Raw genomic sequence first — 72,089 nt, forward strand, 5'->3', positions numbered from 1 at the left:
GTCATACATGTTTGGTGGACAGGAGGACTTGGCAGTGGTCATCACAGGACCGGGCTCACTCTGCAGAAATGCTGATATTTTTTGGTTAAATGAACAAAAAGTTCGTTTAGCTCAGTGGGTAGAGCAGACGCCCCATATGCAGAGTCTTTAGTCCTCGCCGCAGCGGCCCCGGTTCTATTCACAAATGTCATTCCCCCTCCCTCTGTCTTCCCATTTGCTGTTACAGATATCATATCAATTAAAGGGATTTTCAACATTTTGGCAAATTCGCCTATTGCCATAATCCCTATAGTCTTAGCAGTAGGTTCATTACCTTTAATTGTCAGTGCAAGCTGTTTTGAGTTTGGCAGGGAAGAGATGTGAGCTGCTCAGTGAACGCTACGGGGGCGCACGGTATTTCCATGTTTCCCTCATCAAACTAACACGCTATGAAATAATAATGTATAATTATGTAATATTACGACACATGTAGCAGATCCTCAGAACTATTTGCACTTTTGAAGTCACTCTGCTAAGCAGCCGTGTCTGGAATGTAAGCTACGCATTTACCTTGAAAACAACTCTGTCTCCTAATGTTACATTATTATCTCATATCGTGGTGAATGTGCAGGTCACAACTTGTCCACGAGACCATTTTTGAGTTGTTGGATCGTGTATTTCATGAGTTTGATTAGGTAAAGGAAAAAATACCGCGCACCATGCAGAGTTCACGTCTCTGCCCCGCCAATCTAAAAACAGCTTGCAGCGACAAAAAAAGGTAATGAACCTACTGTTAGGAATGCAATTCTTATTCAGTCCTGGCTGATTCATTTTCAGTTAGTTTATGCAAATTGTGTGAAACTAAAGATTAAACAATGGTTTATAGTGGCAGGTGGTTCCAAGCTGTGCCAAAAATGGACATTTTGGAAAGTTTGCCTGAATATTTTGTAGTAAAATCTCAATAATTTTGTCCTGCTTCAATTAATCAGAATCAATGTTCATATGTTGTACAATGATTTTATAGAGAGTTTGAGCTTCATTAGCATTATTCTAAAGGGCACTCATCAAAAATATGATTTTTTTTTTTAGGCGAATATTAATTGTATTATTTTTTTTCTGTGTCATCTTCATTTACTCTTCACCAGTAACAGATATACTGAAATTTACACATCTCAGCAATTCCTCAATTTTTTTCCCCTTTACTATGACACCAAAAGTATTCAAATAGACCTTGTGGTTGCAGAGATATACTCATTTTATTATGGATATGCAATTTTCGAGAAAAGGCCTAAAAAATAGGCTGTTTTTTTTTAAGACTATAGGGATTATAGCAATAGGCGAATTTGCCAAAATGTTGAAATATCCCTTTAAAAAGGCATAAAAGACAACACAGTGGACACACATACACATACAGAAACACATCATAACCTCAGCACATCCCCAAACAACAGGTCATCAACTTCCACCTGACACAACACACCCCGGTAACACCACAAGTTCCTAAAAGAGTCCAAGTCTCCAGAGATCCTGTAGAAGCTGAAGTCCAGTCTGATCCTGGCCCTGATCAGCTCCACACACACAAGAACGGGGGAGACGGTTTCTCCCCCCTCCACCCTCCTCTTTCTGCTCACATACACCGCCATTTTAGCCTGGCCCAACACAAAGTTCAAGAGCTGGCTCTTCTTCTTCTGGCGAGTGTATTTAAAACCACAGATAAGAACCCCTCGTGTAAAGACCTCAGTGAACGCAGTAAAAAACTCTCTGTAGGAACAATAACAGTGCAGACAGTCGGTGACATTCAGAAAAACAATGAAAGTCCGTCTCCCTCTCTGTGCAGAACGGACATCTATCCTCCACATCTTTGCTGTGAACTCCTTCATTTCTGTAATTAACAATCACCCCGTGGAAGATCCTCCACTGTAAGTCCCCATGTCTCTTAGTCAGTGGAGGTTTGTAGAGAGACATCCAGGCCGGTCTCGACCCCCTCAGGTCAAAGTGACTCCAAGGAGTGTCTGTCCTCCCACTCAGCTTGTCCCTGTTCAGCATCAGGAGCTCGTGACCACTCAGCCTCTTTTTCCAGTGATCCAGGAGTTGTTGCACCACTCTACTGGACCTCATCCCCACCTTGAAAGCCAGAGCAGCAGAGTCCTGCAGCCGAGGGCCAGCCAGCTCCACCACCTGGCCCAGAGTGGTGACCCCCGCAGCCTGGAACAAGGAGAACAGAGAGGGGCCCGCCCAACCCGGAGAATCCAACACTGTCCCGTGGAAGACCGGCTCCTGCAACAACCAGTGCAGTGCTGCTTCTGTCTCCCCCTAATTTTTTTTTTTTTTTTTTTACCAAACTCCAGACATTAAAAATACTCTTATAAAAACTTGGAAGTGATGACCTGTTAAACTGTGTGCTGTTCATTAAAAACAAACTAAAATCCAAACCCAGGCTGTTTCAACGCTTCAGGATGCAGCAGGCTAGAGCCCTCCACACAGTGTCCTCTGGTCCACTCAACAGTCTCTGAATCAATTGGAGACAAAAAGCAGCACCCCTACTTGCTAAGTGAACCAGGCCCTGCCCCCCCCTCCTCTTTGGGAAGGAAGAGGACACTCTGTGGGACCCAGTGCATCCTGTCCCAGATAAAAAATCTACTAAAACTGGCTGTACCTGGGAGAGGAGAGAGGCTGGAGGGTCCAGTGCAGGCCAACTTATGCCACAGGGAGGATGAGACCAGGTTGTTGGCTATCAGGACTCTGCCTCTGTATGACATTTTGGGGAGAAGCCACCTCCACTTATTAAAGCAGAAGTAAGTGATCCGGTGGTTTTGGCTAACTTCTTGTCAGCCGATGGAGTTAGCAGTCCCCGCCCTCGTCCCTATGTCACCACATTCACGCGCATCCCTTGGCTGCACACACAGAGCGGACCGCCCCTTTACGCCGTTCTCTCTCCTCATTGGATAAAGGTTGTAGGATACAAGAAAAGTTTTCTCCTTGGCTTACAGCAGAGCAGAGTGACTGACAGACCCGTGTTTCAGACCAAACACTCTATAAGTGATTGCCGTCAGAAGATAGAACTATTTAAGACTTATATTAACACAAATATACCGCTTACTTCTGCTTTAAGTCGGCCTTTTACTGTATCAAGGACATTGTCCCAGTTCTTCTTTGTCATGTTCTCATCCCCCAGGAAGACGCCCAGGTACCTCAGCCCACCCTTCTTCCAGGTGAGCTCAGCAGGCAGGGTGAGCTGGCCCCCCAGCCTCTCTCCCACCATCAGGGTGCCGCCAGGAACTTTGGGCCCCATGACAAAAAAATCAAATTGGGCCCCCTCTGCGCAGCTGTTGTCGCCACATCTCTAGGACCTAACTATCCCATCAAAAGCTTTACATAACTCTAATTAAAGGCTTGCAACTGTGCTTCTTATTGTTCAATAGCACAATAATTACTGCTGGTGATTTGTACATGCATGCAAGTCTGCATAGATGCAGTTCACTATTTGATGCAAGATTAAAAGCCATCATAAAAAATGTGCTAAAGGCCATCTTACAGTCTTTACAGTCTCAATGTATTTTTATTGTAAAATTTCAAAATGGAAAATTCTCTTAACATTAATGAATGATTTTAAAAAAGAAAAGTGAACAAACTTAAAGATATATAAAATTTTCAATCAAAATAAATTAACATCATCCTCTCAAAACAATGAAAACAGCAGATTTTTGAATTTAGCTGCACATACTATATCCAACAAGAAAATAAAGTTGACATGTAAAATGGAATTTCCACACCAGGGTTATTATAGTGCTACAAAACAGATCAAGTGATCAATAAATCAAAAGGTTGTAGTGTCCATGTTTCTGGTAGAGGTGGTGACTTTGATTGACAGGTGACACTATGAGTATATTGAACCCTGCAGCTCTACAAATATATGCTGATCAGATCCACCAGATGGGAGCACCTTTGAACAACTGCTTTGGGTTCATAGATGGCACTGTGCGACCCATATGCAGACCTGGGACCAGTCAGCGGATCCTATATAATGGCCACAAGCGTGTCCACAGCCTGAAATTCCAGGCCACAGCACTTCCCAATGGATTAATTGGAAACATCTATGGTCCAGTAAGAACTGTCCTAAGAACTGAATAAATAAAACACACACATATAGAACAGTCTCATAGCGAGTGACAAACAAAGCACAATCTGAAACATACAAATAAATATACCTTATTGGCTGCATTAAAACTTCATTCCGGTCTCCTTCTTTCTGTTGTTTTTACTCAAAATCATGAAATGAATTTAAACTGTGCGCTATAACTCACAGATGGCAGCTGCATCCTCTCAAAAAAAGAGAAAAGAATGTAAAACAGAAACAACCCGCAACTCGTGTCATAGGCTACTGTGCTTCACTGATGCTAAATAAATGTAATATCGTCTATCGTTTTTGCCTTGCAGAGGGGAGTAAACACGATTCTGGGATGCTTGCAGATTCCAGCTTTCTGACTGTCCTGGAACAGCATGCCGTTTCTCCAGGTGGTCAGCGCATGTGTGTGTATGGGGACCCTGCATACCCACTGCGTGTGCACCTTCAGGCTCCATTCCGTAATGTGCAGATCACTCCGCAAATGCAGGCTTTTAATAAGAGCATGAATGAAGTCAGGGTGTCAGTGGAATGGCTGTTTGGTGACATAGCCAATTACTTTAAGTTTATGGACTTCAAAAAGAATTTGAAAATTGAGTTGAGTAGTGTGGGGAAATTATATGTTGTGTCTGCTCTGTTGAGAAATGCACTGACATGCCTATACGGTAATCAGACCTCACGTTTTTTTGGCCTTGAGCCCCCACACATTCGAGAATATTTCTCATAAAATAGATGGTGGGTGTTTTTTTTGTTTGTTTGTTTTTTTACATGTGAACGATATCTCAGTTAATTGTTTTTTATTGTTATTATTATTTGGAATTAAGAATAGTCTTCACTTAAGGCAAGGCAATTTTATTTGTAAAGCCCGTTTTTTTTACAATCAGTTTGTCTCAAAGGGCTTTACATAGCATCATAACAACATCCTCTGTCTTAGACCCTCACATCCACTGAGGAAAAACTCCATAGAAAACCCGGGATGGGGATCCATAATAAACAATTATCATTTGTATTCTGGATGTTTATTCTTGCTATGTGTGATCAATATTTACAAGAACTGAACAGAAATAAATGTCTGGTACGTCCCAAAATGAGTTATGCTTTGTTTTTATTTCATAGCTGGTATTAACTTTACAAAAATAATGTTTCAGTAATAAATAGGGGAGACTGGGGACAGTTGCAACAAGGGACGGTTGCAACAAGCCTTATTTCTCCAATCAGAAGCATGCTAGAGTGATGACACTCACACTGCACATTCACAGTTAGACCCTCTACCCACCAATAATAGAAAAGACATATTCAGCATCTGCTCCTGCTTGTACTGAGACAAAGTTGTTTTCAGGGTATGAAAGTAGCTTTTTTCATGAGCTGTATTTTTGTCAAACTGTCCTGACCTTTTGTATGAATTAATCCAAACCTACCTAGTTTGAATCACTGTTTTGTTGACTATCAAATGACATGGTTAGATGTGTCAGTGTCATTGTGTCTAGCTAGTACATGATGTTTTGTCATGACTGACAGGGTGGGGACGGTTGCAACTGCCACTTGAATATGGAAGCACTATGCAAATGCAAATGTATAAAATGAAACATTTTTAGCTTAAAATATGCACAATATATCTATTTTTTTCCTCATGATGAACAGAACAGCCAATTATATTAAACCATGAGAGACTAAGATTTCAAAATAATTCTCCAGATAACTTCCTATAATGAAATATGCAATTTGTAGTTGTATCTTATTCTATGGGACAGACATAGCCACATTTTCCTTTGAAAATTAGAGAAAAGTAAATTTATTTGATGTCATACAGTAAATAAATCATCCAAAAGTAGAGTACATGTTTATAAAAGTTTCTTGTAGGCTATTGCAAATAGTTCCATTCTTCTTGTCTCACACTGAGCTATTGAGTGTATTACCACTGTTAACCTCTGCACATTGACTCAAGGCCTATGTTCTACGCAAAACAAAACTCCAACTGTTCTCTGATAAATATTACTAAATAACTAAATAATACTATAGTATTATTGTAAGACAATGCATATTTTAGGGATACTTTGCTTATTGAGACAAAAATCAAAAGTTAATTAGTGAAATTTAATGTATGTTTAATATGTTGCAACCGTCCCTGATCCGTGTTGCAACTGTCCCCACGTTTGGGGTCAGTTGCAACGTCTGGATTCTTCCATTCAAATGAATATTGTGATTGATGTGTCATATGTAACCATCTTTAAATGGTATGACTAATTAGCTGACAAATGTATGTTTAATCTATAAAAGTTTGGTGAGCCTAGTCCAAATAGTCTCTGAGTAACTGAGAAAAATGTAAAAAGTGTTGCAACTGTCCCCAGTCTCCCCTAATATTCACAGCTTGTAAAAAAAAAAAAAAAAAAGTTTCAAAATAAATAATATTCATTGCTTTTACAAAAATGATAGAACAGGCCTACTCTTTCTTCTTCAGGCTCTCTATTAGCTGTTGCTGCTGTTGCTGTAGCATCATACTCTGCTGTTGTTGAAGGAGCGTCATCATCTCTCGGTGTTGTGCCTGGTTCTCTTCTGCTCTGCTCCGTTGGGCCTCCAGTGCCTACCTGTCCAATTCCAGCTGTTTCTCTTTCAGGGCTCTCTCGGCTTCCCCCTTTTCTCTTAGATACTCTATCGTTTCATTTCCACTTCTTCTTTTTCTTTTGGGCTCCTCTTCTCCATCTTCACTTAGCCTTTTTTTAGTCTGACCCATCCTCTCCATGGCCTTCCTCCTCACTTCCTCTGCTTTCGCCCAGTCTCCCTCTGTTTTTTTCTGACCCTCCTCGCTCTCTCTGCTCTCCTCTGCTGCCTGTTCTTTTTCAGATATTTCTTCTATCAGCTGGTCCAGCTCTGACGTGGGCCTGGAGGTCCCGGTGCTGTTTTCATCTTTACGGTTTTCACTTTTGTGCTTTGCTTGCACACAGGCAAACCTCTCCCTCACTGCCCTCTGCGTTACCTTAAACTGGAGCTCCTGGCAACTGTTAAGGGACTCTGCCACCCTGCTCCACACCCTCCCCCTTTCAACTGCCTTTTTTGTACTTAAAAGGCTCCATCACAAGTATTTCACAGCAGAGACATATAGTATGAGCTTCAGTCCACTCCATTGGTGATCTGCAGAATGAGAACATGGACATCAAAGTTATCAAACCAGTTAGTTCAGTGTGAACTGTTATTGTAAAGTTAAGTGACCTACTGTGAACGTTTGTTTGTCCCACTCCCACTGGGCAGACACGCAGATGACATAGCTTCAAGGGAAATAGGACACTGTTAATATTATTACATTATTCAAATGTATTTTTGTAAATGTATTATGCCAAGTAGTCAGAGCATAATGAAAGGAAATGCGCATATTTTCCTACATTTTATTTCGAAGAATTAAATTACAGTTGACTATTTAAGCACACTTCTAAATAGTGTGTGTCACTGAAACATAGGTTAGTGTGTCACTATCAACCGTAGAACACGTTTCATTTCAGAAATACAACGAAAAACATTTAATTCACTCACCTGAGACACGCGTTGTGGCGACAACGTGGGATCGCTTGATTTGCCGTGGTAGAACAGCCGGCGACGGCAGGCAACGCCGGCACAACGCCTTAAGTCTCGATCAGCGGAGCAAAGATCTATTTCCGGTTGCCGTAGCCGTGACGAAATCCGCCGTTGCTTAAAGTCCCTAGTGTCCGCTCTGCAGAGCTGCTCGGCCGGCCAGCCTCTGTCGTCCTCCCGAGATCAAAACGATGGCTAAATAACTTACCCGCAGGTTTTTAGAGGTTTACCACCGGCTGGTTAAATTATTTTTAGGAGATGAATGCTGGTCTCATTGATGAAATCTAACAATTGTGGCAGTTGCAGTTTGTTTGAATGAAAAGTGAAGCTTCATGTGTGTTAACTGTTACTGGACAGAAGAGCAGCCCAGCCTCAGGACTCTGTACAGAAATCACCCCATTTAACGTTACATCAATAAATAAATGTTTTACAATGAACACATCAGTCTGCATTAAATTTTATCATTATTATTATTTATTTATTTTATTAAGTTATGTAATATGGTTACGGTTAGACGTCAGGGTCTGATGTCGGCTACCCAAATCTCTGTTTTTCTCCGTTTACATGCAAACGTGAAAACAGAGTTTTCCAAAATCTCCACCCTGGCCGGAGTTTTTAAAAAGCATCGTTTTCAGGGGCGTTTTCTCCGTTTGCGTGTAAACGGAGGGTGCAAACGATGGTTTTCCCTGCTCCAACACACCTGATTGAAATGGTCAGGTCGTCATGGAGACCCTGCAGAAGCCTGATAACAAGCTGATCATTTGAATCAGGTGTGTTGGAGCAGGGAAGTGTTTGTAAGTTAGTCAAGCAGCTAAACAATGTTATTTAACTTAATATTTATTCATTCTTATTAAATTATTAAATACATTTCCTGTCTGTTCATAATTGTATAATGTTGTCATGTATTTTGTACTGTCTAAACATTTTTTTAATTAGTGAATGCAATGAATGGTGAATCTTGATTGCAGATCTTGCAACAAAAAAAAAGCTCCCCTAGTTAGTTGCAGGGTTAGGGGTATTTTTTTCAGCAGGCCAGTCTTCCAGGAAAAGGATCCCCTCCTGTCTCCTATTAGCAGGATGTTTTTTCGGCACAACACCTGCAGGATTTATAAAATGTAGCCGAATGTATCTGTTAAGGAGGAAACACTGCACCGTTTCATAGCCTCCGGATACAAGTAGGCCGAAAGGTAGGTTTCTGCAGTATTTTGCATGGTGCAGTATTATGCAGGAACAGAGACTTTATGATTGTGGTTTAAAAGACAATCTTTGGGTTAATAATGTTAGGTTTTAAGCCAGGGATAGACGATAAGATCTGTGATTTCCTTGTACCGAGTCAGACAGATGCAAGTGTTAATATTAGATGACTCTTCGCCTATAGCTATGAATTAAAGCAGAAGTAAGCGATCCGGTCGTTTTGGCTAATGTTGCGTTCCAGGCAGGCTTTTGAAACCGTAAATTACAGCTTCAAGTCACGACTTAGTAGCGTTCCAGGCAACCCACTCGTGTTTTTCCGACCTGTTTTACCTGTGAAAGTCACTATAACGGCCACTCGTAACTTCCGACCCGTGAACTCATACCAGTACGTCTTTTTTTACAGTCTATGTACCAGATCGAACTGGTACGATTTCACAGGTCGGAAAAATACGAGTTGCCTTGAACGCACCATAACAGTCCTAGTCCCTACGTCACCACATTCACGCGCATCCCTTGGCTGCACACACAGCCCTGCATGCCGTTCTCTCTCCTCATTTGATAAAAATTGTAGGATACGAGAAATGTTTTCTCCTCGGCTCAGAGCAAAGCAGAGTGACTGACAGACCCGTGTTTCGGTCCAAACACTCCATGTAAGTGATTGCTGTCGGAAGATATAACTATTTAAGACTTATATTAACACAAAAATATCGCTTACTTCTGCTTTAATTAATGAGTAAAACAGTTTTTTCATGCTCCTGAAAAAAACAAGTTTTGGAGATACGTTTTTTTTATTGGACAGCGACGTTATGTTCTTTGACTATCTGCGTGATCCTGCTGGAAGAAGCAGGGTGGGGTTCTGGATGATTCCTGTCCAACAGAGGTGTCTCCGTACAGTTAAAATCACCTCCTAAAAACATAAAATCGTTGTCATCGCAATTTTTAACAGTATAATTTAAAATGTTTAAAAATGCCATCCTCTCCAACGCATTTGTTGGGGCATAGACATGAAAAAACACAAGTTGGACATTTTCAAAAGTTGCTTTCACTTTAAGTAAAACACCTGGAATTATTTCTTCAGAGTCAAAAGAAACTGGCAAAAAATAATATTCCCACCCCTCCGCTACAGCTGGACTTATGACTTAAAACCACCTCCCCATTAAAAGCCTGCCTCCAATTCTTTTGTTCCTGGCTAAAAAATGTATCTTGCTGCGGTGGTCAACTCCCCAGGTCCCAACAGTCGACATGTGGATATCACAGATTTCTGCTCTTATTCCTCTCGAGAAGTTGACTCATGACCTTAATCACAAATCTGACAAGTTTTGGAGGATCTGGGAACCACTGCACTCCTTCTTACAGAAGTTTTAACTCAGCATCTGTCCCTGGAAGATGGGGACTGCCTGTTTTTTCTTTCATTTATTCCATGTATGTGCTCTTCGTTTACCTGTCTCCTGTCGTCTTTCTTAATTTACTTGTTCACTTTATGCATATGTACAGTGCAGCACTCACTGTTGGTTTGGGGTGGGTTTTCTTTTTTCTCTTTTTGATGTTCTGTTGTGTCTTGTTTTGTTCTGTTCCAATGTTTGTACTTATAAAACTGAAAAACCAATAAAAAGAGTATTATAAAAAAAAAAAAGCCTGCCTCCATTCACTCTCGTTATCTGTAGTGCTGTGGGTTTCCTGTACAAACATGATGTTGATTTTCTTAATCTCCATGAGTTTAAACAGAGCGGCTCTTTTAAAATCAGCTCTTGCTCCATTCAGATTTAAACTACCCAGATTGAAATCACACATGGATAAAAGGAAGAAAACAACACACCAAGTCAGAATAAAAGAGAGGCAGATTTTAAACCTCATCATCTTGGCTGCTTATTTGGCCTTTAACTCTAACATGTGCTTCTTTAAAGGGATAGTTCACCCTAGAATGATATTTCGCTCATTATCTACTCACCCTCATGTTGACTAAGGGCTGGAAGAAGTTTCAGATTCCTCCGTGGCTTCTCTGAGTTACAGGGGGTCTCGGCATAGCAGTGCATGTCCATATAACGGTTGCAAAGGGACACCGGAGCTCTTCGTAAAAAAACACACACAAAAAAACATCCAAATACCTCCATGATGCTCGTATGTAATGTCCGTCTTGTGCTGAAGCCCCAAATTGCGTAATTGTCCCGAAAAAAAATTAAATAAGTCTATATTTTAAGCTTGTGATTGCGCGTGATTCGCAGTAACCGCACTGACGCATACTGACGCCGGCGCAAATCACGCGAGATTTGGACAGACCAGGAAGAGGAGCTTCGAGAAGCTTCCGCTACAAACAAGCTTAAAATATAGACTTATTTAATTTTTTTCGGGACAATTACGCAATTTGGGGCTTCAGCACAAGACGGACATTACATACGAGCATCATGGAGGTATTTGGATGTTTTTTTTGTGTGTGTTTTTTTACGAAGAGCTCCGGTGTCCCTTTGCAACCGTTATATGGACATGCACTGCTATGCCGAGACCCCCTGTAACTCAGAGAAGCCACGGAGGAATCTGAAACTTCTTCCAGCCCTTAATCAACATGAGGGTGAGTAGATAATGAGCGAAATATCATTCTAGGGTGAACTATCCCTTTAACCTGTAAATCTCCTGATCAGACAGCACATCGTCTGCCATCCCAGATTTTCTAGTAGTAAGAGGTTTAGCTGATCTCAGGAACTGTCTCAGATCAGGGAAATGATCCTCCACTGCAATGAGCCTCTGGCCTTTAGTTCGCTCTAAGAACTGTTTTTATTTCATTACCAGTGTAGAGACTGTGTGACTCCTGTGATAGGATAAAATCACTGTCTCCGTCCTGACTAAGTGTCACTCTCCTGCTCACTTTAGTGTTGCTGCTCCCTGACCCACTGCTCTTCCTTTTCTGTGAGACTCTTAGGTCGTCATCACTGACCATCTCCTCATCCAATACGGCATCGATCTGTGCTGTCACGTGATCATTGTTTACACTTTTCCTCACTCCAGACCCACTGGCTTCATCCCGCTCTTGAGCGGCGGCTGCCTTGCCCCACCCCTCTCCAGACAGGACCGGATAAGATGACCCTCCACTCAACAACCGAAACATTTCATTGTCTCTGACGTTGCGAAAACCATGCAGTTGTAACCATCAACTTTAAAAGAAAACGACAGGTTGAGGTCGTGTGCGGGATCCTTTAAAACCATGAACACCTGCCTACGGTGACTACATGTTTCAGCCTGGCTGATTTACAGTCAAGCGACACCATCTTGATGGTTGAAACTAGCTGACCATAACGAGACAGTTCCTTAGTCAGATCCTAATTTTTAATAAAAGGGTTGGAAACCAGTTGGAAATGACCACTTTGGCTGCCGGGCTAACGAGAGGGAGGACAGTAGTGAAAGTGCCCTGAATCACTACACCCTGCTCCACCACCTCGCTCACCTTAGCCGTAGCATCCAAAAAGATAACAATGGCCCCATTCATCCTGGAGGCCGACTTCACACACTCACAGCCCACCACCTCACCCACAGCCAGGCCAGCCTCCTCTACACTGCACGGCACTGATGGGGGGTGGGGGGGGTTGGGGGGTTGTCGGAACAGCGGTGTTTTGAAGTGGGGGTATTTCGGAAGAGCGGGGTGTCGGAGTGGAGGTGTGTCGGAATGGAGAGCCGTCCCCACCATCATTAATGTATTATCTGACATCTGTCCGACAGTCTGGCCTATGGTACCAGTAGCTGTAGCTACACACAATTAAAGCAGTGTTGGATCCATTATCAAACTCTGTTTGGACGGAAGTCCATGCTTAATCAATTAGCTGTATACATTTTGCTTGGTCAAATATTACCCGTGTTAGATTTTTTTTAATTTTTTATTGAGAATGTTACTGCAAATTGCATACTTATCAAATGTCCACAGGAACTTCCATTCTGATTATAAAATCAATTATTCTCAAAATATGGCTCAGGAGAGCCAGTATAAAAGGAGGGTGGGAGCAGGTGATGTTTCCCTGCCGACCAATCAGGTAAGCAAGTGTATGAACAATAGTGATGGACCCGCACAAAGTCAAAGAGATCCTTGACTTTAAACTAAAAAACATTTGCCCGCTGAACTTTATAAAAAATCAGCGGTACATTCTGAAGCGAAGGGCAGAGTGTTACGTGCTCCTTGGTAAGCAAATCATTCATCATCATCAAAGCCGACTTTGCCCACTGCCTTGCATTCTCTGGCTTTTTTCACAGATGTTCAGACTTTGGCCTTCTGTCATTTGGGGAAAATTACAACACTTGTGCCTTTGTATCATTTTGAGTTATAGATTTGAATCATACATTTTGGTAAAGAAAATTATACATAATCCATGATTTTATGGGCTGATCAGTACTAGGCTAAATGACACAGACTACCTCCATAAATGTTGTTAATGTAATGTGTTTAACTTGTAAAGGTACATCTTTAACGAGTTTGACAGGCTACATTAAGCCTGCATTAGGCCTACAAGTAATTTCATTGTATTTGAGTATTCTAGTGCTCTTTCCACCTCTGTTTAAACATTTCAAATGTTTGTTGCAATGCATTCTCCAGATGGAGAACTGTATTATAAGTGCTTCAGGAAGCAGGATGAGCAGGAACACAATCTGGCAAACGTGGTGCTTACTCCACAAGAGGCAGGCAACATCTTTGATGAGTTCCATGCAAGTGCAATCGGAGCCCACTGTGGAGTGGAGAAAACCATGCATGCTATCCTGAAGCGATACTACTGGCCTGGCATGAAGGCAGATATCCAAAAATGGGTGATTGCAAAATTCCTCTATATGGATCTCAAACAATGAAACATTATAGGCCTACATCTTATCTGGGTGTCCTAAATTCATTGACATTGATTCATTAGATTGCCCAGTGTGATCCCTGCCAAAAAAAGAGGGCAATCATAAAGGAGAAGGTTCAGTACCAACCAATTGAAGTGAATGATATTAATATAGAAAATGCTGTTTTATAAATCAACAACAGTGTTAATTTATAGCAATAGCTGGTGTTATGCTGGTTTGCATTTTAGGTATCAGGGCCTTTTCAACTGGTGGGGATGGACCTTGTGGGGAAACTAAAGTCTTCCAGCAGTGGACACATTTACATCTGTGTCATGGTTGACTACTTTTCTAAGTGGTTTCAGGCCTACCCCCTGAAAAGTCAGAGGGCCGAAGAAGTGTCAGCCTGTGTCCTCGATTTTTTTCTACAAACATGGGGCACTAAAACGGATTTTGACAGACCAGGGCAAAGAATTTGTGAACAAAGTAAGTTCAGATAAAGGTGATATTTCATAAAATATTTTTTAAACATGGGAAACATGACATGAAATGTATGTGCATAACGTTCATACTCAATGCATATTGTAGATCAACATGGATTTGTGTGCTTCACTGGGGATTGTCAGAAGCCTCTGTGCACCCTATCATCCACAAACAAATGGTTTAGTGGAGAGGCTGAATGGCACAATTCAAGGGTGAGAATACCATTTTCTACATTTTGTCTCCATATAACTGCTCAAAAAAATAAAGGGAACACTTAAAGAACACATCTTAGATCTCAATTAATGACATATTGCAGTTGAAAATTGTTATTCAATATATAGTAGAGTGCGTTGAGAACAAAATAACAAAAATGATCAATGTAAATTATCATCCCATGGAGGTCTGGATTCAGAACCATACTCAAAATAAAAGTGGAAAATCACATTGCAGGCTGCTCCAACGTCAGTGAAAATTCCTCCAGACAAGTCAAAATGAGGCTCAGTAGTGTGTGTGGCCTCCACGTGCCTGTATGACCTCCCTACAACGCCTGGGCATGCTTCTGATGAGGCGGCGGATGTTCTCCTGAGGGGTCGCCTCCCAGACTTGGATTAAAGCATCAGACAACTCCTGGACAGTCTGTGGTGCAACGTGGCGTTGGTGAATGGAACGAAACGAAACAAGATGTCCCAGATGTGCTCAATTGGATTCAGGTCTGGGGAACAGGCAGGCCAGTCCATAGCATCAATACCTTCATCATGGAGGAACTGGCGACACACTTCAGCCACATGAGGCCTGGCATTGTCATGCATTAGAAGGAGGAGGGATCCCTCACCCAGGACGGGCGGACGTACAATAGATGTTGTTACAGACAAGAAAACAGTTTCTAACACAGAATGTGGGAAACATGGAAATGTTAACAACAGCTGAAGAAGGAAGCTTCTGGTAGGCAAGGGAGGCAGGGAGAGCAGGCCAGCTGAATGGGAGGACTGGATGTCAGACTGGTTCACTGGTTCATGGGAAGGGAGGGCAGGCCGGCAGACAGCATAACGTTCTCCATGGCGTCTCCAGACTCTGTCACGTCTGTCACATGTGCTCAGTGTGAACCTGCTCTCATCTGTGAAGAGCACAGGGCGCCATTGGCGTATTTGCCAATATTGGTGTTCTCTGGCAAATGCCAATCGCCCTGCACGGTGTCGGGCTGTAAGAACAGGCCCCAATTGTAGACGTCGGGCCCTCCTCGTGGAGTCTGTTTCTGACAGTTTGAGCAGAAACATGCACATTAGTGGCCCGATGGAGGTCGTTTTGCAGGGCCCCTGCAGTGCTCCTCCAGTTACTTCTGGCCTAGAGGAGGAGGTAGCGGTCCTTCTGCTGGCTTGTTGCCCTCCTACGGCCCCCTCCACATCCCCTGGTGTACTGGCCTGTCTCCTGGTATCTCCTCCACGCTCTGGACACTGTGCTGACAGACACAGCAAACCTTCTTGTCACAGCTCGCACTGATGTGCCATCTTGGATGAGCTGCACAATCTGAGCAACTTCTGTTGGCTGTAGACACCGCCTCATGCTACCTCTAGGGCTGAGAACACTAACAAAATTAAAAAGTGACCAGAACATCAGCCAGAAACAACGAGAACAGAGTAATGGTTTGTGGTCACCACCTGCAGAACTACTCCTTTATAGGGGTAGTCTTGCTAATTGCCTCTCATTTCCACCTGTTGTCTGTTTCATTTGCACAACAACAGGTGAAATTGATTCACAATTAGTGTTGCTTCCTAACTGGACAGGTTGATTTCACACAAGTGTGATATAGGCCTACTTGGAGTTACATTGAGTTGTTTAAGTGTTCCCTTTATTTTTTTGAGCAGTGGTACTATCATGCATAGAGAATGACCCTCATGTTTTGTTTTTCCATTTTCAGGGCTCTGAGGAAGATGGTGCAGGACCACCCAAACGAGTGGGAAAAGTACCTCAAGCCGACAGTGTTTGGCTTAAGGACAAAAAAAAGTACTCGCCATACTTTCTGTTGTATGGAAGGGAGGCCCACTATCCATCAGAAATTCCAGAGAAGTGGGAGGTACAATAGGATTTTCCTACAATTGGAGCTGCTTTAGGCACTATGTATATTTGTGTTTCTTATCTAATGTTGTGTTTCCTATCTAATGTTTCAGATAACTGATGAATATGTGGACACATTCATTGCCAATGAAGAACTGGCCACCGGAAGAATGAGGCACCTCAAAGATGTCCACACCAAAGTAGAGGCCAATCTACTTGAAGCACAAAAAAAATGTGCAAAAGAAAATTGGCAAAGGGAGAAGATGATGGCTTTGTGGTGGACAAAGTTCTTTGAAGAAACATCAGACAAGAACAAAGAAACGGGGGCAAATTGGAGGCTGATATGTTAGGTCCATTCACTATCCAAAATATCGACGGTAAAAGTGTGGATCCAACAAGCCCAGAAGGCAACATCCTAGAGAAGATACATATTGATCAACTCAAAAGATATGTGGACCCACAACCAAGGGTCCCTGCCCAATGGGTTGCTGCCACAGCTTCCAATGCCCCTGCCCCTGCCCCTGCCACTGCCACTCCCACTCCCACTCCCACAGCACCACAGTCCAGCCCCTCGACAATCACACTGAGCCCACCGGTGTCTTTGTCAAGTGTGGAAATGACTGCATGACTGCTGGAAATGGTGCAGCATTCAATTATAAATTTGTCCTTTAATCATGTCTATTTTGCCCCTATCGCCCCTCTGTTTCTGCTACAAAAGAGAGCAGTAAGAGTTAATCACAAGGCAGGTAATAGAGATCCCTCAAATTGATTTTTTTTTTTTTCTGCAGGTTTGTTGAAAATGGCCGATATAATAGAATTACAGAAAAAATAATGTACCAGAATATTTACAAAGTTTGTTTAAATTGGAGGAAGGGGACAACAGACAGCTTGATTTTAAACACACATTTGCAAGGTTAAGCTTAAAACAAATGTGTATTTCTGTTGCTGGTGTAAAAGTATGGCATTCACAAAGCAAGGAATTGAAAAGTTGTACAAGTATGTCTCAGTTTAAGAAAATGTTTAAAAAAGAAAAGATAAGCATCTACAAAAAAGAAGGAGAAAGAGAAAAAGAAGGGAAAAAAGTAAAGATAGATAGACGAGTGGTGTCTACCATTATTTTGTTTGTTTTCTTGTCATTATGTTTCATCATTCTTAATATTTTGAAACAGAATAATATTGGTGTTGAAGTAAGCCAATGTAATTGTAACAACAGAAAGGGGCAGGTACTATAAGTTTTCTTCATCCTGCTCCTTTTCATTCATGGTGAAAATGTGTACATTATGTAAATATGTGCAACCATGTGAGAATGTATACCATGAATGAAATAAATTGAAATGAAATTAAAGCAGATATCAGTGGAATGTTTTTGTTAATATAAGTCCTAAATAGTCCTATTTTCCGTCAGCAATCACTTACATGAAGTATTTCAGCCTAAACACGAGTCTCTCCGTCACTCTGCTCTGCTGTAACCCGAGGAGAAAATTTTCCTTGTGGGATACAAGTGTTATCCAATGAGGGGAGAGAACGGCATGAAGGGCTGTGTGTGCAGCCAAGGGATGCGCGTGAATGTGGTGACGTAGCACGAGGACCAATTGATGCCTGACAAGGGCGGGGGCTGCTAACTCATGGTGCGTTCAAGGAAACTCGTACTTTGTGTTTTTCCTTCCTGTGAAGTCATACCAGTTCGATCTGGTACGAGTTCACGGGTCGGAAGTTACGAGTGGCCGTTATAGGGAACTTTCACAGACAACAGGACGGTAAAAACACGAGCTACGGGTTACCTGGAACGCTACCAAGTCGTAGTTGTGACTTGAAGCTGTAACTTACGGTTTCAAAAGCCTGCCTTGAACACAGCATTAGCCGAAACGGCCGTGCCGATGATATCTGCTTTAAATGAAATATTTCAGTGATCAATGACATCTGGTCAGACAAAAGGCAAGGTGTTCTCTGGGGCAAAGTGGGGCCATAGAAGTTGTTTGCCAGTGACTTACAGTTTTTTTCGATTGCTAACAAGCAGTGGTCGAAACTGAAGTCACATGTTCAAAACTCTTAAAGCTATGGTCTACGTTTTGAAAGAGGATGAGAAAAATTTGAAAAAAGCACCTCTCACACACCCCCGCCCCTCCCCTCTGAGCTCGTATGGCCCGCCCCTCGGGACCTCCTCGCGACACGCCTCCCCCCCCTCCCCTCACAGAGCAGAGCGGAGCAAGCAACAAGCCTGCTGCTGCCTGCAGAAACCAAACGCGGCTTTGAATGCGGAGTAAAATGTCATATTCACAGTCACAACTTCCACAATAAAACCAAAGATTACCTGTTCAACATAAACTCAGCACGTTGCAGCCTGAGCGGGTCTCTCTGCACCGCGGTGCCGCGGAGCTCCAGGCCCCGACTCTTCCTGCTCCTCTCCCCCAGACACAGGACCCTGTCCTGGGTCACCCAGCGCGAAGAGTCTCCCTGTAGCATGAGGCTGTGCTCGGCGCTAGCCTACTAATAGCGGCGGCGCCAGCCCCGATGCCGCCACTGTGCACCAGCTGCCGGTGATGAGGCGGTGTGCCAGTACCGTCGTCGTCGTCCCCGGCAACGGGACCGCGGCGGGCGACCGCTGGTACGAGCAGCGCCGCCATTAGCAGCCGTTAGCACAGCCTCATGCTACAGGGAGACTCCTCGCGCTGGGTGACCGGCCACATGGTGCTGTCTCTGGGGGAGAGGAGCAGGAAGACCGGGGCCTGGAGCTCCGCGCCGCCGCAGTGCAGAGACCCACTCAGGCTGCGGCTGGAAGCAGCTGTGTGTCTGGGAGAGGATCAGGGAGACTCGACGCGGCACCGGTACTAGTAATAACGGCAGCAAAACATTCTGTGCTTCTGTACTGTTCTTCTCTGAATCCTAGTGGGGCTTTCAGTGGCAGACCGACCGGGGGTGGGGGGCAGCAGGCGCTGAATTGGTGGGTTCATGTGTCTGTGGCTGAGCAGCTCAGAGCGGTTACAACTACTTGTAGTTTCTAAGCGGACGGGGTGGAGACGAGGCGGGTCGAGGAGGAGCAGGAGAGACGAGGGGATAGGATGGAGGGTACGAGCCAGTGGGAGCCGGACGGGGCGCGCAGCGCCCATTGGTCAATTTCTTTGCAGGCCCATGGCTGATAGACTGAATGGATTTTTTTGGTTCTTTTTGCTATTTATATTGTGTATATCGGACCACAGGACCATAATCACTGTATAAACGATGTTAATAATAATTACCAATGCTCCAAATCGTAGACCATAGCTTTAACACAGCCAGCACTTCCATCAGGCATCTCAGCTAAACAGTTAATTTCTTCCCCCAAACAGTGCCTCACCAACAAAACACTTCATACATGTCTCAAAATAAGCTAATTCAACCACAACACTAGCACATAGTATCACTTTGGAAACAAACACTGTCACTTTTAGCACACTGAACTACAAAACACTAACAACAAAGAACATTACTTAAAATAAATTTGATCTTTGAAGTTTGAATGATTTTTTTTTCAAAATCAGTAAATCAGTTTTATTATAAAAATAAATACTGCAATATATTTGCACTTTGAGTGTTCTAGATAATATATTGCAACAAGAATGAATCAGGAATGCAGCAAGTTACGTCAAGAAAATGTATTTTCTCTGTGCCCTTGCATAGGTAAGGGACCTTACAAAAAATAAAAAGTTAAACAGAAAAATGCAGAATCTCCAGAGGTAGAACACAAATCAAGAGATAATGTAAATAAAAAACAACACAACACAACTCTTGGTCTTCCTCTCCTTCCTCTTCTCTCTCTGCCAACCTCAACTGGTGCTCTTTGATCCATATTTCCAAAGAAAAAACAACCAGAAGCCCCCCCTCACACACACTTTTTATATGGTTTCTAATGAGGCCAAACACAGATCACCTGGATCGGTTTTGAGCTGGAAACCAGAGTTTGGAGCCGGACCTGCCGGTGCAGGTAATGAACTTAAAGAGTTTATTAACAAAAAAAGGTAAGTCCAAGTACAAACAAAAACAACCACCAACTGAGGGGGGAGATCTGAAGAGGTGGTGGCGGCAGGGGACGAGCTGACCCAAGGCACGGTGGAACTCCAAACATGGCTGTCTGCAAACAGGGAAACAAAAACGGAGGAATTACTAAAAAGCGCTGGCGGGACAGGCAAAACTTACAAGACGAGAGGCCGTGGTGATCTACCGCATGGAATGAAATAATCTGGCAGCCTGGTGCACTGGTGAAGGAGTTTTTCTGAGGAGCTTGATGAAGGTGGAATTGGATGCAGGTGTGCAACCTGGAAGTGGGTCAGCTCCGCCCCCTGTCACCACACACCTAAACTGAAGGAAGAAAAAAAAAAGAAACACAAACACAGGCCAACACAAAATCCAAACCAAACCAAAACCATGACACACTATCTGTCCATACCTGGACAGAGCTTTGCACAGCTCATCATTTTTAATGAATGGTGGGGCATTTGAAATGATGATCTTTTTTGACAGATTCACTGGAGTGAACGTGTCCCTGAGGACGATACCAGCCTCGACCACTTTCACCGCATGTCGGCGAGTGAGCTTCTCCAGCCCCTCCTGATTACTGACAACGGGCATAATGCCCAATTTAGGGCTGTTTTCGACTAAGGATTTTCATAGTCGAATCTGATTCGTCAGATTTTGCCATAGTCAACTGATCGTCGAACCTAAAACACCCCAAAAATATGGTAGGTGTAAAACCTTTATTTATTTTCCACACTTTGGATGATTTTTTAGTAGCCATTGTGAGCCAGGGTATGCGTTTATGTTACGTTGCCCTGGACAACGCTCCTTTTGCTCGGACTGTGAGTCATCCCTCATCCCTCAACGTGGTGAAGGATAGCGGTGGTCGTGGACACAGAGAAACCGGGTAAAACATGTAGTATCAAAACAAACTGAGGTCAGAAGGACTCGACAATCCGTACATTACGTTAATCAATCCTGTAACACACACAATGTGACCGCGGCACCGGCAGAGAGACAGACAGGCTGCAGAGGGACGAGATTACAGCTGTGACTCCCGACACTGATGGTGCGTTCATGACAACTCGGAAGTCGGAAAAAAACAAGTTCCTCTTCTGAAAAACTCTGACATGTCAAACTTTAGGATGTGTAAGGGACTAATTCATCTGTCTAACCATCAGAACTATTGACACTTGAAACGGTAAACACAGCTGATCCATCGAAAAAAAAAAAAAAATCACCGCTGGAGTTAATTTATTTTCCGTGACTGAAAGCAGGTTCTTGAATGTAACTCGGTCAAAGTCAGATGTATCCTCACAATGTTTTGCTGTTCTGTCAGGTCATGCATAATAAATGTTGACAAAGTTAGACTGTCAGACTTCCTTGATTTTAAACTTTGGCGGCTCTGCCCCTCGTCTTTTTGCCACTCCGTGAGTGTTCTGCAGTGACTTCTTTGACGGTCCTACTGCTCACCTCCGCTCATTTGAAAAAAAAAAAAAAAAAACCTCCGCTCATTTAATTGTGCAACTGTAGTGGGTGATTTATTAATACGTAGTAAGAAGCTAAGACTACCGTTTAAACGCACACATAATTTTGAACTCTCTATTAACAGAAAGTAGGCAGATTTTGTATCAAAATAGTCTTTTTATAACGAAAAAAGACATTCTATGTAACAATTTATGCTCAGCAGCCGTGGGCACCCCCATATAGTCAGAATGGTTGGGTCTTGGTTAGATTCGACTACGAGGTTCATAGTCGAATCAGACCCCTCCGAATCGAATCGTCGAATCGTCGACTTTTGGAGGTCAGCCCTAACCCAATTGCTGCTCACACACGCATAGGGTAAATAATTGTATGTATACTTTTGATTTGTATATTGTTGTATATATTTGGTTTCATGAGTTGTATTGTGTCATTGATTCCTAATGCTTTGGCAACATAGTTCTTTTAACTGTCATGTCAATAAAGCGAATATATGTTTTACAGAGTGATGAGCATCAACCACAGTCTCTGTTTTTAGAAGAAGAGCGGTCACACTGAGTGAAGATGGAGCTGACCAGGAGCGGTTCAGCCAGACTGTCTTCAGAGTGTTTCTTTTTATGGATCTCTCTCTCGTTCCCTCTCCCTCTCACACACTTACACAGGTCTGGCCCTGGTCTAGACTCCAGGTATCTCCAGAGCTGCTCAGCCTTTTAAACTCACATGTGTCAGCATTTACCCCTCCTGTTGTCCTCCTGGGTCAAGGAAGAAAGGAAGGAAGGAAGGAAGGGGAAAAGGGAATGGAAAGATAGGAGGGAGGGAACACAGCCCCCCTCCCCCTCCCCTCAAGAAGCTTAGGCCTCTTGTCAGGCCATCATTGTAAATAAGAACTTGTTCTTAATTGATTCTGCCTGGTTAAATAAAGGTTAAATAAAAAAAAATAAAAAAAAGATTGGGTCAAAAGGAAGTAAGAACTAAGGACGAAGGGAGGGAATGAAGGAAGGGAGGAAAAAAGGACTGTGGAAAGATGGAAGGGAAAAAGGAAGGAAAAAACATGGAGGGAGGGAACAGATTCGTTCAAGGAAGGAAGAAGGGAAAAAGGGAGGAAAGAAGGAAGGGAAAAGGGAAGGAAAGAAAGATGGAGGGATAGAGAACAGATCAGGTCAATTGGATCAAAAGAGGAAGGAAGAAGAAGTAAGAATGAAGGGCAGGAAGGAAGGAAAGAAGGAAGGATGGAGGAAGGGAACAGATTAGGTTAATTTGACCCAGAAGGAGGGTTAAAAACACTTTCACCCACAGATCCCACTCCTTCATTCACCGCCGCACCTTCCTACTCAGCTCTCTAATGACTGCACACGTACAATCAGACTGTACTATGCAGACTTAAAGTGCCTCAGTTCAACATTGCAGCAGCTCAGGGAAAGACTCTCAGTGGTACAAATATCAGGAACCAGCCTCAGGCTAAATGAAACCGGTGGAAATGAATCACACACTTCTTCTTCCAGGTGGATGGGGACTGACTGACTGTGGTAGAATACAGCTGATCTTTTAGATGATAAATAAGTGATTCTTCTTGTTTCTAACGACAGAGCTGCTCTTTATAAAAACTTCATGGATTTACAACACAGAGCTGCTTATATATATCAAAAAAGGAAGATCCAAGGCACTTCAATTATAAAAAAGCCTTTATTTTACAATGGCTATATCAAATAAAACATTGGAGTGGGTTACAGCCCACACGTTTCGGCAGAAGCCTTCTTCAGGGTGTGACCCTCAGCATGCTGATGCTCCTTATATAGGATGATTGGAATCACCTGGAAAGGTAAGAGGATCATGGGAACATGGGAGAAGGGGGAACATGACCAGTAGATGGCACCACCAATTGTTCAACCATGAAATTCAGAGAAAAATAAGAGAAACACCATGTCTCTGTAACAATGGAAAAGAATTACAACAAATGTTGTTACAAAAAAGGACCGAAATCAATGTCTCCATTTAAACCTGGATAGATAGTAGCTTTTATCTGATAAATGTAAAAAGTCTCCCTCTGCAACAGTAATTTGAGTCTGTCACCACCTCTAATGTTTTTTTGAATGCTTTCTAGGCCCTCAACCATAAGTGAGCCCGGGTCGCTGTGATGTACTTCAAAAAAAAAAAAGCTTAGCCATTGGATAATCAAAGTTTGCTTTTCTGATGGCATACTTATGCTCGGAGACTCTGTCTTTCAAACGTCGTTTGGTACGGCCTATATAGAAACAACCACAGGTGCAAGACAGGCTACAAAAGTAGTATTACAGTTAATGAATGACTTGATATCATAAACCTTGTTAGTCTTAAAGTCACAGAATTGTTTACACTCTTTGATGTTAGCACTGCTTATATGTGTGTGTTTTTTTGTAGCAAAAGATCATCGTCTTGAAAAGAGGAGCTTCAGTCTGGGAGCATATGTTCCTCTTGTCTCTCTCTGTTCAGACTCTGACATTTATGTACTTATTAATCAAAGGTGGTGTGTCCTGATCATCCCCTGTGTTCTCATAAATTGTGTAAAGAGGACATTACTTCACAAATTAAAACATTAAAATTGAAGGTTGCTAACCCTCGAACTGGACACTGGACAGGACATCTAATGCTGCCGCACTGGATGAGGCCGCGCTGGACTGGACACCACCCCCCCCCCCCCTCCCCTCTCTGCTGTCTCTGTTCTTCTACCTGTCACATCTTATATGTGTGGCGGCCTGGGAAAACCCGTCGGATGTCGCGGACGTTCGACTGTGGCAAATAGCCAAAATAGGTGGAAAAGTACTATTTCCACGATTTTGATATTTTGTGTGATTCTGGTACTTTGAACTCCCTACTACATCGTGGTGAATAAATATTTTAAGAAAACAAAACGGAAAGTACTTATTTTTATGTTTTTGTGGCGAGTATAAGGCGTTTCGTTTCCAGCTGAGCTGCAGCACAGCTGTGCCGCAGCAGCAGCGCTAGAGGAGACAGGTCCGTTGTTGTTGTAGATGTAGCATTCAAGGACCCTCGGAAAGCAGAGAATCCCGCGATTCAGATGCTTTTTTACAGCTGATCTTTATCATAAACGGTTGTTGATGTTTTGTAAAACTTGTGCAAGTGCCGATGATGAGTTCGGTTTAGCGCCGATGATGAGTTCGGTTTAGCGCCGATGCTACGTTCGGATTAGCATCGATGCTACGCTAGGTTAGCGTCTGTTCCCGTACCACGTGATCACACGCACCCTATACGGTCCCTTCTTGTCACAGAGGCACCATTCAAGGACCCTCGGAAAGCAGAAAATCACACGATTCAGATACAGTTTACAGCTAATCTCTATCATAAACGGTTCAGAAGCTGTTTAATGTTTTGTAAAACTCTCGTCTTTATAGGGTCAAAACAGCAACGTTCTAGTTAAAGCCATTTTTCTCACTTTTCAGTTTTTTGGTCATAATAGATTAAAATGCTCATAACTTTTGATCTCAGTCATTCAAACAGTTATGAATGGCTGAAAACGTCTAGTTTATGGAAATATCAAAACATGAAAATGTCAAAATCCCACCATGTGAAGGGTTTTCCCAGGCCACCACACATATGGTCATGATGGCGCGTGGGAGGGGGCATGGGGACTAACTTGCGTCGGCCCATGCCTTGCCCCGTTCTCCCGCTACATCCTACGCTGGCGACGGCCAGCTAGGGGGAGATCGAGAGTCTTTTCTGATTTCACCTAACCTTCTGCCTGTGCCTCGGACTTGCTCCTGCCACTCAGCCCACAGATGTGCTCCATGATCATTTCTCTCTGTTTTAGCTCCTTCGGTCAATGTCACCTTGAGTCTCTGGTCTGTCCACGATGAATTTCTCCCAAGGGAGACAATAAAGACTAACTAACTAACCCACTGTCCCCAGTGAGGTGTCAGGTATGGCCTCTGCCTTTGGGTGACAGGACCTGTAATCAGGCTGTTGCCTTCATGGTTGGGTTAGGTCTATAGGCATTTTTCCCTTCCCTCCATCGGTCAGAGTGTCCAGTTCCAGGTGTAATTCACCCTCAGTCCTGTTTGCCTGTTATGTCTCATTCATGTATGATTATCTGCTCAGCTTCTCCTGGCCTTGCCGGTGTGGGTGGTGTGGACGGTCTCTGTAACAGGGCCCCACGACCTCCTCTGCCCTGGTTTCAAAGGGTTTATTCATCTTTGGATTGACCGTTGTTTTCCCTCTCCTCCTGTCTCCACCTCCTCTCTCCCCTCCTACAGTTCAGACTTCACGTTCCACGATGACTTCGGCTCAGGACGATTTCAGACAGCTGCTCCGTGCCTTGGAGAAATTCCTTCTTGCCCACCACAAGGGCTCCCTGCTCCCTTCTGGGCCAGATGATCCCCTCCCTAACTTCCTGGCGGAGGCAGAGTCCTATTTGATCCAGCTGATCAGCCCTTACCAGCCTTCGGAGGAAACCCGCCTCTGCGCACACCACAATGCCAAGGCCTGGACGTCAGCGACACTGGACACTCTGAGGGACCACTACCTCCGCATTCAGGATGCCGCGATCAGGGCGGTTGCAACGCTCTTCGTCCCCACGTGGGAGCGGGCTCTCCTGGTGGCCGTGCGACGGATCACACATCATACGCCCGGGCTCCGCGAGACGTCAGTGGTGGCAGCACGCACCATGCTTACCGGGGTCATGTCCTGTTCCCTCCCAGGCTCACCAGCCCGGGGACGATCATCTTCCTGCTCTTCTTCATCGTCTTCTTCTTCTTCTTCCTCCTCTCCTCCGTCTTCTTCCCCCTCCTCATCGCCTACTCCTTCAGTGCCACTTGAGGTCGAGCCTCCACGGTCCCCACCTTCTCCTCACGCTGGGACGGAGCTCACGCCAGTGCTCACACCCCCCGTGGGGTCTCCTTCAGTCCTCAATCCTCTTCATCCGGTCCTGTCTCTTTCTCTGGAGGGCTCTCCGCTGCTTTTCGCTGGCAACACTGACATGGAGGAGGACACCCCCTTGATGCCGGACGATCAGTCAGATGACTCCCACCTTCGGCCCGGCTAGATGTCACCAGGCCCTCGGCTGGCCCGCCATGTTCCCCCACCCCTGCGGTGGTGCAACAACCACTGGTGGACGACTTCAACTCACCTGAAGACCCGTCTACTTTGGCCCCAGCCAGGCAGGCGCCACGCCCCTCTCCTCCCAAGCAGCCAGCTGCCCGGCCTGGACATGTGCACCGGCCTTCACTGTTCATCCACCATCCTCACGATGGGGATAAACTCCAGAATTGGTCCCTGGAACCGCGCCGCCCCCTGATGCTGATGGGGGATTTGAATATGGGCAGGATGCCGACAATCAAAGATGTCCGCGTGCAGGTGGACTGCTATCCCGGGGTGAAGCTGTACCATGCAGCACACATCCTCCGCCACAAGACGACACCAGCACCATTCGTCACCACGGCGATCCTGTCGTTCGGCCTCAACGACCGGGACTCATCCAACCCCACTGGATTGCGGAAGGCACTAGGGTCCCTGTACAGTGCAGCAAAGTTGGCATTTCCGAATGCAGCCATCCATGTCCCGCTGCTGAATGCCAGCACACGCCTGCCGCCACAGACCCAGACCAACGTCACATGCCTGAATGACCTCATCAAAGAGAGGTGCGCGTTCATCCCCCGCCTGGAAGCGGCCAGCTTTCGCACCGTGGCGGACAACATCCACTGGATCCCTGCGGCGGCAAAGGCCATGTGGAAGCACTGGCGGAATTTTTTAGGCTAGCTCCAGCTCCACCTCCCCCTCCACATCCGTCACCTGTACCAGCTGCAACTACTCTGTCAGACAACTCCGTCATCAACCTCTCCACCTGCCACACCTTGACACCGGATCAGTTTGCCCTCCTGAGTCGGGGCTTGTCATTCATCCCATCGGGGCCAGCTTCGGCTACTGCCCGCCAGGACCTGGCTGTTTCCCTGAAGAAGTACCACCGGAGGCTGAAACTCAGTGCTTTCTTCGGTCCACAGCCCTTCACCGTGAAGAAGACATTCACCCTCCCCTCCGAGTGGGAACCTCCCATCACACGCTTACCAACTCCTCTCCTGGAGCTGATCAGCAGGGATGGGACGGCGCTTACTGGATTGGAATACACCCAGGAAATTCCAAACCTGCCGCCAGGGAAACAGAAAGCACTAGGTGACCTTGTCAGAGCCAGAGGCTTGATCATTAACCCAGGGCAGGGTGTCTTGTGATAGGTGGTCGAAACACCCGATGACCCCGGGGCGCACAACTGACGACGTATCCCAGTGGGCACGGACTTGGCAGGGTAATCAATCGGGAAACTCCTCTCTGGTCCTCCGCAGTTGGGGCTTCGTGGGCCGTCAGGCACCCGTTCCCTTAAGCACAGCCGCCGGTCTTGTGGGGGGTTGGACAGGGTGCAGTCAGCTCTCTGTCCAGACTCAGATCTGTGGCAGGGACGGCTGCACTTACAGCTGGGCTGGGCCTTCCTGCTGCGAGGCTGGGCAGGCTGCTGTCCTTAGTCACTTCCTTTCGCCCCCCCCACATTCCCTTCCAGGGCCGGGCACGTGAGGCACACACTCTCTGTGTGTATCTGTGGTGTCTTGGCTTTTGGTTGGGATTCAGGTTTAAAGGGAGTGTCTGGTGGTGTCTGGGACGGGGGGAGTGTCCACATGGGGGCGTCCTCTGGCACTGTTCAGCCCACTCAGCTCTGCACTGAGTTTACTTGCACACTCTGCCTTGTCTAGAACTCACTCAGTACAATGTACACTCCTAAATTAATGTTCACTCCAAACTTAATATTTACTCCAACACTTCTTAGTCCTGATCCATTCAGGGCCTGTTCCTGTTTCCTGTCCCTGGTTGTGTCTCCCTCTCTTTTCCTGTGTCTCTCTCTTTTCCTTTGTCTCCTCCCTTTCTGTTTCCTTCACTGTGCTTGTGACAGCCCCCACCGGCATCTTACCCTAATCCAGTGGTTCTCAAACTTTTTTCGTCATTCCCCACTTTTAACAAGTGGGGATTTTCAAGCCCCACTTCCCCCAGTCGCCCCAACAAAAATTACTTCAAATTTATTGAACTTACTAGCACCAAGTATATCAGTCATATTTCATGAGTCAAAATCAAAAACATGAAATAGAAAATTCCCTCCCGTTTGTCGCGCCCCACCTGTCATGTCTCCATTCCCCACCATCTCCCCCCCCCCCCCCCCCTCTCTCTCTCTCTGCTGTCTCTATTCTTCTACCTGTCACATCTTATATGGTCATGATGGCGCGTGGGAGGGGGCATGGGGACTAACTTGCGTCGGCCCGTGCCTTGCCCCGTTCTCCCGCTACATCCTACGCTGGCGACGGCCAGCTAGCGGGAGATCGAGAGTCTTTTCTGACTTCACCTAACTTAACCTGAGACCTCAGACTGTCTGTGCTGAGCTCTTTTCTCTCTGCCTCCTTTGCCTAATGACACCTCTATGTTTACTGTTATATAAACTCTTCTTTCCCTTCTTCTGAAGACTGATCAAATGCTGGTTAATATTACCGAAGGATTGCATGGCATTTTCTCTGAGTCACAGCCTGTTCTGCGTTGGTGTGTAGGAGGAAAGTGGCAGGCGGTGGACTAAACCACTGAGAGGCAGCCCTGTTACAATAATTATTATATAGGACTATGTCAGCATTTGACAGACTGTTATCTGTTAAAAAAGAGTAGAAGATGCTGCTAGGGTTGGGTATTGCTTCTGATCTACTGAATCAATTTAATTCCAATTCATAAGATCCCAATTTGATTCAGTGTTGTAGAGATATTTATGTTTTTATTCCAATTTTGCTTGGTTATGACAGATCTTCACAGAACTAATGCTGCAATTTGTATAAAGATGGAACTCTCTGATCTGGTGCATTACTGAATATTTTAATATTACATAAAAAATTTACCCAAAATCATGTTTTCTTCCTAAAGATGAACTATGCAGGATTTGTACCTCAACTATGTTTTACCTTAATTAAAAAGGTTTGGAGTGACTGTGATGGTTTAATAAATGGTTTGTAACTTGTTCCAGGGAGAATGGAGGCTCTCTGCGGTTACACCCCGCCTTTCCAGAGCCCCGCCTTTCCGACAATAGACTTCCATTCATTGTAATAGCGGGGTTTTCTATTTTTTTCTAAAGACCCCGCTATTCCGAAAAGGCTATCGGGGGAAACCCCCAGTGCGCAGTGATACTTTTTGGGGTCAAACGGATCATGTGCATAATTAGCTGCAAAACAAGCAAATACTTCTTATTAATGACATAATGTTCATGATGCTTCTAGCCTGTCTAGCCTCTACCTGGTCTTTTTTTACTAAACTTAACCAACTCCTTTCTTCATTGCCTAAGCCCAACCAAAGCATCTCCCTCAGTCAGCTGTCAGCACGAGCGGCGGCTGCAGCAGCCTCACGCCCGTGTGAGCTCAAGCCGGGTTCAGCCGCGGAGCCGGGGGGGGGGGGGGTGTATTTCTATTACTGTGTGGGAGATCTCCAACAACGGAGTCGGGGAGAAAGTGGGACAGATCTGCCCAGTCTCTGAGCAGCGCACGTTTCACAGACAAGCCACAAAGCAACGTCACGCGGTTCAGCACCTTGGACATTGGACAGCTGCAGGGGGGGGGGGGGGGGGGGTCGTAACAGCGGTGTTACGAAGTGTGGGTATTTTGGAACAGCGGGGTGTCGAAGTGGAGGCGTGTCGGAATGGAGAGCTGTCCCCGCTCTCTGCCTTCCACCTAGCGTCTCTTGGCTGAAAACCAACCTTACAACATCAGAACATCCGAGCCGGTGTCCCAGCTCTCGTCTCTGTGGCATTGTGACACGAACATGCCCCGTAACCTGTAATCTCTTGTTTATGACATATAAGACTACACTATACACTTCGTATATGATACATAACATTATCTACCGCTCTATCGATTGATTTCTTGTTGAATTGTAAATAAATCCACATGGCCAGGAGGAGGGTTAGCAAAACAGCGACCGCAAAAAGCAACCAAACTTACAAAGTTACTCCTTAGCCCTATTCGCACAGGATTAGTATCACCTGGGGACCTCTGGTAATTTGTAATAATTGCGGAGGACGTCTGTGATCTTAATCCCGTGCGAATGCGCCATGTCAGTAATTTGTAAAGTAAAAATTCCCCCGCAAATTACCTACTATATTTCACCAAAGACCGACGTCCCATGGTAAAACTATCCCCGTGCGAATCTGCATCTCAGTGATTGGGGGGTATTTGTTGTTTTTATTGTGCGCCTTTTTCTACTTCTTTCCCGGTTGAAACATGGAGGCTGCGGTGGAAATTATGAGCAGCAATTTTGACACCATTTTAGGTGCAAATACAGTCTCGTCTCAGTACTGGAGACCCATTTGAAGAAACAGCTCAGATCCATAAAAAGAGCGAAATTTCGGAGGATATTGAGATGCAGCTTTTTAATACAAATGCCATGACGGCCCGTTATTGTGACTACAACTGCACTGTTGCAAAGTCACGTTGCTGCTTTGACATTCTATTTACATTTCTTTCGCACATGGATGTGACAGCAGCAGATGTTACGAAGTGCACAGCTTTGACGTCATATCAGAGACCTTAATGTCAGTAAATTCGAGTAAAATACAGACTTCACTTATCCCGTGTGAAGAAACACAGACATGGGGGGGGGGGGGTAATTTACAAATTACCAGATGTCCCCAGGTAATACTAATCCTGTGCGAATAGGGCTTTTAAGACAGCCTCTGTATATGGGGCGCCTGCACAATCCAGTGAGCACCGCTAGATGTTACTTTGTCTTCCCAAAGCTGTTGTCTATCTGGGAAATGGACCTTGATGTTTTTCTAGTCTTTCAGACCATTCAAAGTGCTAAACTTTATTTTACCAATAATACTTGGTTTCAGTATCTTGTCCAAGGAATGGAGGAGATGGGAGTCAAATCACAAACTAATTAGTGGACAGCCCCATCTGCTCACTCCTATCTGTCATTGGACACCTTCAGCGACATATTTAGACCAAGGCCCAGTTAACTGGAGAGGCCTTGTCCAGTTGGAGACAGAAGTCATGTCCTCATTCAGGAGACGGCTCATTCTTGGGTCAGAGGTTAAGCTGAGGGTTGGACCAATAGTGCTGCTGGAAATAAATGCAAGTCTACGAAATGTCCCCAGAGGACAGCTCGACCTGTGTGAGTGTTCTGGTGCTGTGATGAATCACAATAACATAGCTGTGAGTCGCAGGAAGCAGATTGTTCCTGCCAGAGCCCATACAGCAAGATATATTTTATCAGTGTAACACACGCACACGCAAGCCAGGTGCAGGGTCTCTGAGCAGGAGACACAGAGCAGAGCTACATGTGCGTCTCCTCTTCACACCTGTCAGCTCTTTGCTATGATGGATCACCTCTGCACTGTGTGTGTGTGTGTGTGTGTGTGTGTGTGTGTGTGTGTGTGTGTGTGTGTGTGTGTGTGTGTGTGTGTGTGTGTGTGTGTGTGTGTGTGTGTGTGTGTGTGTGTGTGTGTGTGTGTGGGACTGGGCCAGGTTGTGGCTCTCTAGTTTCAGCAGAGCAGAACCGTGTTGGGCCTGATGACCCGTTTCCATCAGGGCCACAGATCTGTCTCCTAGGAGATGCTCACTCACTGCTTCACAGACAGACAACTGCCACACTGCACTGTCCAACCATGAGACATGGACTTGACTTCTTTTTTTTTTAATTTATGATTCACAATGCAAAAGCCTCAGAAATGATCTATTTACTTTAGAGGTCTGCCTCTCCCAGCATGCACTGGGTTATACATGCTGTCATTCCAACATCCCACCACTACGACATCCCACCATCCCGACATACCACTATTCCGACATGTGAACGTCCCACCATTCCGACAAGGCTTTCAATATAAGGAAATGTGCGTTACTCAACAGGTGACTCCCTTCTTTAAGACATGCTGATAGAGGAATACCCACATGGTTGTGCGTAATTACGTAGAGGAGCGCAGACTGCCTGTCTAGCCTCTACCTGGGCTGCGTTCCAAAAACAGTTTGAGTTTCCCTCGCTCACTTGCCCTCAGCCCTTGGTATTACGTCACACGGAGGCCACTTGGAGAGTGGAGGGAAAGTGGGCGGGGGAGGAGTAGAAGAGGTAAACGGAACGCACCTGCCCTCGTTCACTAACAGCTGGGACAATCACTGGTTGGCCACATGTCGTAGGTGTAGCGCTGTACTGCCTCTTAAGGAGGGAGGAGGGGGGAGGGGGGGGGGGGGGGAGGGGGGGGGAGAGGGGCGGGGGGGTGTGGGGGGGGGGGGGGGAGGCACAGCAACTATGTGAATATGAAACGTCAGATTAAAAAGGCTCTTTAGACACGTTTTTTTTTGTGACAAATAAGTTTGCCTGTTATATATCTCCACTAGCCTACCACTTGTAAATAGTTTGTTCTGACATGTCACTGCTAAACTAGTTTATTGAATTGAATATTTACTGACCCCTTTCATTTATTTTCTTCTTTGGTGGTAAACACACAACTGGTGCTTGAGGTTCATTATCGCCACCGCATGGACGTATTTTTCGTGCACCACTGCAATGCATTGTGGGTGATATACAGCTCTGGAGTGACCATCAATGTTGACTTGATCACTCAGCCCTCAAGGGTCGATCTCACCAAGTTCACTTAAGCTGTTTAGAGAAATGGAACAGCCCTTATGATGGCGGCGGGGATTCCCCCGAGGGCAAGTGCTGAGGGCAAGTGAGCGAGGGCGACTCAACCCGCTTTTGGAACGCAGCCCTGGTCTTTTTACTAAACCTAACCAACTCCTTTCTTCATTGCCTAAACCCTACCAGTGCAAAATATTTTGGGGGAAAAAAGACGCTATTAAAGGAATTGTCGGAAAGGCAGGATGTTTGAAAAAAGAAAAAAAATACAGTCATTCCGACCATAGGAGGCAAAAATTGTCGGAATGATGGGACGTTTGATAGAAAATTAAGTGTTGCCATTTAGACAATTAGAGGTCTATGTCGGACTGGTGGGATGTCGGAATGGCAGCTATAAAAAGAAACCTGACGAAGTTCCTGCTGCAAGGCTCTCCAAGAAGAAGTCGAACTCTCTGCAAAGCTGAGACAGAAGTGTGCAGAGCTGACAAAGGTCCATCAGTACAGATGCCCACCTGGTAGCAAGAGTGAGCCACCAGCTCGTCCCAAGGTAGACAGCGTGCTCGCTCTGTCATACACGCACTAGGGGTTGCACGACTTCTGATTTTTTTAAAGTCGACTCTAATGTTATGAAAGTCGAGTCGACTAGTCGCTGATGACGTCATTCATATTTTTCCGACCATAAATCACAGGAGGAGGGAAATGCTTTGCAACAATCTGTATTCACTGACAGACGCTCATGCGCAGAAATTAGTCTACAGAACAGCAGCTTTATAAACAACAAGCTGTAAATCAGTTTGTTTTTTTTGTAACATACACTCCTACACAAGTGCAAAAGATAATACTGTAGCTACTGTCCGTTAAACAATTAGGGAGGAAAACGACACACAGGCCTCGTCACCATCACAGTCCTGCTCACTCACAGTTTCACTCACAGCTTTTTTTCTGGTTGGTTGTTGCTGTTGTTGGTTGTTGTTGTTGTGCGCGACGTAAAGCTGTCGATATGAGCGGAGTTTTTTTTTTTTTTAATTGCCGGCAGCCCGGGCACACTGCCTGCAGAAGCGCAGCGCCTCACAGGCGCTTGGCTGGTCTAAGGAAGCAGCTTCTCCTGCTCTCTCTCTCTCCGCGCCGGTCAAACATCGACCCGTCTGTGCTACTCGGTTTTCCACACACACACACACACACACAGGTCTCTAGCGCTGTATGTATGGATGTGTGTCTTGTGTGCAGACGCAACTGACAAATATTTATAGACGGACAAGCAAACGTAATCATTTATTTTATTTTGAAAATTGACCGGATTCTCTCGCCTTTTCTGTGCCCGACTTCCTGTCTGGTACGGTCTCGTTCTATCCAGCTTGACGGCGCTCTTATTTTTTTCATTCAGCGCACTCAGCTGTCGTTTCAAGCTGCTACTCTTGTACTGTCATCAGCGACTAGTCGACGTCAAGCTCAAAACGTCATTGTGGAGCAGTAAAGTCGACTAGTCGATTAGTCGACTAGTCTGTGCAACCCCTAACACGCACTGTCTTGCATAAACACTGATGGTTCGAGACCACCACCTCACGAGCAGCAGGTTCCAGGATACAGTGGTGCTCAGTCCTGCCATCATCTACCACACAACAAGAGGAAGCCTTACTACCACACAACCTACAACGAACCTCCAAGCAAGTCAGTGGTGCATGACGTTATGGTTTAACTAGTAAAGGCCATGCACAATAATATTCCATTCTCCTTTCTCGTTGGTGACCTGCCCACCTACAAGACGATCGTTCAGCTCAAGGCAGAGAATGCACAAATGTTCAAGGACATTATCCCAATCCTCGGCGCTTTCCACCAACAGATGTCATACATCTATGCTGTCCATAAGAGATTCAAGGGCTCTGGAATGGCAGACACTCTGGTTACAGCAGGGATAGTAGTGGAGGGGTCTGTAGACCAAGCACTACGAGGGAAGCACTATAGACGGGGTGTGCGCTGCATCCTGCTCTGGAGAGAGGCTCTAATCTATAAACGACTAGCAAAGATTCTTGAGCATGAGGAGCTATCAGAGGACATCAAGGAGAATCTCAAGACCTTGCGCAATGCTCTCACTGAAACTCAGGAAGCCCTACAGAAAGCTCTCTCTCTATGTATATATATATATATAAAATTGAGTTAAAATTGCATTTGTTAAAATGTGTTTTTAAGAGGGGATTCACTTTTTCCAGAGGCTGATAACATCTGGTGAGCCGGACTAACATTTGACAAGAAGCTCACAACCTGTGTGTGATTTCTGATCCTGATCTGTCTTTTGAAGCTGGTGACCAAAGTGGCGCAATCCCTCTTTGCTCAGCTCAGGCATGGAGCCCAAATTAAATCATAACTATTGTCTGCTGATTTTAAAAAGGTCATGAATGCTTTTATTTCTTCAAGATTGGACTGTTGTAATTCATGTTAATCAAATATCAGCCGACAGAGGTCCAGAAGAGGTCCAGAAGTCCAACACTGCTGCCAGGCTTTTAACTCACATTAAGAAAAATGATATCACAACAGTCCTGGCTGCCTTTCACTCTTTACCTGTGAGTTTTAGAATCAATTAAGATTTTATCACTTTTTTTTTTAAGCCCCCTAGATCCCCCAGCAGAGCCCTGCTCACTGTTCTACAATCACCACTCATTATCAAAACTGACCCGGTCTTTGCCGTTCAGGCTCCTCCGCTCTCAGGAAGACCCACCTTGTATCTCCCTCTGAAACTCTTGTTAAGACTCACTTTGATCTCATGGACTTTACATTGACTGTTGTTTTTGTGGTATATTTTGTAGTATTTTTCACCATAGTATATATCAATGCACTACTTCACGAGGAAACATATTTAACACATGCACATCATTTAGAAAACATGCTACAAAATCACTGTTATATCTGTTGTGTTGTCTGAATTAACAGAGCTTTTTCTAAATGATACACAGTTTGTCGAGTTGATATTTCATTTTGCTTATGTTCTGTGTGTGTTTTCTTTAGTTGCTGTGTCTTGAGCTCCGAAGGCAGCTATTCAAAAATGGTACAAGCTGAAAAGCTTGAACATATTTTATTTTGGTGTATACAACGGAGGATAGTACACATTCACTTTTTATTCAGTAACTAAAACACAATAAGCTCAAGGTATTTACTTCGAATACAAAATAACAAAAGTCAGAGTTTTTTTTATTATAATGTTCATTGTTCATTTTTCAGAGAAACACCTTCAGGCAAAATGTCCATAACCTCATCACCTGCTTGTAGATCCTTCCACAGTGGATTGTTATTGTCTGGTCTGAAGGACTCCCACTGAACAGGTCACTGGCAAAGGCAATTGTTCCATTGGGAGCCACTCCAATCAGAGCGCTCAGTGTGGTCTGTCCTTTCTCCTGGATATAGAAATGTGTGAGTCACGCCTCACTGTGTTAGTCAGCTGGTCGGTTGGCAAAGTACTGGCAGCAATCTGTCTGTCAGTGATGTTTGGCTCCTGGATGTGAAAGGGGTTGTTGTTTTTAAGCGCACAATGATGATGGTAGAGATATTGGTTACTGGTGATGTCAGAGTCAATAGCAGCTGATCTATTGGAATCAAAATATAGACATGTAACTGATGAAATAAAAACTTAATATGTAAATAATCCTAACCCATTCATTTTTTCCATTCAAAATTTCATTTATTTACCCTCCCTGTTACGGACCTTGAAAGAATGGCTCGTAAGGCCTGGAACACATCAAATAAACGAATCAGAAACAACTGTTGCCACTAAATAATAAGGTGTGAAGGCTGATGCACACCTAAAAAAATCTTGAAAAACAGGTGCGTTGGAGCATAGGTAAGGAGTGAACAAAAGCAAAAATACGTGATGTGATGTCACATCTCTGCTTGAAAAAGGTCCTGTGGACCGAAACGTTTGTTTTATTAAAGTCCTTTGCAAGTGACTTGACAGTGTGCGGGAGACCCTTTTTGCGTTTGTTCACTAAATAATAACAAATGTTTATTGGTTTAAACAAACAAATACGAAAAGCGACAAACCAAAAGGGTTGGAGGTTCCCGGCCAAAACAAACAAAAGAGAGGGGAACACTGAGCCAGCCATCGGCCGTCGTACTCAGTGTTCACCCCCGAAACTAAGGCTGCCTAAATAACCCACTAAACCTAAGTGAAAGAAAAAGGTAATCCGAAAACAGGACTACCGGGAACCTCCGAACCAAAAACCAAAATAACAAAAGCTCAAAGGACTTCTGGCATGGGGGAAACCGAAGCCTCGGTCTCCTCACCCGTTCACCTGCAGGGAAGAATAGAGAGAGAGACAGGGATTCACAGCCTCCTTAAGTCAGCTCCAGCTGACGAGGTGATGAGTCTCACCTGGGGACTGGCTGCGTGGAGAGAGAGAGAAAGGTGGAGAGAGGCACAAACACACACGCCCACACACACACCCACACACACACACACACACACACACACACACACAGAGCCCCACCTCCTGGCCACACGTAACACTCCCACATCCTTCTTTCATCTTTTGTTCTCGTTTTTCTTACTTGTTTTTTTTAGAATTATTGCTGTTATCACTAATATTTATATTGTTATTATTATTATTCATTAATTTCTCTCTTTTGTTACTGCTATCACTATTACTGCTATATTTATATTATACCTGAATTACACACACTCACACCTTGTTCACTGTTTTGTATTTCACAAAAGTAAAAAACAAAAAAAAGACACTTAATATGCGTTTAAAATGTAAACATTTATAGCCTATATCTTCTTCTTCTGGTATGAGCGGGAAGGGCGAGTTACAAAGGGATTTCCAGATGGTGTCTTTGTTTTGTGTCTGAGAAACACAATTGACCTCCAAATGTGGATTGAATGTCAGTGATATTATTGTCTGTCGCAATGACTAATGTGCTTCTCCGAGAGGAGTGAACCTGTTCACAGGTCTGTAGACACTCCTCATTGTAACGAACAGGCTTGGAGACTCAAGTGCAGAGATCAAACACACACTTTATTACAGGCCGAGCAGAGGTCATTCACAAATAGGCAGTTCACGGGGCAAAAGTACAAGCAAGGGCTAGACAAAGGCAGAGTCAAAAACAGTCAAAAAGGTCCAAAAACCACAGGCAAAAGTGTCAAACAGGGCAAGGCAAGAGCAGGGTCAAAAATACTGACAAGAGGTCAAACACGAGTATACATACACTTGAAGAACGTGCGAGAGCTTGGAACCGAGGAACCTTGACAATCTGGCAAGGTAGGTATGGAACACTATTGTATAAGTACTGAGTGGATGATTAGTGATGGCAAACAGGTGTGGCTGAAAACTGGCGGGAAACTTGACAGGAAGTGGGAGTGAAACAAGGATGAAACAGAGCTTAACAAAATAAAACAGGAAGTGAATAAAGTCCAGAACCCATCTATACTCGGTGAGCATGACACTCATGTGGGGTTATACCAAGGCTAACAGAGAGGTCGGCATCAGTGACCTTTGCATTATTTAGTCACGTCTAAGCCAAATCAACCTCAGATTAAGAGCTGTCATGTTGTCACTACAGACTGTCAGTCACCACTGACCTCAGTGTTTATAAGCTACATGTAAACCTGATAGCATTAACTCCAGTGGTGTAGTGGGGATTTTTTTTACTGGGTGGACGCCATCGAAATACAAAATCTGTGACGTCATTTAAATAAATATATGACGTCATTGAAATACCATCCACTGCCACATGACAGTTTAGTGTCACTGAATAAGAGGTAGGCTAATATTTAATTGTTATCTAGCCTAATGCCACTGTCACAATCATTCACTCCAAAGTGTTGAAAGTCCAAGACAAAGTTTTATAATCTCTAGACCAGGGGTGTCAAACTCAAATATACCCTGGACCAAAATTAAAAAATTGGTACAAGTCGAGGGCCGACTGGTTGTTTATTGAGAACTTATTGAAATGACCTTTTTGCACATATTGAACCTAAAACTAACAAAGCCTGTAAGTTATTGCATATAAAACATCATAATTAAAGCAGAAGTAAGCGATATTTTTGTGTTAATATAAGTCTTAAAGCCTTTGGAAACCTGACTATATATGGTAAAAATGCTTATATTATATCAAAGTCAAGTGCCTCATTAAGCATCCACAAAAGTCTGAGTGACAATAACTATTCATAACTATTAGAAAACCTTGTTTAAAAACAGCTCATTTTGCTATTGAGGCACTATTGATGCCACTGGTCAGGACAGTGTGGGCGTGGCAGATAACGCTATGATTGACAGCTCCATTGTCATAGCAACACGTCAATGGCGACCGTTAAAAAAAAAAAAAAAAGTCCTCACCGGAGGACGTGCATCGATTGATTGATGCTATTTAGCAGCTAACTAGACTACCAGCTTCGTTTTGGAGCGTCATAACCGTCTTTGGTCGTAGTCTCACAGAAAAAAAGAAGCTTTTAACCGTCACTCATGTCTGTGTGAGCGCCAGGAGGGGCTGACAGACACACACACAGAGACAAGGCAGGTCGCGCTGGAAAGCTAATAAATGCTAAAAGCTAATCGCCAATTTACACACACCCTCCCTCCCTCCCTCCCCTCACCCCCCAAAAAACCGGCTGTATCGGCTGTATGTAGAGAGGAGTTGTGAGGAGTTGTGGGCACACACACAGACAGACAGACAGACAGACAGACAGACAGACAAGGTAGGTCGCGCTGGAAAGCTAATAAAGGCTAAATGCTGATCGCGGATTTACACCCCCCCCACACACACACACACATAAAAGAAACGGCTGTATCGGCTGCATGTAGAGGAGATGTGAGGAGTTGTGGGCACTGACAGACAGACAGGGCAGGTCGCGCTGGAAAGCTAATGAATGCTAAAAGCTAATCGCCACACACACACAACTCGGGTTGACATGGCTCTGGTTGTGAGGACTTGAGAAGAGTGGAGGAGCGACCGTTAGCAGAACGGTTTTGTTCGCCGCCACTGGGGGGCTGGGTGAGAGAACTGACGTGGCGATTTATGAATGGTTAGGATTTATTGCGTGATAAATCCCAGAGATAACTCCGCCCAATTCAAACCTACTGTACAAAACCTTAAAAGACAAATATTTTCAATTTGGATGGAAACTTTTTTCTAATTATTTTTACATGTTTAATAATATGTACATAAGACCCTAAAATACATGGTTAGGAGGCTTTGGTGGATTTGGGTTTCCAGAGGCTTTAAATAGTTATATCTTCCGACAGCAATCACTTCTATAGAGTGTTTGGACCGAAACACGGGTCTGTCAGTCACTCTGCTCTGCTCTGAGCCGAGGAGAAAACTTTTCTCGTATCCTACAAGTTTTATCCAATGAGGGGAGAGAACGGCATGAAGGGCTGTGTGTGCAGCCAAGGGATGCGCGTGAATGTGGTGACGTAGGGACGAGGACTGTTATGGTGCGTTCAAGGCAGCCCGTAACTCATGTTTTTCCGACCTGTGAAGTCGAACTGGTACGACTTCACAGGTCGGAAGTTACGAGTGGCCGTTATAGTGACTTTCACAGGTAAAACAGGTCGGAAAAACACGAGTGGGTTGCCTGGAACACTACAAAGTCGTAAGTTGTGACTTGAGGCTGTAATTTACGGTTTCAAAAGCCTGCCTGGAACGCAGCATTAGCCAAAACGACCGGATCGCTTACTTCTGCTTTAAATACATTTTTAAAAATCAGTTGCATTCATTTCTAATGGCTCCATCTGCAGCTTTCCATAGTCATTTCTAGGGGGAAAAAAACCCATTACTTTTCCGCTGTTTTGACACCCCTCCGCCTGGCCATGTGGATATGTTTACAACGAAGCCAGTGAAAAATCAATAGGGAGCGGTGAATAACTTGTTACGACGCCAGGTGCAGACAGAGAGCCTCCGTTCTCACTCGTAACAAGTTGCAAGTCATGTAGTTAATGATCACAATTACTCCGGAGCTTTTTAATTAGGGTAAAAACGTAGCATAGCCACGGGAGAAATCCTGCTTAGTTCCTCTTCAGAAAAAAAAAAAAAAAGACTGGGGGGACGGCGCACCCTTGCGTCCAACGACCACTACACCACTGATTAACTCCTTATGTTTAATCTTCATTGCAGTTGTTAACCAATTTTCCGCGCTCTAGGTCGTCCCCTGGCAACCATGCAGTGTTTAACAACACAGCACTATGAACTGTGGGTTATAAATTTTTGATGTAGGCAGTTATGAGACAACAGTTTTGGACTGAGAGCTGCCTCTCATCTCAGCAGCCAGGCTCCTGCTCTGACAGCATGAAAACACTGATGAGAAGATCTAACGTGGGAATAAACGTCAGACGTTTCAGGTGAGGTGAATTATTCTCCCCGTTTCTGTTGTGTTCACACATGAGAAGATGCTCCTGTAATGAGTAAGAGGCAAAACAACAGCAGAAGACATGAGAAGCAGTGAACAGCAACAAAATAACCGGCCTGCAGGGAAAATAAGAACAAGGACTACAAGGACGCGGGGAGGGAAGTCAGGAGGAGAGAGGTCTGGGATAAAGGAAAGGAGGAGGAGGAACCTGTCAACTCTGTCAACATGTTCATGTTGTGATACACATACATAACAGAAGAGAAAAATACTTTATTCATCTCCTTGGAGGGAATTTTTTTTGTACCACAACCGTTTTAGTATTGTTTATAGGCTAAGAATTCGTACATAAATGGGGGCGTAGTTACGTTGAGTGACAGGTTCACAGGCAGTTACCAGCCGTTAGCTGGTTGCTTCGAGTTCAGTTAACGGGTTCTCAGCCGGCTGGCCCCCGCATCTTCTCCAAATATGGAAAGTGCACTCCCACTAAAATCCAGAGTGTGCTCTGAACTGCCATTTTATATTCCATTGCCTGCAGATTGTCTCTTTCTGCAAGTATTTGTGCAGGCCCTGAGTTACTGAGAACAATGTCTAAAACATGACAAGCATGTAGATAGTGCTGAATCTGCAAAGCTTGCTTTCCAGCCCCTTAGCTAGAGGTGTTGCAATGCTCCCCAAAGTCTGGAGCAAAGCAGGACGTTTTTATAGAGTGGCCTTCACACTTTCAATCTGACAAATCCAGATTAAGTTCGTGGGCATATAGCAGTGAACATATAGCGCCTCTGGCTGCGTCTCTCTGAATCGAGCTTGTACACCACTCACTGTTCCACTCATAACAGCAGCACCACCATAGTCTTGAGCAACACATTTTAGGTTGGTGTCAGTGATGGACTTGGCATCAAATGCATCAAGATGGGAAAATCCAAGTCATTATTTCACCAAGTCTTGTGGAGAAACATAATGCAAGCTGCTCTGACCGATGATCGCTTGCTTCATCCACCATTATTGAGAACATTTTTGCCTCTTTAATTTCAGAGATTATTTTTGAAATTATGACATCAGAGGTGCTTTGAATCATATCATTCTGGGATGAGGGTGAAAGGTAAAGTGCACTTGAAGTCGGTTTGTAGAAAAGGATCAAACTTCTCAAGAAGCTGCATGCATTCCATAAAGTGTCCCGGGACTGCAATTTTGGTCCTTAAAAACAGATATTTTCAAAAACTCCCTCTGCGCAGTAGACTTTTCAAAACACAGTTTTCATGTCTATGTGTGGAGAAGGAAAACTGAGTTTTTGGTTGCACAGAAGGCTGGACCAGGGGAGTGAGCTACTGTTTGCTAAGACACATGCAAGCTCTGGACACCGAGTGGCATGTTGCTGCTGCATACGTGAGCTGACGGAGCTGGTTAATTATCGCATGGCAAGATGCTACATCTGAACAGCCCCTAAAGGGCTCATGATTGCCACTATGTTAAAAATGATATTGCCACCTGCTGGTGGCAACGCACAGTGTTTTTATTGCCTTTCTGCATTTACTATGGATGTTTTTTTTTTTTCAAATTAAGAAAAAAAGGGTACGTGTGGACTAGGCCCCCAACAGTTGCCTAATAATTGTGCACACATAGATATCCTACGAAGAAAGCCAACACTCACTTTTCCTTTGTTAAATACTCAAGTTTCATTAGTTTCGTGAGTTTCATTAACATTTTGGGTTGACTGAGAGCACTGCATTTGTTCAACAGTAAAATATATTCTCAAAAATACAATTTACCTAATAATTGGAATGACCTCTCTCAGTAAAGAGCCTTGAGATAATGCATATTATATTATGATTTGATGCTTTACAAATAAAATGAAATGTAATTGCTGGGACATTTCAATCCACTGCAGTAACCATTGTTGTATTCATTGATAATAGTCTGGATGTAATGTGACAACTCATGTGTGTGACTACTATGTGACTTAAAATGCAGAAATGTGCATCTGTTTCATGTTGCAAAATATTGCTTTGTGAATTGTGTTTCCACACACAAAAATCAAAGTTTGAACTGGCACACACACACACACACGCTCACATGCAGTGAATGTGGCCTGTGCAGTTTGCTGATGTGACGGCACCATGAGAAGCTCAGGCCGAGCCAACAGCTGGTGGATCCTGGTCACCTGAAGGCGTCAGTGTGGTGAACTGGATGTGGCTCTGCTCTGCTCTAAAGGGGCGTTCACACCAAACGCGATGCTGCGTTGTTGCGCGTCGAGATTACATGTAAAGTCAATGCACAGACGCGATTAGATGCGAAATCGCGCCGGGCGACGCGATACGCGCGTCACACGCGACGCGATGGACGCGATGCCGCGAAAATCGCGCCAACGCCCGAGTTGAAAATATTGAACTTTTGACGCGACATCGCGTGACGCCGTGACGCGACAGCCTATCAGTGTTGAGATTCTGACACAACAATACACTGCTACCGACTGCTACTCACCGGAGACAGATGGATAATACATCCATGATGGACAGGCACTCTGCAGCTGAAATGAAGAGCCTGTAACTTTAGTTGGTGTCCTGCCTGGAGATCCTGGCAACAACCCTAGCTGCTAGCAAGTCCTCAAACTCAGCAACAGTCAGCTGAAGTACCGTACAACGGCCGCGATACGAGCAGGGCTGAGCGGAGTTTTTTTTACCTGCTACACCAGGACCAGGACGTCAAGGATCAGCTTCACCTCGTCCATTGTCAAGCCTACGGTAAAATGAGTGCACTTTCTGTGTCTCAACACATTTTTACATCCGTCCTGTTAGCTGGATTGACAGTAGAGGGGAGGGGAGGGGGGACGCGATGATGCGATGATGCGAACGGTCATGCGTCAAAACACGAGCGATAGCGCGACGGATTCTCATTTGTCGCGCGAAAAAATCGCGTTCATCGCGGTTGGTGTGAACACAGCTTAACACTATAATTTATCTTGAAAACATTCTCCGGCCACAAATCACCAACTTCACACACCGTGGACGTGCGCTCACATCACTTCAAATTCTATGCATAGCGCTACGTTTCTTATGTAAACGGTAGTTTTCTTTACAACATTGGGGATGCAGAACACTTTGGAAAGGCAACAGTGTGTAGAGCGGTGAGGAAAGTTACCCTCAAATGATGGTGGTGTTCTCCGGACACAAACCTGTCAGAAACATCAAAGATGAATTCCATAGGATTGCAGGTGACTGATGTAGAAATATTTTATATTTTTTAAAATTATGATACTATACATTCTGCTGCGATCTTCATGTAAATCTCTCCTAAATATATCACGCATACATTCAAAATCAGCTCAAGGTGCTTTTGGTCCAACACTGTGGAACTCTTCACCCATTGAACTCCGCTCATATCCAACAATATCTTCTTTTAAGTGTAATCTTAAAACATCTCTTCTCACAAGCTTTTAATTAGTTTTTTGTTTGCTTGATTGTTTGTTTTGTCTTAACACATTGGCTTCTATTTTAATATGCACTAGCTTTCGGTTTAATATGTACTGTGCAAAAAGGGGGCTGCCGCTTCACCCGGCTGGCTCTCTGCCAAGGTGCTGGAGGTATCAAAAAGTGTCCAAACTAAAGGGAAAAATCTCCGCACACTTGGATCTATGCAATTTACTTTATTAAAGGCTAAGCTTTCGGTCTCAGACGACCTTCATCAGAGCAATACACTGAGACAATGGACAGGCAGGTAGAAAAACACACACACTCCCCAATCCAATCAGTGATATGCAATACACCTGTGTGCACCCTGATGGTGGAAGCTCCACCTCTTGGAACCTGCAGTTTACAGGGTGAAACACAGTCAATTCATTTTTTTCTTAAACAATCTAGAAAAAACACATATGCAAACATGAAACACCTATAAGAAAAAAAGGAAGAAGAAAGAAAACCAGTACATTAATCGAGTGAAGAGCTATGAATGGGTATCAGGCTAAAAGCCATCATAAACCATAGTCTCTACATTCTAGAAAAATGTCTTGGATTACAACATAACATGCATATCGAAATCCTCGTTCAGGCCCATTGGTTGAAGTGTGTCTAGAGTATCTATCCAGAATAACTCCCGTTGGCATAACCTTCTGTCCACATCTCCTCCTCTTGGCAATACAATGCGCTCAATGCCCTGAAATCGTAAAGAGGAGATAGGATGAGAAAAATCATTAAAGTGGCGGGCTACAGGATAGTTCACATCATTACGTCTGATGGAGCTCTTGTGCTCACTAATTCTTTGTTTTAACATGCGTGTGGTTTTACCTATATAGATCTTATCACAAGGGCATTTTAGTAAATAGATAACATTTTCTGTACTGCATGTGATAAAGCCTTTTACAGAAAAACTTTTGCCCGATCTTGGATGTCTAAAATTTGGAGTTTTACATGTGTTGTGGCACTGAGCACAGTTGCCACATGGGTAATTCCCATCTCTAAGTGGGGCCAAAAGTGTCTGTTTTGGATCTGGCTTGATGTTCGCCCGTACTAGCCTCGTAAACCAGCCTCTCGTGGAAGTGCATTTCATTTCATTCCGAGGGAGAGTCTGGCCTCATCCCCGCTCTAAGTGTTTGGGGTGGGCGGCAGCAGGGCGGGAGTAGTAGCAAAGACGGTTTAATATCTTTGGTAGTAGCGTTGACAGACAACCCCATTCAGCCAATCAGCAAGTTGGTGTAGCGACGGGGCTTTGCACCAGTCGGTCCCTGATTGGCCAACGTGCTGTGTCAATCACAGCGGGCGACGCTGATTGGCTCGGCCTTCTGGGGGTTTCAGTCCAGACGCTTAGAATGGGGATGAGGCCAGACTCTCCCGAGAAATGAAATGAAATGCATTTCCGCGAGAGGCTGTTAAGAGGCTACGCCCGTACCAGCTTGTTACGCAAATTTGGACCTCTTCTGTAGACAAAGAGAGGGGGATCCTTAAAAAGCTGGGTTAATGTAGGATCAGAGGTCAAAATGGACCAATGTTTTAGGATAGTATTTTTTAGGATATATGCCTTGGGAGTATATGTGGAGATACAGGAGACAGAGTACTTTTTCTCTTTTTTGACACTTTTTTGTAAAAGATCAGAACGGGATTTGGTTTAATATGTACTCACACGTATTACATCTTGTTTTTATTCTGAAGCACAATAAGTTTATTCTCGCCATATGAAATGTGTTATATAAATAAATTGACATTGACATTAATTCAGATCAGTTGACATTGACATTAATTCAGATCAGTTGATTGAACTAATTCAGATCAGCTGTTCTGGAACCGGATACTCAGAGTTTCCCATCTCTGAGTAAGTCAACTCTGAGTTTCAGGATAGACTCAGAGTTTGTTGAACCTCCTTTCTGGAATACCCCCCAGATCCCACATGAAACACAAACACAGAGCAGAAAAAACTGAGGCTCCCAGGGGCCCGCCAGTTCACTGAACAATGTTCTCAGCCCGGGAGGACATGAAACATTGATGAGAGACCACGTCAGTCCTCACACTGACGAGCACGCACACAGAAAACACATCAGCCCCTCCCCTCTGTCACCTCTCTATAATTCATCGTTCCACCCTCACACCCCCTCTTTGTCCGCTAGGTGTGCGCACACACACAGACATACACACAGTGAATATATTTGTGAGGACACTCAGCGACAGTGCATTCATGCATAAAGGGATAGTTGAGGTTATTATTTGTAGGGTTGAGTGAGGTGCTGATCTATAGTCAGGGTAGATTCACATCAGCTCACAGCAGGAGCAGTGACACAGAGGCTGAATGACAAGGTGAGTGACTGGTTGATGAGTTGATTAACAGCAGGTGTGCAGGTGAATTGGCTGAAGTAGGCACCAGAGGCATGCAACACACACATACACACACAATTAGACTGTGTGGCGACAAAAAAGCCACACAGGAGAAAACAGCAGGAGACCATGAAAGGACAGGACAACCTGACCCAAAGGTAATTTATTCCTACATTCTGATATGACTCAGAGGAGAAAATAAACAAAACTGATTGATCAGGACGTAAAACTAATACATAGAGCACTTTCCCCAGTGGAAACAAACAGTGTGAGGATGTGTAGTATTATGTTGGTTAAGATGACTGTGGTGAGGAGAATGAGGAGCGCACGGCTGGCACAGTCCATTGGCCACTGACACATTTGCGATCGATCTATGTCATCGAGAAAGACTTGGTTGGAGAACGTATGGAAAATTTTCCAAACTCACAGAAGCAAAGCATCTTGGACACGGACGTGGAGTGATTAACGAGGCACTGAAGCGACAATTGTTTGTGTTGTGTGTCTGTTGTTGTGTTATGTCTTGTTGTGTTATGTTTTGCTATGGACCCGGAGTTGGAAATTAAAAAATATATATAATATGCCTGCTTTCACAGAAAGGGAAGGTGGATGTACTCACCATCATCTCCCTATGCCTCCTCCTATCCGGTGATATCCACCCGTGTCTGGGACCAGCCACAAGTGCTACTACCTCACTGTACCTGCACGCCGATAGTACCATCTGGCAAATGACGCCCAACTTACAACTTGCTGTCGCTGCTCCATCTCCCTGTTCCGGCAGCTATGCCTCCCTGTCGTCCATAAGGCGCTAGCCGGGGGGCTAACACCAGCAGTGGCAACACTGTCGCGGGCCGGGGGGCTAACACCAGCAGCAGCCTCCAGTGGGGGTTGCGCAGACGAATTGCAGCCTAGCAGCTGTGAGGCTAGATATATATTTTTATATTTCAACAAATCAAGTCAATTGCAATTGTATAGATATATTTTTTTATATTTCAACAAATCATGTCAAGCGCAACTGTATATTTTTATATTTAAATGAATCATGTTAATCGCAGCTATAGGGCTTTGCTTGAGTGCAGGCGCTTCACTCTTTTGCTCTCCGCTTCACTCTTTTTTTTTCCATTGCAATCTTTTCCTTTTGAAATGTATTTGTATTTTTTCCTGGATACCTACAAATGACTGGGAGCCTTATTTATGATAGTTACTGGAGGCTACGACTGTTTTTTAAACTGTTTTACCCTGAGAGTGTGGCATCAGCAGCACAACCCGGCACTGTCGTGACCGGGATTGAGGAGCTCAGCTAACAGAAGCTAATTAGCAGCAAGATGCCTCCTTTTTCCACGGAGGACTACCACAAACTGCTCCAGAAGATAGCAGTACTGGAAACAAAAATTCATAGGCTCGAAGTGAACGTGGAGATAAATGGACAATATGGAAATTATACTACTCTGCCGATATTCCAAAAGAGCAAAAGGGAGCAGGCTAACACAAGGCTAACGGGCACAACCAAGGCACGGCCGGAGCTAGGTGTAAATGGGAGTAAATCAAACAGTCCTCCCTGGAACTCTCTTGGTGCAAAGCCAAAGCACCACAAAATACCTCCCTCAAACATGGGAAGACGATTATCAGGCAGAATCCAGCACCTGGAGATGGATTACGACACCGAGTGGCCTGCACGGCCATCACACAGGACTGTCTCTTCATTCCCAAAACCAGGGAGAAAACAACCACGGACCAAGGCTATGAGCAAACTGCCCCAAGACACAGGGATTCTACTTGTGAACAGATTTGCTCCACTTTCACAGGACCCAGACTCCCCAAAAGAAGGCTCATCTCCCAGGACCAGAGAAAGGTATGAGGCTAAATCTGATGCTAAAGGGCTACAGAGAGAGCTAACTACTGGGCTTCAAACTCTGATAGTGGGTGACGGAGCTGTGAATGACATAAAACGCTTTTGCAGCAAGAAAAACACCAAGGTACTGTGTTTTCCCAATGACATGGTGTCTGATGTCTCAAAAGAGATCCTGAAGATTATTGCTGACTATCCAACATTGAAATCGCTCATCATACACACAGGAGCCCCTGATGTTGTGAAGCAACAATCGGAGCTATTAAAACGAGACTTCATGGAACTGATAAACAAAGTTCAGTGTTTAAATACTGAGGTGTTTTTCAGTGGACCTCTGCCAACAGTTCGGCGAGGAAATGAGAGATTCAGCAGGCTGATGATGCTGAACAGATGGCTTAAAGATACATGTACTGCTCAATCACTGAACTTTATTGACAACTTCAACATCTTTTGGGAACGCAAGCACCTCTTTAAGGCAGATGGATTTAGCCTTAACAAGTCAGGAGTACAGCTGCTAAGTGCCAACATCTTTTTCTTTTTGCGTCAGGCACCAGCAGTCCCTGTCAAGGACAAGAGACAAGACAATCCAAAACAGCAGATAAGACGGCGCTCTGGTGAGGGCACTGAGTTAAGGATTGACAACAGAGGACAGCGGACTCAGAAAGAACCTGCAACGTCATCATCTGCACCCCAACAAGTGGATTATCCACCAGCCCCAGCAACATCATCATCTTCACCCCAACAAGTGGATTATACACCAGCCCCAACAGCATCATCATCTGCACCCCAACAAGTGGATTATCCACCAGCCCCATCATCACAACACGAGGAGTCTCCCTTAGCCCCAAAAGCCCCAAAGGGGGAGTCTCCCCCGGCCCCAACAGGAGACTCCCAACATTCAACCCCCCGGACTCCATCCAGCCCCCAACTCTCTTCATCTACTCTTGACTTCCCATTTCTCCCTGACAGGATGAAGAGCCTCGTCACTACTGGAATCCAACTAACACCACGCCAGGGTCTCATATTTTCCCCATTAACCCCCCACATCGTCCACCCCCTCCCATTCCACCGCGTCAGAATCATCATATCATTGAGTCTCTGAATTGTCATATCATTGAGTCTGAATGATATGTGCCGGGTCCAGGCTGCAATACTGATATCAAGAATGTTCTTTCCCAGGAAAAGTCAGGGCCCTATGGAGTTCAGGCAGCTTTTTCAATCCCTGTGGTGACGGGTAACAGAAAAGTGATCAAACTGGTGAGAAATAAAAAAGGGTTCAATTAAATCTACCAATCTAGTGAGTATAGCTTGTCAACCTCAAAACTCACCAGTGTCTCCTGTTATCTCCACAAGGTTAGCTCTACTTAATATCAGATCACTAGCCAACAAATCCTTATTAGTAAATGACATCATTATGACCTATAATCTAGACTTCTTACTTCTTAGTGAAACATGGCTGACTGAATGTAGCTGTGCTACCATTCTCATTGAGGCTGCACCAACAAATTTCAGTTTTCTGAATAAGTGTCGAAGTGGTAAGAAAGGCAGGGGAGTTGCTGCCATTTTTAAATCTGTATTTCAGTGCAAGGAAACTATATTTGGTGATTTTAGCTCTTTTGAATATCTCTGTTTTTTAGTAAAGGGGGATCCAAAAGTTCTCTTCCTAATTATTTACAGACCACCAAGATACCCAGGAAAATTCTTTGATGAGTTTGCCAAACTGCTGTCAGTTATCTGCACTGACACAACTTTTTTTTTTATCATAACAGGGGATTTTAACATTCACATAGACAATAACATGGACACAAATGCCAAATAACTTTGCTCTCTTCTTGACACTTTTGGCCTCTCCCAACATGTGAAAGGGCCCACACACACCCGAGGCCACACTCTGGATCTGGTTATCTTTAGAGGTGTTGACATTACTTCTGTTGATATCAAGGACTTGGCTCTTTCTGATAATTTCTGTGTGTTCTTTGACCTACAGATAACTCCGGACATGCAGTTACCCTCTGTATCTGTTAGGAAAAGGTTCATAAATGAGAATACCAGTGTTAAGTTTATGGAGGCTATAGTCATGTCACCAACTGTGAGTGCAGAGACAGTTGATGAACTCCTGGATAATTTCAACTGCAAAATCTCAAATGTCATTGAAACCATTGCACCTATTAAAACAAAGATGACCTTGACCAGACAGAGAACACCATGGAGGAACACTTTGATGGTAAAGGCTCTGAAAACAGAATGCAGGAAAGCTGAGTGTAAATGGAGAAAAACTAAACTTCAAATCCACCATGACCTCTACAAACAAAGACTTTGTAATTTTAACCATGGGTTATTCAAGGCTAGACAGCAACACTTTACTGAAATGATTAATAAGAACAACACTCGTGCTCTGTTTGCTATGGTTGATAAGCTTACAACCCCCCCAAAAGAGATAGTTTTCCACAGAAAAATGCAATGAATTTGCTTACTTCTTCAATGAAAAAATCAAATCCATAAGGCTAAATAACACAAATCATCAAAATAATACAATGATGCAATCCCTAAAATCACCTAGGAATAAATCAACTGTAATGTCAGAGTTTAATATAGTTGACCAAAAAACCTTAGAAGAAACAGTTCAGCATCTTAAAACATCGACATGTTGTCTTGACACAATTCCATCTGACTTTTTAAAAACTATTATAAGCTCTGTCCAAACAGATCTGCAGCAAATAATAAATTGCTCACTTCAATCAGGCACATTTCCTAAACCCCTGAAAGTAGCTGCCATCAAGCCACTCTTAAAAAAGAGAACATTGGATACTACCATTTTAACCAACTACAGACCCATTTCAAATCTTCCCTTTATAGCCAAGATCGTTGAGAAAGTGGATTTTAATCAACTCAGCAACTTCTTAAACTCCAGTGGACTCTTTGACAAATTTCAATCAGGCTTCCGACCTCACCACAGTACAGAAACAGCTCTTATTAGAGTGTTGAACACTGACTCAGGCAAGGTGTCAGTTCTGGTCCTGTTGGATCTCAGTGCTGCATTTGACACTGTGGATCACAGTATACTGCTGGACAGGTTGGAAACCTGGGCAGGACTCAGCGGGACAGTCCTAAAATGGTTCAGGTCCTACTTAGAGGAACAGAGTTATTTTGTGACCATTGGTAGTTATCAATCCGATTAAGTGGTTTTGACATGTGGAGTTCCTCAGGGGTCAGTCCTTGGACCCCATCTGTCATATCAAATCAGTCACCATATCAGCCTTTTATCAACTAAAGAACATATCCAGAATTAAGGGTTTTATGTCCCAAACTGATCAGGAGAAGCTGATTCACGCCTTTATCTCCAGTAGACTAGACTACTGTAACGGTCTTCTGACTGGAATAAGCCGGTTTTGTTTTGTTTGTTTTTATTCTGTCTTATGCTTCTTTTTTAAATGTTTTGTCTTTATGTAAAGCACATTGAGTTGCCTTGGTATGAAATGCGCTATATAAATAAAGATGCCTTGCCTTGCTTTGGTCTCGAGCAGGCACAGAATAAATCTCCATGGTAACTGTCATAACATATCCCGCTTTTGATCACGGATAAATTGAGCCAGGATAACCATCCCGGCTTGATCCCTTATCTTGGTTTCGTGCAACGTGCCCCTGGTCGGGACCAGGTTTTTCTCAGTGAACCTCAAGTTTCTACACACACACACACACGGGGAGTTTTGGCGTAGCCTAGTTCTGCTGTCTGTCAGAAATCATTAAAAAAACAGTAATCAGAGTCAGTAGGCTATATTAGAAGTCTATTTCTTCACCAACATGGCATGTCCTTTTGATAATGATCCCGTGGATGAAGGTGCAGCATAACTGCGCAGATAATTAACTATTCGTCAGGAGATGGTTATCAGACTGCACATAGATGTTCTAGCATTTCCAGACAATTATCTTTTTGAGCGGTACCATTCCACGTCACAGTCCATCATCTACACACAACCTAATGCTTCCATACATTTGCAACATAACCAACCGTAGTCATGCTCTCACATCTCAGCAAATACTGTGTGTTGCCCTGCATTTCTTTGCAAATGCAAAGTTTTTTGTACAATGTCGGAGATGCAGAGCACTATTTTACCCATCTTTGTTGTTTTCCCTGGACATAAACCTGTCAGAGCCATCAAGGAGAGTTGCAGGTGAATGATGTAGAGATCTGTTTGATTAATTTTAAATTATATTATGTTAATGACATTGTGCTGCAACCTCAGAATGGGATTAGTAATTTTAATTTATTTTAGGATATCCCAGTGTGATTGGCTGCATAGATGGCACACGCATCCCCATCACAGCGCCTTCACATAACGAATAGGAAGTCCATTCACAGCATAAATATGCAGGTACATGTAGAATGACTGTTTCAAAATGTTAATGACTGCATCATAGTTAAACATCTGTCATTCTCTGCACTGTCAAGACCATAATGTGATGCTGCACACATCATCTCCAATGTGGAGGCCAAGTGGCCTGGGTCTGTTCACAACTCGAGGATTTATCACGAGTCTAACCTGAGCAACAGACTGCAACGTAGTAAGCAACCTAAAGATTTGCACAATATAATTCACTTGTCTCCCACCTTTAATACACTGTAATATGTCCACTATACATTACAGGAGAGTTTGATGGCCTTCTGCTGGGTGACAGCGGTTACCCATGCCAACCTAGGCTGCTGACCCTGAACCAGGCCCCCAACAGAACTTCAACCGGGCTCACTGCAGGACGAGAGCCCGGGTGGAGATGACCATGGGCCTGCTGAAAGCCTGTTTCCAGTGCCTACGTCCACCGGGATCTGGATCAACGTATTATAACTACAAGCACCACTTTTCTGTTGTATTGATGGCGATGGTGGACAGCTACTACAGGTTCCTGTATGTGGATGTTGGGTGCCAAGGCTGTGTATCTGATGGTGAGGTCTTTGCTGGGTGCACCTTAGCAGATGCCCTGGAGAATCGGACCACCAACATACCTGCCCCTGCCCCACTTCCCGGTTCTGACCAGCGCTCGCCATTTTGCATTGTGGCGGATGAGGCATTTCCATTGAAGGAGTACCTCATGAAACCCTATCCACACCATGGGCTCTCTCTGGACAAGCGCATTTTCAACTACAGACTTTCAAGAGCTCGGAGGGTAATAGAAATGCCCTCGGCATCCTGGCCAGCCGGTTCAGAGTGTTGCTCACCACTATCAACAACAGGACACTGCCAAAGTGGAGAACATTGTTTTGGCTTGCTGTGCTTTGCACAACTATCTGAGAACAGAGAGCTGTGAGACATACATGGCAGACATCGTGGATCGCGAAGGACCAGATAATGCCATTTTACCAGAAGGAGGGCGAGAAGATCCTTCACTGCCCCTCGACTGCTGAGGCGAGTTGAGGGGCAGACAATCCAAAAGGGAGCAGGCAGATGGAAGGTGTGGACAGTTCTGTGCGTGTACATTTGGTTCAGTTTGGACCCCTGAAATAAGCTAGGCCACTTAGGTGGAACCACTTCACACATGGGAAATCATCAGTTTATAAACTTGAGCAGGTGAGCATAGAGCAAAACATGACAGAACAAAATGGCAAGCTAGCACTTCAACCTCATTCCTGACGAACCCTTGTGAAAACAAGTTGCACTGTTTTCATGTACAATCATGTCGCAGTTATTGATCAATGCAGCAAAAAACAACATCTTTCTGAGGGAAATGGGAAGATTTTACAGCCATAAATAGGTTTGCTTTAGCAGAATAACCCTGTGTTAGAGAGATTTGGTTCAATCTTTCAGTGGAGAGAAATTGAATTGAGGCCTGGAAAACTGCCATTTTAAAGAGTCAGACTCTCAGGTGCAGACAGATCTCTCTCCTCAGCAGCTGGTAAATGAATCGAGTTTGTTGGGGAGGCCAGTCACAGCCCCATGGTATCGATTCTCACTCCCATCAGTCCATTCCTCTGAGGTGCAATCATGATGGTGTGTTAGTCATTGAATTCTCTTCTCACTGTAGGAGAAAACGTCTTCATCCCAGAGTTAGGATGTCAGGGTGTACACAGAGGACCGGGCCAAACCACATGTCACAGCTGATGATGACACAGCACAGTCGATGTGACAGATTCATTTCAAAATGCATCCACATACTGAAATGCATCCTCTGAAACATGAGGTCAGAGGAATCATAGGATGGGAATTGTAACATATTCCTGCCGACAAACCTGCTACACCAAACCCACATCCATCCATCCATCCAGGCTGAGTTTTCCTGCTCCCCTGGCCCTTCCTCAATCATCTCCCCTCTTGTGGTTTGGATAATAAACCATTTTTACCTTCACTGACTGGCAGTTGAAGTGTTTCAATCTGCTCTGTCAGTCCAAGCAGAAGTTACATCAAAATGTAACATTTGCCCATTTCCATTTATGAAGCTATGCAGTCATACTGGATTTAATCCCAGTCTAGTTTTCACTGTTCCTCGCTTAACTCAGTTTCTGTGCTAAACTGGGCTACCACTTTAACACCATCTCTCTATCTGTGCTGAGACAGGGATGTCAGTCCTGTCATCGCTCTGTCTGACAAATGAGCTTGTTCAACCTGAACCTGCGTTAAATTAGATGAGCGATACACTTACAATTACCATAAAATTACTCTCTTTTTTCAAACTAGGGGCAGCCCAGTGGTGTATCATGTAGCAGAGTGTGCATCATGAAAAGATCCAACTGCAAACCATGCCCTGCCCACTACCACCACCAACACTACTGAGGGGAAGTGACATGAGCGCTACTGTCTGTAGCTTCAGGAGCAGCAGGAGAAGGAGGAGGAGGCTGTTTTTGTCTGATACAAGGCCATCTTTTTGTTTTTGGCACAAGTTCCCATTTAAGGACAGCCCCTTCATCACCAAGCTGTAGTAAAACAGAACATAAGGAGGACAATGAGGAACATTTTGTTTAGTGGAATCTCCCAGTCCCTGTAAGTAATACTGGAAATCCATGACCCATAAACCTGGAAAACTCCACAAGGCAGTTTTATATACTGTACATATTTCAAATTCAAGGAGATTCAGTGTTCTACATAAATAAAGAAACTGCAATACGTTTTAAAAACAAAAACATTTAAATGGCAAATAAAATAAATAAATCAGAATAAAAGTAGATACATCTTTAAATGCAGTAGAATAATTTACATAATTCATTGATCAGGGTAACTACTTGCTCCCATGTTTGTTTTGTAGCATTCCTTGTTTTTTTTCCTAAAGATGCTGTCATTTTTCATTTGCAGACTTAAAATCAGGGGCATTTGTCAGAGTGTCCCTTGGCTCTTGCTGAAGGTCATCCCCCAAGTCCAGTTTTGATTGTTTGCATCCGAGTCCTTATGTCAGTAAATCATATCCAAGTCATTTCTAAATGAATATAAAAGACTGAATGTCGTACAGTAAGTGATGTAACTGGTTGTTACAGACGCAGGTGTTCCTGCAGCTCTCTCACTTGTGCGTCTGTCTGAAAACTCATTCTCATGATGATGAACAGCCCCGCAGACTGAGGACACACACTGACAATAATAACAGCTTCATTCACTCATCGCTCTTCAAACTGGATCAAATCAAACAGCTTTGATCAACTCTCTCATATGCAGTCAGTGTGGGTCCACAGGCATGAAGGCAGAGCTCTGTAACCCCCCTCCCCCCCGTCTCCTCCAGGAGCTGGAGCGCTGGTCGATGTCATTCAGCTGAGTCGCCGCGGGCGGCTACCTGTGGCCCTTCATTATGACCCCATTCAGTCAGCCCAGCTCCCTGCCAGCGCCGCTCCCAATGCCTCTGCTCACAGAACCAGAAAAGAATCACAACAGCTCCTAATCATCACTGCTCCACAGTCTCTGCAATCTGCTGAGGAGATTATGTCTCTGTACTGTACTCTCTCCCTCTCTGGACACACACTTTCCTTCCTGTGCTTTCAGAGTACAGTAGGCGTGCTTCTGCTGTTGCAGAAGTAAGACCTGAGGAGAATAGAGACACTCCTGAAAATGAAACGGGATAGGATCCATATTTATATCATGTAAAACGTGTAGTTAATTACTTAATCATTATGTTAAATCATGTGACATAACTGAAACATGCAGGATTTTACAGGAGCATCTGTTCCGTCTTTATTTTCTGTCCAGAGAGGAAGAAATCAGAGTTGGTTGTGGTTTGGTTTATTTATGTAATTCATTGACAATCAAAAAACATTTTAATACTATAAGCAAAATAATACAACTCCTGAATGAAAAGAAACTAATGTGATACACACAAATATGCATAGTGGTCATGGTCACTTTTGTTTGTTATATGTTCAGGAGAAGAACATTGTGTATTTCAGCTCATGCTGTGTTTGAAAAGTCTTTGATGCTGCCGTTTCAGGAACTTCCACCATAGACTGTACTATTGTAAAATGGGAAATAATGTTTGTTTGTGTTGTACACATGGTTAAACAGACTTGATGGAAAATAAACATACAAAATTACAATTTGTGAGCAGACCGTGTGTGAACCTTGGATATATCCAACTGTTCCATCTCTAATGACTTCCACCGTTGTTGCAGTTTGACTATATCTTACTCGACAGGACTTGTGGTGAAGAGGTTGGAGGTGAATTTGCTAACATTACACAATGGCTGCTAGCTAGCTATTTCATTTAATTCATCAACATTTAATTTGTCATCTACAGCTAGCAATAGAAATCTTGCTACAAATCATGCTACAAATTGACACATATGACACAAGGCCATGGCTGAGCAAGTGAATGTCTTATAGAACAAAACTTTCATTTTAATAAACATATATTATTGCAATGGAGAATTATGGGGTGTGGAAAAATACAATGCCGAGGTCAATGACCCCTTCAGGTCACCAGAGATCAGACAGAAAGTGGTTCCATGTCTGAAATCAAACCTTGGGGTATGTAGATGAAGTGCTGTAAGTTTCATGTTTAAAATGCACAATACTTTCCATATATTGACTTCTGCCCCACTACAGATGCACACACCAGATTGGAAGATCAAATAAAGTAATTTAGCATCGCAAAACAACTAAAAACAACTGATGTGCGGGCTAGAAATAGTGTCATTCACGTGTGGAATGAAGAGGCAGAAAAAAGCCAACCACTGATAAATACACTGTGTAACGAGACACAGGTGGGCCAATCACACACAGATGAGACACATGAGCACACAGGAAGGACAAGCCCTATCAAAATAAAACAGGAAACTTTAACTGAGACGCACACACACACACACCCCACAATGACAATATTTTCTTTAATACTTAGTGTTGTGTTATATACAAAATGTAATAGACAGAATTTTCTGTCTGACCTAAGGTCAGCCCCCCCCCTTGTTCAATATTGATGTTAAGTGGCACCAAAAATAATATTATGCAATCCATAAAACTGATAGTTCTAGGGTGACCTTTCCAAGATGAAGGCTTAATGTGTTCCCTTTTCTCTATGTAAAAATTGTTCTTTGGGGAGTAATTTGAGTTAGGCTTCCAGAGAGCTGGTGTTTGTGCTGTAGATGGAGCCACATACTGTAGCAACTCACTCAATTTTAACGACCCCATTGCATAGCTTAGTATGAAAATAAATTCTACTCTGTGATGTTGACTGGTTTTTGTGACAGAGAGACGTGGTTCTGTCTCATCAGTGTGTGGCACCCCGGCACTTGGCATGATGCCCAAGTTTTCTGGCTCACAGCAGTGGCCCATGCTCTGAAAGAGATCCCTGCATATCATCAGGGACATGGCCTATAGCCACTGTTAATGTTAAGTTTTTAAAGCCTTACAACAATAAGAGGTACATTACAGCCAGACAAAAAAACAAAACAAATTAAAAGCTGAATGATCCAACTGAACATGCATTGTGGATCCATGTGTCACAGTCCTGCTGCCTGAGATTAATGCATATGGTCAGACAACTTTGCTACAGTCCAGGGGACTGGCACAATGTCAAGAATCAGGCCCTAGGTGATAAACCACATCCACCACAACCTCATTGTGAGCAGGGGGGTATTCATCAATGTCTCTAAAGAGAGTCCAGACCACCAGAAAAGACCAGGCTTAAACTAGCACCAGCTCCAAATTAAGCCTCAAGTCGTTCCACTAACACAGTCCAGACTTGTCTAATCAAGGCTGACTCAAGGACCCCTCACATAGTCTCACATAGTGCACGTATCTATTGGCTTGGTGGAAAGCATTAAATTAATACACTTTTGCTTGCTCAGTGTCTTTGTGTTTGATAAAAAATTACTCAGAGGATGAAATCTGATCTGAAGTGAAATATAAATTCATTTGTAGCTGATGAAGCTGATTTACTGAGCAGTTAAATAACAGCTCTGTCTGTGAGCTTCTCAACACATCAGAACATTTCACAAAGGCAGTGTACCTCATATTACATTTCATTTCAAATGTTTTTTTTTTTTTAATGTAAGTATATTTTTTGGTTTTGATAGCAAAGTTGAGACAGACAGGAAACCGGGAGGATGAGACAAGGGGAATGACATGCAGTAAAGGGCTGCCCAATGCAGGATTTGAACCAGGGCCGATTGCAGCGCAGATTATAGCTTCTGCATATGGGGCGCCTGCTCAACCCACTGCGCCACACGTTTGCGCCCCAATTTCAAATGTTTTTATTGACTTTAGAGACATGAGAAGAGTGAGAAATGAGTTTCATGAGCTTTTTAAATTTTCATTACATAACCCGGCGTTGTTTAAGTTGGGTCTCCAATTTAAATGAGCCAGACTTAAGCTTTTTCTAACCCTGTTCCACTGGATACCCCCAGTAGTTTTCCATGTTTGCCTTTCCTGTCTGTCTTCTGAGACTCCACCCCCTTGCCAGTTTACTTCTCAGTAGGGCCGTGGCACAGCACTGACAACGGGGCACACCTGTGTGTCATCACTCATCAACCTCAGTATAAGAACCCAGACACTTGTCTTCAGACTCTTCTGCTCTCAGTACAGAAACTCTCCAGACCCCTGACATTCAAGAAGTCTTCTTCTTATCGCCTTGGTTCATTCCTTATTGGTGCTAGTGGCTCTATTGCTGATAAACTCAACAAGCAGACTGTGTGTTGTGCTGGTTGGTGCTTTTCCTACAACCTGTTGGTCAGCTCTTGCATCGCTACCAAGGTTCAGTCCAGTGGAAAATAATGAATGAGTCAAAGCAATGTTCAAACATGAAGCATTTCAAAATAAAGTACAAAAACATAACTCTGGAGGGGTACAGGGAAGATGGTGTTCAAACAAAACTGAAATGCAAGTACTCATTCATTTTTTCTATACCGCTTATCCTGCACTAGGGTCACGGGTGAAATGCAAGTACTTTCATCTTTATTTACCTTATATATTTTTTTGGCAACAACGACATGAATTGAGACCTCTTTTTTTGGAGTAGATTTTCAGCAGCGTGGTTCTTTGTGCATTGTTTTGGTTTGAAAACGTACTGTTGGAATATAGTGCAGTCACAGCAACATCATCATCATCTGCACCCCAACAAGTGGATTATCCACCAGCCCTATCAACACAACATGAAGAGTCTCCCTTAGCCCCAAAAGGGGAGTCTCCCCCGGCCCCAACAGGAGACTCCCAACATTCAACCCCCCGGACCCCATCCAGCCCCCAACTCTCTTCATCTAGTCCTGACTCCCCATTTCTGGATTTCCCTGACAGGATGAAGAGCCTCGTCACTACTGGAATCCAACCAACACCACGCCAGGGTCTCATATTTTCCCCATTAACCCCCCACATCGTCCACCCCCTCCCATTCCACCGCGTCAGAAACAACCCTCGACCAAAAGCAACCGAGCCCCCCCACCTCCTCTGAATCATCATATCATTGAGTCTGAATGATATGTGCCGGGTCCAGGCTGCAATACTGATATCAAGAATGTTCTTTCCCAGGAAAAGTCAGGGCCCTATGGAGTTCAGGCAGCTTTCTCAATCCCTGTGGTGACGGGTAACAGAAAAGTGATCAAACTGGTGAGAAATAAAAAAGGGTTCAATTAAATCTACCAATCTAGTGAGTATAGCTTGTCAACCTCGAAACTCACCAGTGTCTCCTGTTATCTCCACAAGGTTAGCTCTACTTAATATCAGATCACTAGCCAACAAATCCTTGTTAGTAAATTACATCATTATGACCTATACTCTAGACTTCTTAGTGAAACATGGCTGACTGAATGTAGCTGTGCTACCATTCTCAATGAGGCTGCACCAACAAATTTCAGTTTTCTGAATAAGTGTCGAAGTGGTAAGAAAGGCGGGGGAGTTGCTGCCATTTTTAAATCTGTATTTCAGTGCAAGGAAACTATATTTGGTGATTTTAGCTCTTTTGAATATCTCTGTTTTTTAGTAAAGGGGGATCCAAAAGTTCTCTTCCTAATTATACAGACCACCAAGATACCCAGGAAAATTCTTTGATGAGTTTGCCGAACTGCTGTCAGTTATCTGCACTGACACAACTTTTTATCATAACAGGGGATTTTAACATTCACATAGACAATAACATGGACACAAATGCCAAAGAACTTTGCTCTCTTCTTGACACTTTTGGCCTCTCCCAACATGTGAAAGGGCCCACACACACCCGAGGCCACACTCTGGATCTGGTTATCTCTAGAGGTGTTGACATTACTTCTGTTGATATCAAGGACTTGGCTCTTTCTGATCATTTCTGTGTGTTCTTTGACTTACGGATAACTCCGAACATGCAGTTACCCTCTGTATCTGTTAGGAAAAGGTTCATAAATGAGAATACCAGTGTTAAGTTTATGGAGGCTATAGTCATGTCACCAACTGTGAGTGCAGAGACAGTTTAACTCCTGGATAATTTCAACTGCAAAATCTCAAATGTCATTGATACCATTGCACCTTTTAAAACTAAGATGACCTTGACCAGACAGAGAACACCATGGAGGAACACTTTGATGGTAAAGGCTCTGAAAACAGAATGCAGGAAAGCTGAGCGTAAATGGAGAAAAACTAAACTTCAAATCCACCATGACCTCTACAAAGTCTTTGTAATTTTAACCATGCGTTATTCAAGGCTAGACAGCAACACTTTAATGAAATGATTAATAAGAACAACACTCGTGCTCTGTTTGCTATGGTTGATAAGCTTACAACCCCCCCGAAAGAGATGCTTCAGAACTCTTTTCCACAGAAAAATGCAATGAATTTGCTTACTACTTCAATGAAAAAATCAAATCTATAAGGCTAAATAACACAAATCAGCAAAATACAATCCCTAAAATCACCTAGGAATAAATCAACGGTAATGTCAGAGTTTAATACAGTTGACCAAAAAACCTTAGAAGAAACAGTTCAGCATCTTAAAACATCGACATGTTGTCTTGACACAATACCATCTGACTTTTTTAACTATTATAAGCTCTGTCCAAACAGATTTGCAGCAAATAATAAATTGCTCACTTATCAGGCACATTTCCTAAACCCCTGAAAGTAGCTGCCATCAAGCCACTCTTAAAAAAGAGAACATTGGATACTACCATTTTAACCAACTACAGACCCATCTCAAATCTTCCCTTTATAGCCAAGATCGTTGAGAAAGTGGATTTTAATCAACTCAGCAACTTCTTGAACTCCAGTGGACTCTTTGACAAATTTCAATCAGGCTTCCGACCTCTCCACAGTACAGAAACAGCTCTTATTAGAGTGTTAAATGACATAAGGTTGAACACTGACTCAGGCAAGGTGTCAGTTCTGGTCATGTTGGATCTCAGTGCTGCATTTGACACTGGATCACTGTGGATATACTGCTGGACAGGTTGGAAACCTGGGCAGGGCTCAGCGGGACAGTCCTAAAATGGCTGAACCATTTTAGGACTGTCCTACTTAGAGGAACAGAGTTATTTTGTGACCATTGGTAGTTATCAATCCGATCGAGTGGCTATGACATGTGGAGTTCCTCAGGGGTCAGTCCTTGGACCCCTTCTGTTTAACCTGTATATGCTGCCTTTGGGTCAAAGTCTACAGAACTCTAATGTCAACTATCATAGTTATGCAGATGACACACAGATATATCTTGCACTGTCTCCAGATGACTGCAGTCCAATAGAATCATTATGTCACTGTTTAGAGCAAGTCAAAAATTGGATGAGCCAAAATTTCCTTCAGTTAAATCAAGAAAAAACTGAGGTCATTGTTTTTGGAAATAAAGAGAAGAGGGTTGCTGTCAGTAAACACCTTGAGTCACTGTCTTTAGAAACTAAAGACCAAGTCCGAAACCTTGGCGTGCTGATAGACTCTGACCTTCAACAGCCATATCGAATCAGTCACCAAATCAGCCTTTTATCAACTTAAGAACATATCCAGAATTAAGGGTTTTATGTCCCAAACTGATCAGGAGAAGCTGATTCATGCTTTTATCTCCAGTAGACTAGACTACTGTAACGGTCTTCTGACTGGTCTCCCGCAAAAAAGCATCAAACAGCTGCAGCTCATTCAGAACGCTGCAGCTCGAGTTTTAACCAGAACAAAGAGATCAGATCATATCACCCTGGTTCTTAAGACCTTACATTGGCTCCCAGTCAGCTACAGAATAGATGAACCCGAGCGATTTACACAACTCATGTTTAGTGATCATTATAACGTGAGTCAGTTCTGTTTTCAGACGATGTTGCTATGGTGCAGTGGTCTCATGCCGATGGCACTGGGTCCAGGGTGAAAGATGTCAATGTGTTTATTGGAGCCATGACCACTGCATATGCCCGTCTCATGCTCTGATGTCCTGGACAAGCTGCAGCAGCGTGTGTTGTAAACCGATTCTGTGATCTTTACCACGCTACCTGGTGAATGGGTCCCGCCCACTGGGCCATACCTGGGTGACCTTACAGACGAGCTGGAGGATGGTGATTTTATTACAGAGTTTGTGTCAGGGGGGCCCAAATATTACACCTACCACACGCAGAATGGCAAATCTCAGGTTAAGTGCAACGGTGTCACATTGAGTTCAAAAGTTGTCACCCCCGAGGCGCTGAAGGGTCTGGTTCATGCATTCACAGCCAATAAAAACACCGACGCCCCCTTGACGGCCGTGTCAGACACCATCAAACGTGAAAAGAGATTCCACCTCAAAAATGACACAGTAGTTAAAGTACAGGTTGTGTACAACAAGCGTTGTCTGCTTCCTGATTATTCTACCCTGCCATACGGCGTCTAAAAAAAAAAAAAGGATCAGGGTTTTGACCACCGCTTATAACATCCTTTTAGCATGGTTTTTTCAAAGGAGGTTAACTAACTAAGTCCAGTTGCTTTCGATTTAACCTCCTTTGAAATACTATGACCTGGACAAATGAGAATATGCACCGGCTTTGCAGAACAATTCGGGTTGGCAACCCTTAAAATGGTGCGGGAACATGAAAGGTTGGCTCGGAAAATTGCAGATTACAGGAACCACCTACGGTGCAGTCTGAGATGCAGACAACAAAGGCTTACACCAACTAGCCTACGCTTAAATTCCACTATGAGAGGGCATAGAGTGGAGAAAATCATAGAAAAGGCTCAAAACCAACGAATAAGACGGGTCAACTTCACTATCGAGGGGCTAAAAGAGAAAGCTGACCATTCACTGCTTAAACTGAAAACACTCCTACCTGGTTCCATCATGGAGAATGTTGTGGATTTCACCCAAAAGGCACAACTATAACACAACAAAAGCAGAGAGAGACAAACCAAGAAATTCCACAATTTACAATCTCAATATGTTGACAACACAGAAACACTCACATGGAGGCAAAAAAACTGACTTTTCAGCACAGAAAGAAACACAAAACAGATGGGTTAAGAATTTGTCTGACAGAGAACTCACCCAACCTGAGAAAGAGGTCCTAGCCAAGGGCTTGAATTTCGCCATGACACCGAAAGAGCTACCTATAGTGGATTTGATTACAGCTACAGAATCTGCTATAAGGAAAAACTTCTTAACCGGAACTGAGGCGGATCAGCTAAGGTTAAAAGTGTCAGCAGCGGTGGCCGAGGCTAAGGTCCCCCCCTCCAACCTCACCTTTGAGGTGTTGGGACTCAGCCCAGTCAAAATGGAGCCTAAGACTGCATGGCTCCTTTGTCTCCCAAACAAAGGAAACCCTCTGAACTCAGCCTCCCAGCGTCCTTCACCACTTCACACCTAGGTGTGAAACCTCCACTACTGACCCACCATTGGTCAGGTATGGCCCCAGGACCTGTGAGGTCACAGGCCATATAAAAGGAGAAGTGCTCTCTCTTCGTCGTCTCTTCTCTTGCCCGCTCTTCAGAAGGAGCTGCCGCTCCTCTCAGCTCCTCACCTGGAGCTACTGCTACAGCTCTCCAATCTCCATGAGGCCTGCACAAGGAACTTGAGCGTTGAACAAAGGACACACCTTTGTTCACCTCCCCCACATCACATGTAGTTGGCATTAGAGGCCATCTTGGAGGCCATTTGGTTGTAAACCCCCTTTGTCTCAGGACAAAGCAACCATCCTCCATCTTTTCCATTGTCTGAGGTCACACTTCACACCTCACAGACACATGGTCACCGACACATAGCCATACACTCTCACCAACACACACACGTGTACATAGTGTATGTAGCTTGTCTTAGTTTCATGTTTTGTTATTCCATTTTCTAGATGTGTCCAATAAACTTCCTTGAAACTTTACTTGTCTGTTAATGTTGTACAATAGTGAGTATGCCAACCTCTACGCAGTAGAACTTCTAAATCCTTCAACTTTGCAGCTATTGATAATGTTAATTTGTTTATAATTATTAATTTAATCATTAAACAAGGTTCTATATTAATAGTTAGCACACCCTTATGAGACTGACTTTGGTACTTTGGCTGTCTGGTGCCCCGAGGTGGATTTAATAAAATTAAATCCCATTCATAATTTTATAGTAATTATTAATATTTTGGTATTGATATTTTACTAATTTGATAGCCAATAACCCTCTTAATAATAACTTTACTCATAGTTGGTATAACCCCAACATAAATGGTGCTTCCGTTGTGAGGCATCTAAATATTCTTAATAACCTTTTCTTATAAGTTGTGTTAGAGCACAACATAAATGGTGCTTCCGTTGTGAGGCATCTAAATAATCTTAATAAATTACCTATAAGTTGTGTTAGAGCACAACATTAATGGTTTCCCCGTGCGAGACATAATTACACTTTCTCTTTAGTTGTGCTAGAGCACAACATTTAATGGAGCAGCCCGTCCGAGGCTGTGTACTGTTGGCATTTATTCACATTTGTACAATATTAATTTTGAGCAAAAGTTTGGACATTACTGAAAGTGAAATCCAAAACTGAACTAACCAAAAGTTCACATAAAACAGAGTCTGCTACACGAGTAGACATCTGACTTTACATGCAGAAAGTGAATTGTGCTGAATTTTGATTTATTCCTGAGTTTTGCTAAAACTCTTTTGAGAATTAAGCCCATTGTGCTGCATCAAGAATTTGCGACTGTTGCTAGTCTTTCCAGTTGAGTCTTCTCTGTAGGAACTTTAAGAATTCCTGTCCCGCATTTGAATACCACGTATTCAATGCTACTTTGTTCTGTCAAAATTGGTTGTTAAGCTAAGTGCTCCCCTTACCCTTAACTTTAAGACACAGCGTCCCGCTGGCCCTGTGTAAGAGAGCTTGTACCGGTTGTCACTGCCATGCATTTCAACCTGATTAAGAATAGAGCTTGAAGATAGAGCCACAGTGTGCTGCCGGCCCTGTGAAGTTTTGTACCTCGCTGTCACTCCCAGCTTGAGTTACTGTAAGAAACCACTTGAGTAGTGCATAGCCAAAGCTACACTACAAGGTGTCTGCCACGCAACACCACTGCAAACCAAATTGCTTCGTTTTAAAGGTTTCTTAGATTTTACTTAATATCACCTCCCAGAGTAACAATGGAGAACCCCTGTGTAGAGCAGTTCATGTCTTCCCTGGCTCAGAGCCTAAACCCCGGCTACTCTGAACTCATCAACAAGTTGAATCTCAGTGAGTGTAGGAAAGAATTGGACTTGCTACTTAATGACAGGTGTGATGCTCAGACAGCATCCAAGGGCCCATTGTTAAGATGCATGCTTCTGATCCTCCACAGACAGGCCAGTCTTTCAGCTCAGACCCAAGCAGCTCTGGAACAAGAGGTAGAGTCCCTAAGAGTGCAAAATGCTAGTCTACTTCAAGAAGTGAAGACAGCAAACCAGAAAGCTTTACGTTACCTAGAAAATTTGCACTCAGCAGAGTTAGATCTCTGTTCACAGAAGGAGGAGTTGTTTAAACTTAGGTCAGAACGCTCTGACTCTCCACAGTCTTTCAGACAAAGTGATTCAGGTTACTCTGATTCACACTCCTCCCTTGGAGAAAGGTTAACTCCTTCTCCATGCAGATGGGAACATTCCCCTCCTGACCTTAAGTCCTTGGGAACTAAGTCAGCTCCCCAACCTCCACTAAGGTGTCGAGGTAACAGCCACTTGACTTCCCATCTTCCTGATGTAGATAGTGAGGAGACATGTAGTGTAGTATCTAGCATGTATAGTGCATCTTGTTCTCCTCAGCCACTTAATCAGGCTTTCACCTGTGTTCATCCCTCCAGAGGGGGGACTAGAACATCTCCGAACTGTCCATCCTCTTCCCTGCAGCACCAGGAGAGTGATGACAGGTGTTCAGTCCTTGCCTTCCCACCTGTACGACCCAGAGCACAGGCGGTAGATGTCCAGGATAGCTTAGTCTCGCCTTCATCCGACAGGACCACCCAGTGCCCCCGCCTTGAAGTGCTTGAGTTCATAGCTAAAGACATTGAGCCGTTTGATCCCGACAATGGTGATCAGAACATCAATGATTACTTCAGTGAACTAGACAACAGCCTAGTTGACTTACCAAGCGCGACCCACAGGGAGAAAGTCAAACTTGTGTGGAAAACCAGCTCAAAAGCTGTTCACAAGTTTATACTGTCACTTCCTCCCAGAGTCAAAGACAACTACCATGATCTTTGTCAGGCACTATTAGAGGAATTCTCTTCTCCTGCTGATGAGATCTCAGGAATAGTTGCAGCTTCTCAAATTAAACACTCCCGTCTTGAGCATCCCAGAAACTTTTTCAGACGTTTCAGATATGCGTATTTTCAAGGAAAGAGCGCCCCAGGCATGGAGGAAAGCACCACTTTCAGGTCCCTGTTTGTGAAAAACCTTCACCCCTCTATACGCACTCACGTCACACTCATGACACATAATGGTAAGCCCACCACGCAGGAAGTAAGGAAGATGACACAGGTTGCCTGGGAAACTCTTGTCTCTTCCAAAACACAGGGGCAAACAACTGAGCCCAGCAGCTCAAACACCCATGTGTCACACAGACCTGCACGCTCAAGACCTCACCCTCGCAACACGCCAAAGGGGGGTGACAGCCGGCCACGTCGAGACACTGAGCGCAACCGCCGTGTCCACCAGCTGCATAGAGATAGGCATTCACACAGTAGAAGCTGTAGGAAGCCTTATGATGAAATTGTGGCCCAAAACTATGACCAATCAGATGACAGCATCTCTGACCACAGTGAAGAACATGGTCAGCACCTTTCAGATAGTGACACTGCTTCTGAATGCCTCTCTGTCTCCAGCTACCAGGAGCGTTACAGCCCTGAGCCAGGTGTGAGGAAACACCAAAGACACAAAAGCTCCAGAGCTTCCTCCTCACACCACAGACAGTCAAACAAGTACTAGTGCAGGATTCCTTGATTTTCTTACAGTTAGAGCTCAGCATGGTTTTGTTAGCAACAGCAGCAAATTCTGATTTGATTCAGCCATCACTGTGATTTCTGCAAGTAATCTTGGATCGACTCTGCAGTATCTTATTAATGACATTGTATTTACACCTATCATGACATGTCATTCACCTTTCTCACCATAGCATCACTAACACCCACATCCCATCATTTACACTGACGAATAACTAAAAGATGTTATTTTGTGTGTTATGTTTCATTCTGTATGTAAGTGGATTTTGTTCTGTAGTCTGTCTATGCTTAGTCAAGATAGATGGAAACCAAATGCCCAGTTGGTTTGTGAACTGCCCAGATATCATTTTGAATGGACTATGGACTATGGTGCTCACAGGATCACACATCACGTGGGATCCTGAGACCAAAGGGGGGATGTTGGGACTCAGCCCAGTCAAAATGGAGCCTAAGACTGCATGGCTCCTTTGTCTCCCAAACAAAGGAAACCCTCTGAACTCAGCCTCCCAGCGTCCTTCACCTCTTCACACCTAGGTGTGAAACCTCCACTACTGACCCACCATTGGTCAGGTATGGCCAATTTGAAAATAACCGTTACTGCTGCTGTGAAACGGGAACCGCCGCGACGCACTTCAGTCGTTCAAGAATGACCAGTCATGTGGATTATTTTTACGATACGGATAAATGGACAAACAGTCGGCTGGAACCTGGTCCTAGCGAGAGCTTGAGTGAATTTAAATCCTGCAAAAAATACCAGGTAAGATATTTCTCTGTTATTATTGTGGCGTTGTTGGTGTCAGGGATTCAAACGAGGCAGGCTCTGGTGAGAGGGAGGGGGGCTGTGTAACGTTAACGGATGTGAAGTCCTGGACATGTCACCATGGAGGGTTTTTTTTTCTTATTCTCCTTGTTCTAACCAACGGTGAGGAGGATGTTTCAGCCGGTACATGGCTTCATTAACGTGTTACAGAGAAAAGGGTTAGAAAGAAAAGAGAGAAAAGCTAATCGCCATTAGCACATGAGCTATCCGGCTTTCAACCCCGTAGTAGCATTCTAGCGAGCGGCTAACTGGTAGCGTTAGCGGCTAACTGGTAGCATTAGCCACCGGTGTAGGCACCAAATGTGGAGGCTCCGGGCTGCCAAAACCGCCCTGACTAATCTGATGTTTGTTAAATCTACAAAACGAATTACCGAACAAACACCACCACTTCTGTGTGCACGCCTCTGCAACTAGTCATGGCTATCGTAGCCGTTAGCTTAGCTGCTGCTGACAGCTAACAGCAGCAGCTAAGCTAACACCAGGACGTCCCGTTGTCGGACACAACATGAAACTACTCCAATTAGCTCAGTCATGTTGTAACAAAGATATCTGCTGGAAAAAATATTTTTTTCATGGGCTGTTTGAGTTATTTAAGACACTGTTTTGAACACTGTGTAAACATAAGTGAAAGTTCCTTTAGAACAGTGGTTCCCAAACGGGGGGGTCAGCCGGCTTCGGAATGTGTTTTATTTTGAAAATTAACCGGATTCTTCCGCTGTTTCTTTGTGCGACTTCCTGCCCGGCTTGACAGGCTCGCTCGCGGCCATAGCTCGCGGCTCGCGCGCCGCGCTGCTGCTGTGAACCGGAGCGACGTGGCTCCGGTGTGACACAAGTCGTTAACATCAAAGGGCTCCGCTTCTCGCTGCTTCGCGGCTACTCGCGGCGCGCGCGCGTGTGTGTGTGTGTGTGTGTGTGTGAGAACCACTGCTTTAGAAAACGCACTCTGCTGCAGAAGAAAACAACATGAACTCTGCTAGTAACAGAAACTACTGGAGATGAGACACTACACTGACTGTGGCCTCTTAGCATGGTTACTAATACTCACTCCTGTTAATAAAAGTAAAGTATCACTGATATTAGTGTATACTCGGTTGATGAAGTATTAGTCATCCAGCTGAAAATGATATAGCCTGCAAATAAGCCATCATTAGTGAATCCAGTTTATACACACAGGTGTAATAAGTTCAATTCACCCTTCATAGGTTGGACAAAATAATAGAAACTTTAAAGTCAAAGATATGTGGCAGTAATTTTCATTAGGATATTAGTTCTAAATATAGTGTTATTTGAGTAATAATAATCAGGATCAGCCGCAAAATAAAAAAAAAATCATTCTATCCTTAATACTGTGACACAGCTAAAGATATTTTTGTCCTTGATTAATTAATGTTTTACTCTGTTTCTAATTGACTGAATACTCTTTGTTATGTCAATCTGTATTTTACACAGCCAAGGACCCACAGCAGTGCTCTACCCATGAGATCATCGTGCTGGAGAACCCGAAGTGACAATAGAGCAAAAGTTGATGGGGTACAGACTTCAACATGCAAACAGGTAGGCAAACAGACCAAGAATTATGGCAAATGCATTTTGCTTCTTAAATTTTTTCATTAAACCTAGTTCAGATTAATTTCAGTTCAAGTTTTTAAAGTGATAGTTCACCCAAAATTGAAATTGCACTCATTATCTACTCACCCTCATGTCGACTAAGGGCTGGGAGGAGTTTCAGAGTCCTCAGTGGCTTCTCTCTTACAGGGGGTCTCGACGTAGCAGTGCATGTCCATATAACGGTTGCAAATGGATACCAACTGTCTTCATAACAAAAAGACACACCAAAAAACATCCAAATACCTCCATGCTGCTCGTATGTAATGTTCGTCTTGTATTGAAGCCCCGAAATGCGAAATTGTCCCAAAAACAATGAAATAAGTCAATTTTTCCAAATCCAAATATGACGAACCGGGAAGAGGAGCTTTGAGAAGCTTCCGCTACAAAACAAGCTTGAAAAATTGACTTATTCAATTTTTTCCGGGACAATTTCGCATTTCGGGGCTTCAATACAAGACGGACATTACATACGAGCAGCATGGAGGTATTTGGATGTTTTTTGGTGTGTCTTTTTGTTACCAAGACAGTTGGTATCCATTTGCAACCGTTATATTGACATGCACTGCTACGTCGAGACCCCCTGTAACTCAGAGAAGCCACGGAGGACTCTGAAACTTCTCCCAGCCCTTAGTCGACATGAGGGTGAGTAGATAAT

At 44.0% G+C, this 72,089-nt stretch overlaps 1 protein-coding gene across 1 annotated transcript; it reads left to right on the top strand.

Moving 5' to 3' along the window:
• Positions 1-48,673: 48,673 nt before the first annotated feature.
• Positions 48,674-54,752, top strand: LOC146990276 (uncharacterized). Its single transcript, XM_085773043.1, has 2 exons — positions 48,674-49,757; positions 54,659-54,752. The coding sequence occupies exons 1-2, from the start codon at positions 48,736-48,738 to the stop codon at positions 54,750-54,752; spliced, it is 1,116 nt and encodes a 371-aa protein (XP_085629169.1). The 5' UTR covers positions 48,674-48,735.
• Positions 54,753-72,089: the final 17,337 nt, after the last annotated feature.

Source organism: Trachurus japonicus, chromosome 3, assembly GCF_045865225.1.
Source record: "Trachurus japonicus isolate A0001 chromosome 3, Traja_1.0".
Taxonomy (NCBI): Eukaryota; Metazoa; Chordata; class Actinopteri; order Carangiformes; family Carangidae; genus Trachurus; species Trachurus japonicus.

Bases quoted from the DNA above. Each gene is read 5' to 3' on its own strand.
- LOC146990276 (XM_085773043.1), top strand. From the start codon at position 48,736: ATGCCTCCTTTTTCCACGGAGGACTACCACAAACTGCTCCAGAAGATA. The intron at 49,758-54,658 runs GTCAGGAGTACA...TCGACTGCTGAG, and splicing joins GATGGATTTAGCCTTAACAA to GCGAGTTGAGGGGCAGACAA.